The 72,089-nt window shown below is 41.3% G+C and overlaps 1 protein-coding gene across 3 annotated transcripts; it reads right to left on the bottom strand.

Moving 5' to 3' along the window:
- Positions 1–5,934: 5,934 nt before the first annotated feature.
- Positions 5,935–18,237, bottom strand: RFESD (Rieske Fe-S domain containing). 3 transcript variants are annotated; one of them, XM_054003872.1, is made up of 4 exons: positions 17,927–18,237; positions 9,039–9,219; positions 8,914–8,948; positions 5,935–8,708 (listed from the first exon to the last, which is right to left on the bottom strand). In XM_054003872.1, exons 1-4 carry the CDS (start codon positions 18,038–18,040, stop codon positions 8,415–8,417), a joined length of 624 nt encoding a protein of 207 aa, XP_053859847.1. In that variant the 5' UTR covers positions 18,041–18,237; the 3' UTR covers positions 5,935–8,414. The 3 variants fall into 3 exon arrangements, with proteins under 3 accessions (XP_053859847.1, XP_053859849.1, XP_053859848.1); XM_054003874.1 differs by lacking the exon at positions 17,927–18,237 and adding an exon at positions 10,538–10,579 and having other exon boundaries at positions 5,936–8,708; XM_054003873.1 differs by lacking the exon at positions 17,927–18,237 and adding an exon at positions 9,830–10,250 and having other exon boundaries at positions 5,936–8,708.
- Between the last annotated feature and the right edge of the window lie 53,852 nt (positions 18,238–72,089).

The following is a 72,089-nucleotide window of genomic DNA, read 5'->3' on the forward strand; positions in this document are numbered from 1 at the left end:
ACCACTGATTTACAGGTGCTACAGTACTCCTCATCCTAAGGCTTCTGTTTTTTTTTTCTGTTGGAATCTAGATTATCAAGCTCTGAAAAGGACAAACAAATGTATGAAGGAAGACAGGATCTGGAAGATACCTCATTTACAATTCACCACTCACTGCCTCCTGGCAGACAGACTTCTGTTTACCCAGAAACCTTGCCTAATTTGCATATATATGCATAGCCATGTACCATAGCTCCCCTTAATCCTAAATAAAATAAGCCTGTGACTATGTGCATTCCCAGGAAGCACAGGGTGCCATGGCCAAGATCCCTTCTCAGCAATATGCATCACATATGCCCCACACTCAGCAGGGTGGGACCCAGCTGCAGTCAGCTCAGATGTGCACTGCTGGGCTAGAAAAGATCTTACAAGGAGCAAGGGAAGCTTGTTTTGGAAACTCAATTCCTCCCCTTTGAAATAAAGGTCTGAATTCTGCTGGTTGTCAGGCAGCTTGCCCTCCATTGTTCCATTTCCCTGGATGCAAGGAAACTTGAAGATAGGTGATACATAAAAGATCTTGAGAGTGATTTTTGTTAGCAGTATTCACTCGTAATTAATGTTTATATCACTCCTGAGGTATAGAGATGACATTGCAGAGCCTGTCATCCAGCTGTTTAAAACTAAACACCAGGAGTTTGTCAATGTGAAGTTGCATTTATATTTTTTTTTAAATTTCAGCTGGAACAATTGTCTAAATAAACTGATATTCTTCCCACCTGCAACTCTTGTAGAAAGGGACTTGGAGGGGTATGACAGTGACAAAATATATTCCTTCCTCCTTTCCCCCACCATCTCTGATGGGCAATGCTGTTCCTAAGACTGGTACAGCAGGTGGGAATTGCAGGTGGAACTGCCTGTGCACTCTCCTAACTAATGCATTCCAGAGATGGGGGAGCAGAGATGTTTGGTTTTGGTGCACATCTGCCTGCAAAAGTGCATAAAATGGTGTTGGAGACTGAGACAACTGGAATCATGAAGTTGCAGGCAGCTTCTGAATTGAACACACACACACACACCCACACCACCTACAGGAATGCCTGCAGGGCACATTAACTGAAGTCTGGGGAACACTCACTTCTGGACAGAATAGAGACAAAACCCCATAAAGTGTCTCTATAGGTGCTTTGTTCCTTTGTTATTGTGCATTCCACAAGGCCAAAGACCGTAAACCTGTGTTTCCAGCTGAACCTGCTGATACAAGAACCCTTTAGACACAGGCTGTCAAGCAAATCTGAGACTTAGCAGACCAAGCCACACCTGCTCTGGGGTGAGTTCTGCAGAGCCAGGGAAAGGGAGGGCTTGGGAGCTTTCTGAGAAGCTGCCTTATACAGGTAAGAAGAGGGTAAATATGTCACAGATATGGTAACAGGACAGCCTGTCACCACTGTGGGAGAGCAAAACTGCTGCCCTGAGCAAGGGGCAAGTCACCATGTGCTTCACTGTTTATCTGTCATCTCAGGAAGGGAACTTAGAACAGTTCTGTTTTTGTCCCATTTGAACTTCAAAAGACAAGAACTCAAGATTTATTTTCTTTAGCCTTAGGGAAACTTTGGGTTCCTTCTTGTTTCCATTTTGCAGTAGGGAGGTGTGGGAAGAGTGTTTGGGTAAATGCCAAAACCACACTTAGTATTTTTACTGTTTCATTCGGAGAATTTGCACCTTTTTTTTAATAGAAGAATAATACTCTATACCAAAACTAGGAAACATTTCAAATGTTTATTTCTGCTTCAGTTTCACAGACATCAGCTATTAAAAAAACAATAGGAAAAGTAACCAGAGTATCACATCACATCACATCACATCACATCACATCACATCACATCACATCACATCACAAAAATCACAGAATGGTTTAGGTTGCAAGGGACACTTAAAGAGTATCTAGTTCCAACACCCCTCCCATGGGATGGGATGTCACCCACTAGACCTGCTCATACAAAACCCCATCCATGCTGGCCTTGAACATTTCCAGGGATGGGGCAACCACAGCTTCTCTGGGCAACCTGTGTCTGGGCCTCATCCCCTCACAGGGAAGAATTTATTCCCAATGCCTAAGCTAAACCTGCCCCTTGTCAGTTTGAAGCAATTCCCCATTGTCCTGTCACTCCAGGCCCTTGTCAAAAGTCCCTCTTCAGATCTCTTGGAGTACCTTTACAGACTGGAAGGGACTCTAAGATCTCCCCAGAACCTTCTCTTCTCCAGGCTGAACAACCCCAACTCTCCCAGCCTGTCTCCATAGCAGAGGGTTCCAGCCTCAGATCATTTGTGTGGCCTTCTCTAGACCAGCTCCAGCAGATCCACATCCCTCTGTAGTGGGACCCCACAGCTGGATGCAGCACTGCAGGTAGGGTGTCACCTGAGTGCAGGTGTGGAATCACTTCCATCAATCTGCTGCCACACTGCCTTTTCTGCTCCAGGACATTTTTTGCTTTCTGGGCTGTTTGAGCTCATTGCCAGCTCATCTTGAGCTTCTCCCAGCACCCCAAGTCCTTCTCCTCAGGGCTGCTTTCCACCATTCTCTGCCCTGCCTGTATTTGTGCCTGGCATTGCCCTGATCCAGGTGCAGGACCTTGCATATCCATTCAGTTAACATCAAACCTCCATTCTGCTTAGCACAAAAAAAACTGATAATGACAATTGGTGTGAACACCTGCACCTCCAAACTTATTGTTAGCTTCAGGTATTCTTTCAGTGCTGAGTCTCATGAAAAATACCATGAGCACTGCAAGGTGACACAACCTTCAGAGAAGTGCTGCTGATCCTGACCATCCTTGGCTTTTCAAATGATGGTGTGCTGGTCTCCTGGGTGCTGAGCCAATGCCATGCCAGGAATACTCAAGGCCTTATAATGAATTTAAGGAAGGCCATCTCTTCATTGTTCTTCTGGGCTTTCTTGGGCCAAAACAAAGCTACACAAGTATTCAGTTTTTCCTGGAATAATCTGTGCCAAATAAACATGTAATTTTGTTTATTTGGGGGGGGGGAGTGGGATGTTCAGCACACACTGTAATAAAAAAAATAGTTTTGCCTTGAATGTGAATCTTAGATGTTATTTGAAATCAGGGAAGGACATATGTGTGCAGAGGTGAAACCTCTCATTAAATAACTCACATACATACATTAAAAAATCAGAAAACCTTCAGGTGCAGCCAACCTATCTTAGTAGGGGCAAAAACTTCACCATTTTTTCCACTGTAGTGACTGCCTTAATAAAGAGGGATCACCTTTACTGGTGATCTCTGCATTATCTGGGTCCTTAGTCAACCACAGCTGCAGCAAAAATTAACTGTAATTTTAACAGTTAAATAAATTAATAATTACTAAATAATTAATTTAAGAACTGTTTCTTGGTTTGTTTGTTTGTTTGTTTTAAAAAGATAACACATATTTTACTTTCAGGTACAAAAATTATTGCTGGAGTTGTCTTCATAAGCTTTGGATATCTAACTACTATTGTTGGCAACAATAATTAGGACATCTACACTGATTTTCCAGTTTTTCTTACCTACAGGCAAAACTGTCACTTTCATTTTTTAGTCCACTTCAGTAGTTTACAGATGGTAGAGGCTGAAGACTATGCTCCATTCTTCATTTAGCTAGAAAATCCACTTAATGAAATCCATGGGTTTGCAAGAATAAATGCCACATCAAAACCAAAAAAACTAGCATTTGCAGAATAGAGTTAGAAGAAGTGACCGAATTCATCACACCCCCTGAAGCCTCATTGACTCCTGCCTCTCTCAGCATGGTGCCTACTCACCTCCTGGTGGAGCTGGCTGAATTTGCTGGCCCAGCAGAAAACCATGACGCTGGACACCTCGGGTGTGCAGTGGCAGGAGCTCTCGCAGGGCTCTGCCAGGCAAGGACAGCCTCCACACACACACACAGAGGCTGAAGGACCCCTCCACTGATATTATTTCCATTCCACATCCCCTGCTTCCCCAGTAATCTTGGAAAGAAATTGCCAAGCCAGTGGGGCAGAGTGATGGGGAGGGGGGGGTCGGTGAATGCTGACTCTCACAGTCCGTGTTTGTACCAGCCTCAAGGGAACCAGATGAGATACTTCTAATCATCTCAGGAATCAGAGATGCAATATTCAGAACTGATTTCGTTCCAATATTAAGTATAAAATTAGGAACTGCACAAAGCTATTGAAAAGGGGCTTTAATGGTGAAAGACTATTTTTTAAATTGCTTTCCTACAGAATGAAGATTTTCCTCTTTCTGTGCTCTGCCATCCTGCAAACTATTCTTCCCCAAGTTATATACTCCATAGTGAACTTCTCAGTCCCAACTTAACAGCACGTTTTACTTTGAAGGGGTCCTTAATTTAATGTGTAACCAGAGGAACATTGCAAAACAAGGCACTACCAAAATAAGGAAGAGGACAGCACCTAGCCCTACAGTCAGCATCGTCTAATCAGGGTTTGCAGTGCAAGGTACATCAGGTCAAGGCTCAGGCTGCACTTCAAACTGCTACATAGTTTTCACCTGTCTTTCTCGAAAAGATGATTCCATGATATCATAACATAACTTATTTATTGTCTTCAAGCTGCTTGCTTATTATAGAGACTGAATGCCTTGCAGAATCATCACTAAAATTTTCCTTCCAAAACACAGAATGTATTTCTCTGCTCCCTGCCTGACTGATCTGTGATGAAAAACAGACGGTATTTGTTAATTTGTCAAATTCAACTAAATCTCCCCCCTCCCCCGCAAACAAACAAAACACTCTTCCGGAATGGCTTGGTTGATCGCTGTCACTATCACATCTCTCTAGGAAGCGGTGATTATCCAGCCATTGACTCATTGACCTCCTGCCCACAGCTACTCATTCCTTCTGCCTCTTCATTGTGCCTTAAATGCCGTCTTAGCATCATTGCCTTGACTTAACCAGTCCTCGTCTCCCTCCCTGTGCTTTCCCTGTCTTCATGCACTCTCACCAGTGGAACTAGGAACTTTGAAAGGGCTGGAAAGATAAGAGACTCAGAATGTTCAACTATTGGACATTAAATATTTAAATTATTTTCAAATTAATTGCATAGTCTAGCACTTCAAAGCTCAGAATAGTCCATGTAATTTTTTTAAAGGTAGCGGCTTTAATATGTTGAAGGCTTTGTTCAGTGCTGTCAAAAATAAAAAAGAAAGAGAAAAGAAAAAAGGAGAAAGAGGAAAAACGAAAAAAGAAAAAAAATGAAAAAGGAAAAAGGGAAAAGCAGAAAGATGAGAGGGTAAAATAAAATAAATAACAGCCCACCAACATTCCCTGCTCTGTTTCAGCTACCTAAGTTAATAATTTTCTGTTCCTTCTATGATCATCAAAAGGAAAATCGAGGGGAATGAAATCTAATGGGCAAATTAATGCAACCTTCCTGGGAAAGAGTACTTGAGACAAAAAAAAAAGCAGCAAAATAACCATTGAAATGAACAGGGCCAATGCAGCAAAATAACCATTGAAATGAACAGGGCCAATGCCTTTATTAATGTTCAGCTCTTTATTAAAAAGATCAGCTGGGCAGGGGGCTTGACGCAGAGCTCGCCCCCGCGGTCGTAGCTTTCCCAGGCAGCCAAAAGGAAGGAGGTGTGCAGAGTCTGTCACTGGAGTCCAGAGCAGCAGCTGTCCTTTCTTCTTTTCTTGTGGCACACCAGTGGCCAGAGGATGAGGAGGCGTGGTGTGCAGAGTCTGTTGCTGAAGTCCAGAACAAGAGCTGTCCCCGCTCCTTCTGTGGTGGCAGCACCAGGGCTCTCTGTCCCTATCTCCCTGCTTCTCAGAGCCTAATATAGTCTGTTCTTTCTTAGGTGATGGCGACGGTTAAAAGTCAATCAGGGGATGTGTTTCCCTCTTCCTCAGCTAGGGCATTTGTCTAGACTTCTCTATTGTGTTCAGTTTTTGATTTATAGTCCTTTTTATCTCCTAAAAATACTCCCATGATCCTAAGGGGTTTTTATTTGCATGTTAGTCCCAGAATGGCAGCGTGGAGGGGTGGGAGGCCAGTTATCTCCAGGTAGTTTGGAGAAAACAAACAGAGCAATTAGCTAATTAGCATTTCAATATGGGTACTTAGCTAGAGTTAGTAGTTTTTTTAGTGTTGCCATGGGAACTAGGAAGGTCCTGCCCGCGTCTCTGGGGAACACCTGGAAACTGTTCATTACAACCATAAACTCTTGCAGATAGTTATTATGCATGAGAAGTACTGAAGAAAAAGGATTTACCTATGTCTGGACATGCAGTTGCATTTATTCAATATGATTAAATGTAAGCTCGTGATTAAACACTTTTCTGAATCTTAGCCAGTAAATGTAATTCTGCAGAATCCTGAGCACTCTTCCACCAGTGTCAACATGTCCATTAAGCTTTGAAATAAAACTTCCTATTTCCATCATTCTTCTAAACATCATACACATAATAGCATATTGTTCAGAGTCAGTGCTTTCTTAAACTGAACAGCATCTTTATTAATTTAAAGAGTCAATTTCTAGTAATGTACTACTTCAAGAAAAGTAAAAAAAATACTGTCTCAGCAATCACATGAGTTAATGCAGGTGTATCTGAAGACCTTGCAATACTCTCCTTTTATATGATCCGTGTCTTTTATTAGGACACAACGTTTGTGGTCAAGTTTAATGTCAGGTGCAGGTAGCTGGGTGAGGAGGGAGGGAAGAGCAGCAATTCTTCATCCTCCTGACACCACCCAAGCCCCTTGGGGCACCAGCTGGAGTAGATGGCAGGAAGGCACCTGCTCGACCTTCCTGCTTCAAGAGGAGAAGTTGACATACTCATTTAAAAGCAAACAAATTGTAATAAAAAAAAACCAACAAATCACAGAACTGGTCAGTACACAACAGCATTTTCTAGCAGATAATCAAGATGTGATTCACCTGAAGGAAGGCAGGCATTTGCATCTGATAATTGGCACTGGCTGGCTGAGTGGTCAGGGAAAGGAAGAGAAGGAGGAGGAAGAGGAGGATGACAAGAAAAGCATTTCTGTGCTCTAGTTCTTATTAAATGCAGAACTGGGGTAGGGCAGCTCAACAGCACTTTCAAGGTGCCACTTTTCTCTGTTAGCTGCAAAAACCATGTCAAGGTGGCATGACCAGAGGAGGTTTCCTCTCAACTCAGCTGTAGTGAAATTAATTGTTTGTGTACTTTGCTTTATTTGTTGTGATCAATGCTGTACAAATTTCCCTCTGCCTCACTACTTCTAAATACTTTTGTATCAACAACAGTGTTGACAAAGGCCTAGTTACTCGTGACATACATTAAAAGCAAGACAGCCTGCTGCAAACACAAGAGAAACTTAGAGATGAAGAGCAGGCATTTCAAACTGAACCTGGCTGTGAATGAACTTTGCAAAAAAAACCCCAACAAATCACATAAAAAAACCCCACACTGAAGAATTGCAGCCATGCAGGATGGCATATTTAAAAGAAGTGTAGATGTGGCATTTGGGGACAGGGTTTAGTGCTAGGCTCGGCAGTGCTGATTTAATGGTTGGATTTAATGGTCTTTCCAGCATCAATGATTCTGTGATGCTCTGTGTTCACGGGGTGTCTCTGCACTCCACAGGCTGAACAGGAGAACCCACCACATCCTGGAGTGCAGAAGAGCTCAGACAGAAACTTCCTTGGAAGGGTTTTTTGGGGCAGATCTGATATTGGACAGCGAACATATAGAGAAAAACACAGGGTTTGCCTCTACACAGAAAGCGCTTTTTTTTTTTCAAATGAATGTAGAAAAATGTGGTTACAATAAAGAAAAACAAACAAACAAGGGCTACTAGTTCACATATCACACCAAACAGCTCCCTCTTTAACCAAAAGAACCAGGAAGAACAAGTTATACATAACAAATCCTTCCTGCATTATCTGATGAACTAACAAGAGGAATTCAGTGAGAAGAAGGAAAAGAAATACATCTATATACTCAAGGTAGTAATGTACAAATAGGCATAAAGAGTGCACAAAAATATTCTGAAGTTCTGTGCTTCCCTTTGTGGCATTTAATAAATAGCTAGAGATCGCACAAATATCTCAAAAGTTTAAAATTTCCATGTCATTTTTACCAGAGGCATTAGAAATATAAACTGTTAAGTATATAAAGATAACCTTTACACCTGACTATCTACTTTTAATTATGTAGTAAGTTTTATAAGCTGGATATATATGCAAGTGCAAAAAAAATCCTCAGCACAAAATCAGTCACATTTCTGACAATGCAGGGCTTCTTATCTTACTCATTTATATATATTTCAATGCTTTAACATAACAATATTAGAATTTAATTTGGAGACAATCTTCATGGCACAGTATATTTTTATTTCCCAACAAAGATTCTTCATTTGTGCATTCCCCAGGATTCTGTTGTCTGGCCATGACCTATTCTGTGGCTTCTGAGTGGCTTGGTTTTCCCATAGCTAATTCACCACCATTTTTGTACTTTTCAGCAAAATAATCAGAGTCAAAGCTCACAGACAAATCTGGAGGACTCACATAAACATTTCCATTGTCTATTGTGACCTTGTGAATCCTTTGTTTGACTCCTTTTGATTGCCACTTTGGTGTTGGTGATGGCTCCAGAGGATTTATTCCTTCGTACAATCCTTCTCCTGTTTCCAAGGTGATTTTAAACTTATGCCAAGGACAAACAATACACGCTTGTCCATCAATATCCTGCAGGAAGAAGAAGAAGAAAAGATAGCAAGTAATCCTCTGGGACAAAAGGTATGTTTGGTAATTTGGTTGTATGGCTGTCTGAGGTTATATGTATATGATTGGTTTATTCCTATGTAATGTTCACATAAAAGCATTACAAAAACTCCATTGGAGTTTTCACATTACTCTATGCCTCTGCATTATTTTTATTTTGCTTACATACCTCTATTTCTCCACGACATAAAGGGCCTCCTTCATCTGAAACATGGCAGAATACCATATTAATTTATGCAGCAGATTTTATGCTTAATTCTAACAACACTGAGATCACGCAGGCAAATATCTTACGGTAGCAGCGAGAATCCAGAGCATGAAATTTCCCCTCATGATAGAAAACAACAATTTCTCTGCCATCGACTTTGGCTGTTATTCTTTGGGACTTCTTTATGTCCTCCTCTTTGCCAATGAGTATAAGACCATCTGGCTCCATTTCGGCTCCTCCTGTGCTTGAGCTGTGTGAATATCCATTCTTAAAACACACGGACAAATAAATGAAATGGTCACTTGTAAAGCAATTCACATTTGTATTTCAAATGAGGAGAGCAAGAAAAGGTTTCAGTGAAAGACTATCAACATGCAGAGGTAGAAAAGCACAAGAACTTGGTGACAATGTTCAGTTAGTGTGTTCACTAATAGAACTGACAGGATAAGGAAAAACAGCTGTTGGAAACCAGATACCTGAGGCTCAGGCAAGATAAATTCTCAATCACTATTCGTTTACTCCGCACCTAAACCACTTTCGGTCCTCAAAACGCATGTGCAAACAAATATAAGGATGGCAAATGTAAAATACTATACAGTACAAGTATGCAACAGGTAACATTTACATGTAAATCTAATACTTTTACATGATATTATGGCTAGAAATATAAAGTGATTTTAGTAAATAAAATATTATTCTGTAAAGGAGAGAAAACATTTTTTTATTGAGAAGCTGTATTCAACCTGACATTTCTAGCAAATATTCCTGCCTTTCCTTCCCTCCTCTTACATATTTCAAACATATAATAGACTCTCCCTCTCACAGGAGAGAATATAAGCAGTTTTATGAAAGCAACCTTCCCATTAAATTTACTTACAATTAGCTACTGCATTCCAGTTCTTCCCAAATTCCCAATATAACCTTGCTTCCACAGAAAAATAAAGCTAAAACAGGTCTTTGTAAACACAGAAAGGGGAACCATGGACTGGGGGAGGAGGGGGTGTCTCTCTGGCTGCAGGGGGCTGCACTGTACCTTTGGTCCATACCAGATTGCAATGGAGATGAGAAAGCAGATGAAGAAATGAAGGCTGAGAATGATGAGGTCCAGCATTGCCTCCCTTCACGGTCTGTCACCACTGCCCTGCCTTGTTCCCATATGTCACAAGGTGCTTCTCAGCCCCTCTTTAAGTGCAAGCAGGAGGCAACAGGGGCCAGGCCCTATAGCACCCTATGACAGGACTTTACGGGCTCAACGCGTCAGAAACCGCCTCTGCCAGGGCTGATAAGAGCCAGGGACATGCTGGGGCTGGCTTGATAAGAGAAGAGCAGAGCTTCCAGTTCCCCCTGCTGCTGTCCTCACCAGTGAGCCCACTACTGCTTCCTGCTCCCAAAACCCTGCTCAGAGGCACACGTGGCTGTCCTCAGAATCAGCAAATGCAGGTTTCCTCATAAGCCAGCGTGCTGGGAAGACCGGTTTAAGTGCCATTGTGGCATTTTCAAGACCAGTTGTTAACTGAACTGCATGTGATCAACTGCTAAGACAACTCCCTGCTTTCTAGTTCAAGGAACTGCCACCCAGTCTTACCCAGAAAGTGAAATGTCACTGCCAGACTCACAGAATGATCCAGTAAGGCATTCACACTTAGTTTTTTCAGGAGATAAGCAAGCTAACCACAGGAACCAGAGTAGGAAATCCCCAATTTTTGCTATCACCTTTTGGCTGACTCTCCTAAAAACTTTCCAAATTGGCAAAGGTACTAAAATGCAGAAGCCTGTAGTTAAAACCTCACTTATTAAGACGCCTCTAAAAAACCCTGTGTATATAAATGAATACATCTCTGAAACAGAAACACACACACATATGTATTTGTGTACACACATATCTCTTTATATGTATTAGAATACACCAAACCTCCAGCTCATTTAGTGATGACTTCTTACACTCAGCTTGGATTTTGCACAAATAAATTATCCAGGCTCTCATTCTGAACCCTGGCTGAGACCACCAGCAGCACATAGTGGACCCTGAGTAGCCTAAATTGTGCAAGCAATCAGTAGCCAAAACGTTTCTTTCACAGCTGGTACTCCCACGCTTATCTACGAACAAATGTAGACTAAGGACTACACTGGCACATCAGGGGCCCTCCAAAAGAAAACCCTCAAGGCAACTTTCTTCCCTTAGATAAGAGGAAACTGGTCACATCACCTCCTCACAGATCCCAAGACAGAATCCTGAGCCTTCAGAGTAACTCGAGTTGTGGAAGTGAGCACACTTCAGTCAGTAAGAGAAAAGTTTATTTCCAGGTTTATGCAGAGTAAGTTAGACTTCTAACCGTTTTTTCCTGATATTTGCTTAAGAGTTTGGCTGCTTTGATATTTTCTGAGTCAATGCAGACAGCACGGATGGAATTGTTCCTGCTGCCAGGTAACACCTGATAGGAAGGCCAAGAGGTTTGCAAGCAGCGTAAGCATTCCTTCTCCAGCTGGAAACAGAGCTGGATTTGTGAATTGTGGTAATTCACTGCTGTTCCCTGCTCTGAATAATTTTTCCCCATTTTGGGTTAAAGGAAAAATACCCCTGTTGCGGGGCACATTTTATTTTATTTTATTTTATTTTATTTTATTTTATTTTATTTTATTTTTTATTTTATTTTATTTTATTTTCCCCTCTATGTTTCCATGTCAAACTTAAATAAGTGGGTAATATCAGCAGAATGGCAGTTGTTGCTACACAAATTGCCCAGTCATTATTCTCATTCAGAACCCGAGGTTTTGTTATCATTACAAAGCCTTACCAATACTTTGGTCATATTTGTGGATTTTGGGATACCTCATTCAGGAATAAAATTTGCCAGTCTGGGAATATTTTTTTTTTTGGTCATATTGTTGTTGTTGGGTATTTTTTGGTGGTTGCTGTTGTTTAAACTTACCAGAAAAGCATGCTTGTGACCATTTCATTTCAAGCAGGCTGGTGCAATTCTTGCATTAGTTAATTAATGAGCTGCACAGACTGAATAGGGGACGGCAACAGGCACGCTGCAATGGGATGTTTATGTCTAAAACCTGCCCTGCTTATGGCAAAAGGTTTCTAAAACATTGTTATAGTTATTCCTGCCTGGCATGTTTTAAGGCAAAGCAATGAAGAAATATTGCTCTGAGACTGTATCCTCCTCATTTAGCTCTATTGCTGTTCATAAGATTTTTAACTACGCTCACTGAACCAGCTGATTTTTTCTTTTTTTCATCATTTTGACATTACAAATAAAACCTATACTTTTCTGTGATGTGAGAGCTCTGTTTCTGTGTGGTCAGGCAAGAGCAACTTGCAAAGTTTACAGCTGGTAGCAATTGTGTTATCAAAACCCTCAGCACGTTAATGACAGCTATGGATACAAAAACAATTGACAAACCAAAGCAGGTGACATCGAAAGCTGGGTGGCTGCTTTTTAAGTAATAATGATGAAGCCTAAACCACCCCCGCCCTAGACAGAAAGGGTCGGTAAAGCACGTTCCCAAGGCACTTGTGCCAGCCTCCCAGTCTTGTGCAGGATCACATCTACTTTGGCCATTCCTGACAAATATTTTGAACTGAATTCCAGTGGCAGAGTTTAGATAGCTTGGCAGTGTCCTGGTTCAGGGCAAGTCTGGGGAAAGAATTCCCCTTCCCCCCACAAAAGGGTTCCTTTAGGAAAGCAGATTCAATTGGCCCCTCCTCCCAGCCAGTTCCGGAGAAAATACCTCTGGAGGAAAAAAGTGGAAAAAACCTGTTTATTATACAAGAGAACTTAGACAATATTAAACAATAAGACTTCTTGCCACTCCAAGAGAGACACATTCAGAGCAAATCCCCCCCCCCGGGCTGCAGCTCAGCTCACTCAGTCTCTGACCAGTCCTTCCGGCGCTGGCAATGCCGCGGCCCAGGCCCGGCCCGCTGGGCTACAGATGTGAGCTGCTGATGCTCTTCTGGTGTTCAGTCCAGAGCAGGTCCAGAGAAAGGGAAAAAAACCACAGTCCACGGAACTTCTCTGCCTCGGCTAGCTAAAACTAACTAGAAAAAGCAAAGGAGAGCTCTGTCTCGCTGTCCGTCCGTCCGCAGACAACACCGTCCCGGAGCAGGAATGTGGAGGAGGGAATGAGTTTTTTGAAAACAAACCCTGAGCTTCTTCCCTCCTCCTTTCACTCTTGGAACAAGACTTCAACATAAACAGGGCAGACGACTGAGGATAAAGGCATCATACAGCCACCCTAGGACAGCAGGCTGTTTTCTTGTTTAAATTCTTGGAGTTCTTCACTTTTTTCCTCCAAATAGCTCATCAGAAAAGGTCTGCCTGAAAACCAAAACAATTTCTTTTTCCTGCTCTTGGTGGCAGCATTTTCCAGGCTGTGAAGGCTTAGTCACTGCAGAGGACTCCTCAAGGTTCCTCTGACAGCTGATATAATTCACAGGTCCCTTGTTTATATTATTTTCCTCCAAATGCCCTCATCTTTTTATAATCCTTCTTAAAAGATAAAGTCAGAAAGCAGAGTCAATACCTTGAGTATTCACTGCAGTTAATAAAACAGTTGCCTCTTGTGTCTTACAAACACCACTCCTTTAAGTCATACCACAAATCACTCATTTAGTTCTTCACCACATCTTGTAGTTGGCTAATGCTCTGTTTCAATTTCTCTAAAATTTCCAGGTGTATTGTGCTTTTTTTGAACTGCAAAAATGCAGCCTAGACAGTTTTTTGTTCACCATTTTAGTGTTTTTCCCTTTCCTTTTTACTTTGACTTCAAGCTAGTTTGATTATTTTACCTGATTGATTTCAGATATTTTTTCCAGCTAATCAAGACTCCTTTGGATTTTAGCCTATCCCCAGGAGCACTGGTAGCTCCTCCAGGGTGCATTTTCTCATGCTTAACAAGAAAAGAGTGTACACTCCTCTATTCAATTACTTCTCCCAAAAAACCCAAGCAGCACTACATTGAATTCTTGCAGACCAATTATATTATTTGGACAAAAGGCACAAAGTTAAAAACAAGAGTTTTAAAACTCATCATGTATATAGGTATTTGATATAAATAGTTGGAAGACAAAGCTATTCAGATTTTATATCCTATTTTCAACTGGATAACTGGTTCAAAATATTTGAGAAGAGACAGATAAATCTTTTGTTCTGCTTTTAGAAAATCAAAGTGAAACAATACAGGATTTTTCACTGTCTTTCACTGCCAGAAGTGCAGCTTTATCTCCTGCTCCATGTTCTCTCCAGAAACTGCAGTTTACATACAACAGTTCTGAAAGGGCAAGTTTTGCAGTCTGTATTGCAAAGAATGTTTTCCTGAGCAGTAGCTTAAATGATCTCAGATAAATCTTCAACACTGACTCATCTCAAGTTTAGTTTCAATAAGATTAATCTCCTACATATTTTATCACAGGTCACTTCAAAAATTTACTATTAATATTAATTTCCATGTGTGTTTAGGTAATTTAATATCAGTCTTGTTTCTTTCATTTTCTGTCTTATAATGAGTGCTTGCATATCCAAGGAGGTAAGAACTATACCCATTATAATATCTTATTATGATGTTATTGCATATTATCCTTCTTGTCCAGATCAATTGTACATTTCCTGTATGGAGTCTTTATCACATTTCTTCCACATGACCCTTCACAATGGAAGTTTCTTTGATAAGCTAATGAACCCACCATCCTGTTAGTTTTAATATTATTCCTGGATGCATTTGCACTATCATTTCTATAGTGAACTGTTAGGCATGCTAGCAAAGATTGTTTTTGTCTAAACCTCCTTTTTTAACAACAAATAATTCTGAATCTAATAATTCCCTGTAGTTGTGTTGATGACAGTAGTAGAAATAAGGAAATTGTCTTTGTAAGAAGCCAAATATCTCACAGAGCTGAAAATATATCATGTGCCACAAGACAAAGATTCCTTCCAACTTCTGTACCAGTGAGGAAGTGTGCAAACCCCAGGTAATCCTGGTTTCCAACCCTAGAGGGTTGGAAATTCCCCTCTGTGCCACAGAAGGCAGAGCCCAAAGCCTTCAGCCCAGATTAATGTACAGTCTCCAAGGAGATGCACAGGTGCATCCACAGATGCACTTCCAGTGAAGTGTGGTTGTCATTTTTAGCATAACTACTTACAGTGCTTTCAACAGCAGCAAAACAGAACATCAGAAGGCCTGACACTACATTCAGGGTGAAGGACTTCTGGCAGTATCCACCTTCTGGCAGTATCTATCATATAATCAGTGGAAGTTTCTCTTTCCCATGCCTACATCCCTATGGAAGCCTTAGTTCCTGTTAGGAATTTTTTTTTCCCCTCATAAAATGTGGAAGAGTAATTAAGTGTCTTTTAAATTATTTTATAATTCTAACATTGCTGAAAAAACCTGGCTTTTTAATTCAAGATTCTCATATTAGAATGCAAGGCAGTTCTTGTTCTTTCAAATCAAGAAATTACTTTGAAAGTACTGTAAATTAAGACCAGTTTGCACTATCATATTTATGTATGAAGACCTTACTGCAAACTAGAAGGAATTCTGAATGCCCAATTAATTCTTTTTTCTAAACTGTCAATAATATGCTGCTAAGGAAGACTTCAAGAGTAACCTTACTGTTTAGTCTATGCACAACAGCACATCATCCATGCCCTAAAATTTTTCTCTCCCTCCAGTTCTACTTTGCCCATCTGTCCCATTCACAACTATTTCCATAATTTCAGTCAACATTTGGTCCTCTTGTTAGTTCTTTAGTTAGTTCCTTAGTTCCTCTTGCACATGAGTCACATAAAACATGCCAGGTTTTACTGCAGTTACTGTGCCTCTGACTGCTTCTTGTGATTACTTTTCAGAGTGCTCTGACTTCATCTTGTAAAAAATTCAAAAGCTATCCAGTAATTTGTCTTATAGACTGGGTAAGCAACATTCATATGACTTATTCCCAGGCCTCTTTTTCTCCCCCCCACCCCCGCCAAAGACCAGTCTATCAGTATTTTTTTTTTTTAAATCAGAGCAATACCTACCAAGCATGCCATCTGTCCCAGTACATACAGCATAATAAAATGCTTTCAATTTTCTCACTTCCTGCTCTAAGAACTCTCCTGTGCAATTCTTGGTGTACAATGAGTAATAATCTACTGGGTGCACCTCTGCAACCACTTAGGCATTTTAATAGCTTTATAAGTTACATAAAGGTAAGAAGAAATGACAATACTTTAGCAACTAAATTCAACATATTTTTTGAAAATCACAAAAAACACCCAAAACTAAACCAAAAAATCAGATGTAATTTAAAATCTTTTATCATATAGTTTTCAGTCTGTGGTCCAAGAAACACCAGATGCTCATCTGTTACACAGCACTGTTACCTCCTTCACGTTCTCCCTCTGCTTCCACATATATCAAGCTAATTTAAAAGATGCCTGCAAAAATTAGCTGGAAACAAAGCCTAGGAGCCAGAAATATATGCTTCATCAGCTCATGTCTTTTTTTAAGAGAGGTACTGCAGAATAATCTCCTACAATTTTACTCTACAGAAAGTACGGAAACACTGGTATAGCATCTCGTTAACTGTAGCATAACTATAAGTGAGACTACAGAATAATATGGAAATTCACTTAGTCTAGAAAGGTCTTCAGGACAGTGCATGACAGATCTTGACACCTTGATAGAAAGAATTCAGTACTTCAGACCAATTTTATAGTACTCTTTTTTACAGGTGTCAATCCATTTAGTTTTAAAGAAGTGTAAGATAATCGTGTTGTTTGTCTGTGGTAATTCAGGCTATGAAAGAAGCCACATGCTCTGAAAAAGTGCCAGCTTGTGCAAAATGCAGAGGACCATCTGCTCAACATCACAAGGTTTCACAAACATATTTTGTTGGTACTCTTTTCTGTATTACCTCCCCAGCAGACTTACAATTTAATTCAAGTTCCTCATCAATGCACTCAAAAGAGAGATTCATCTTTATAATTTTCAAAACACAGTTGCCCTCCAGAAGAATCAGCAAATGGTCAGTAAATGGAGGCATTCATCAGTAAATGGTGGTTCACATACTGGGAATGTGTAAGTAGTGGTGGAAAGGACCTCAGCAACCTATGGAATTTATGTATTCTAACTGGATTAAGGAAGACAAAAATTGAACAGACATGTTATAACTCTGTCTCTGACCTGAAAAAAAGGAATCCCTGCTTTGCAAGACACATCTAACTTAGCAATTAGCACCTAGAAAGTTTTCCTTCATGTCCAAACTAGATTTTGCTTTTTGCAAGTATTTTCCCTCCATGCTCTCCTTATCCCCAAAAACTTCTCACCATTTCTACAAAAAAATAACCACAACCCTATTAAAAATGACATTCACATTTCTCAGCATTCATTTGTATATCCTTGTTTCCAAGTATTTCTGGTTTTATTGCACACAGAGATTTTACAGTTCTGTAATAGAAAAAGCCATGAGTTGCATAAATTCCGTAAGTTGACATTTTGTTTTAAGTAAACATAATTTATTTTCAAACCTAATATTTCATTCTTCAGCAGCAGACAATGCTGATGCCTTTATGCAGTGAAAGCTGTTGTAAGCTGTTTACATTTTTATAATAGATAGTGGTGCCTGAAGACATGATGTGAGCAGAATAAAAACATCCACTACTTTGGAATTTACTTCTTAGCAAGTATTATTTGTTAGTTTTCCATATAACAAGAGTCTTCTGTACTCTGAAAACACTGAAAAGCTACAGCAGCACAGAAAAGTTAACAGAAAAAAGAAATTTCTGTTGTGTCTAACTACGTCACATTGGAGGTTCATATATACACAATACACTACAGACAGAATTATTACATAAATTGACACTTCTAACAAGCACCATGCAGACTGTTCTAAACCATGCATTTCAGAGTGGTACTGAAAAAAAAAAAATACAGCTAAGTATAGCAACAATTTCCTTCTGTTTAAGATCAGCAAAAAGCCTACCTGGTTCTGTGACTGTGGGACATTGGGAGAACGTGAGGGCACAGGATACAAGCAAAGAGGTGACATTTGAGCACAGACCTCTGGCCCACATCTGCTTCTTCCCAGCTTCACCATCACTGTCTCTTCTCCTCTGCTGATAGTTCCACATGCCTTCTCTCACTCTACCTTTGTCCTGAAGTAAAGATGTACTAAATATTGGAAGCATCCTGCCACCCCTGCTCAAAGAAAGCATTTTGGTAGAAAATTTGGCCATGTGGAACTTCATAAACTGGCCATCATCTGGGGCAAGTGGAGAGGGAAGTGCTGATCTCTTCTCCTGGGATTCATGACAGGACACATGGAAATGACCCTTCCCTTCCCTTCCCTTCCCTTCCCTTCCCTTCCCTTCCCTTCCCTTCCCTTCCCTTCCCTTCCCTTCCCTTCCCTTCCCTTCCCTTCCCTTCCCTTCCCTTCCCTTCCCTTCCCTTCCCTTCCCTTCCCTTCCCTTCCCTTCCCTTCCCTTCCCTTCCCTTCCCTTCCCTTCCCTTCCCTTCCCTTCCCTTCCCTTCCCTTCCCTTCCCTTCCCTTCCCTTCCCTTCCCTTCCCTTCCCTTCCCTTCCCTTCCCTTCCCTTCCCTTCCCTTCCCTTCCCTTCCCTTCCCTTCCCTTCCCTTCCCTTCCCTTCCCTTCCCTTCCCTTCCCTTCCCTTCCCTTCCCTTCCCTTCCCTTCCCTTCCCTTCCCTTCCCTTCCCTTCCCTTCCCTTCCCTTCCCTGAACTTCCCTTCCCTTCCCTTCCCTTCCCTTCCCTGAACTTCCCTGAACTTCCCTTCCCTTCCCTGAACTTCCCTTCCCTTCCCTTCCCTGAACTTCCCTTCCCTGAACTTCCCTTCCCTGAACTTCCCTTCCCTGAACTTCCCTTCCCTTCCCTGAACTTCCCTTCCCTTCCCTGAACTTCCCTTCCCTGAACTTCCCTTCCCTGAACTTCCCTTCCCTGAACTTCCCTGAACTTCCCTTCCCTGAACTTCCCTGAACTTCCCTTCCCTGAACTTCCCTTCCCTGAACTTCCCTTCCCTGAACTTCCCTGAACTTCCCTGAACTTCCCTTCCCTGAACTTCCCTGAACTTCCCTGAACTTCCCTTCCCTTCCCTGAACTTCCCTTCCCTGAACTTCCCTTCCCTGAACTTCCCTGAACTTCCCTGAACTTCCCTGAACTTCCCTTCCCTTCCCTGAACTTCCCTTCCCTGAACTTCCCTTCCCTTCCCTGAACTTCCCTTCCCACTTGAACTTTCCTTGAAATTTCCTTTCATTTCCTTGAACTTGCCTTGAAGTTGCCTTGAACTTTCCTTTACTTGGACTTTCCTTTCCTTGGACTTTCCTTTCCTTGAACTGTCCTTTCTGGAACTTCCCTTCCCACAAAAAGTCTCTTCCCTGCTTTCCTAAGGCAAGAAATTTGAATAGAATGAGAAAAAAATATCATTTTGCCGATTATCAGCTCCACACAGGTGGATAATGGGTTTGTTCTGGGCATATACTGGGGCTTTTCATCAAAATTCTCCCAAATAACTGTCTCAGACTGCTATTCAACTGCAAGACATACTTATGATCATCCTCCTTATTATTATTATTATTATTATTACACCACCAGCATTACCATCACAATTATCCATCAAAACAGCCAATAGCTCAATTGTAGAAGATCCCAAAGGACACGACGGAAAGAAAAATCCAATTTCCAATTATGCTGTTAGAGCTAAAATGCTCTCATTACAATCAGACCAGTTCTACAACATCTGAGAGACTAAACCCTTGTGAGAGATGCTGTCAGATAAACACTGGCACAGCTCTTGAAGGAAGATGATTCTCCTGCTGAAATCTACAATGTTTATTAAGAAAATGTGCTTTTTTAAATTTTATTTTTCAGTCTGCATCTCTTTTTAAAGTAATAATTTCAAACAAAAGCTATATTTAACATAACACTTTCCTATATTAAGCATTAGACATTAGATATAGCATCAGGTGCATAAGTTTCTTCCTGTCTTCATTTTTTCCAGAATACAGATCAGATAAGCCTTCTTATCAATTTCATACTCTGCTCTTTTTGTAGTTTAGGAGATATGTTTCCAAATTAACACTTCAGTTTTTACTATTTGAAATTTCTCTAATAATCTCTGAGAGTAAAAAGGCCCGCTGCAGCAAAATAAGGAGAACAAACCTGAAAAATTTAGAGTCTGTGTTGCTATTGCTTCTATTACACACATTTCCCCAGGAATAGGCACTAACCATCCAAGTGACAACTTACAAAGGATACTGCACAGAATTTGATTTTGTAAGATCTCATAAAGAACCCCAAAACAGTTAAGCACTAAAATTGTGCTCCACCATGGGAAATAGTTCTTGTAATTTACTGTAATGTTTTAGTATTACAGTTACAATGACACTGTTCCAAGTATTTTAACCTTACAGCACAAGCACAAGCACTTCATTACCTCACTTGCCACCTTTCCATCACTCATCAGTTCATAGTTAATGTAATTTTCTTTACCCTTTAGAGTTCATACCAGGGAATGCACTCAGAAGAAAAAATTCCCTCCTTTTTTTTTTTTTTTTTGGTATCAAACCTTCTTGGATAGCATAGCATTGTAGAAGAAATAATTTCATTTAGCACTAGTAGACCTAACCATGACATCCCAGCAGCAGGATCAGCTTGTAGCCGAGTTTGTCTGAAGACTAATTGCTCATTTGGTACACTAATATAACTGGCAACTGGAACAAGCACTCAGTAGGACAAACTGGAAATAAAGCTGTAATCTGCAGGTGGAAGTTGAAAAGGGGACTTGGACCTGAAACTTCTTGTGAGAAAGTACACAACTGACTTGTTATCCTGTCAACCACATACTCACAAGTTTCTATGACACGGTATGATATGGTTTGTTTGAAGAACTGTAGGCCACTTTGGTTACTACCCAGGCAACATGTCTATTCAGTGAAAGAAGCTGCTTGAACAGGCTGAGAATATGAAAGATCTGCAGCTTTTTCTGGAGAACCACTCAACAAGAAGAATGTAGGACTTGATGGTTTTGAGAGGCCTGAAGCAGTATCCTAATTCTGAGCAACTTCAGCAAGCACATGTCATCCAGGATCTCAAGCTGCATGGTGCGCAGAGCCTGTCTTCACTTGGTTAACCTCAAGAAGCAATTTAGGAGCTGAATTGCCAACCAGCACATCCCATCAGCAAGTGCTGTAAGAAGCACAGAGCCAGATGTAACATAGCAGCAGTAGGTAGGGCTGTTCAAGCTGCAGGTCACTGCTCTGGAAACCAGACACAGCCCAGTCTTCTTCACTGAGAAAGAAACCTTTGTCACACTTGTCTAAACAGGTGAGAGTCTTCCAGAGGGAGTATCACCCACCACTGAAGCAGGCACACTTTCAAATGAAAGCCCAGACCTTTGAACAGCCTGCAGGAGTTTAAGCATTTTATTTTTCCCAGAAAAATTGGTAGTTTCAACAGCACCCAACACTTCCAGTTCTCTACTAGTGTTGTAACCAAAATGGTTAATCTGCCTTTGACGTAAAAGCATGGAGCTTATTTTGGATTCCTCATTAAGGAGGATTCGGGTGAGGCAGAGAAACCAAGACTTCCGCTTTCCTGTGAGTAAAGAAGGTCCAGTATGCTGGGTGAACAGAGAGAAGAGTGGTGAGAAAATGGTAAAAGATTTTCTGGTTTTAGCTGTTCACAAGGGGTATACTATGTATTTGGGAGTGACAAAAAATCTTCTGTTCTTCTTGATAGATATTGGATTTATTGATACAAATTTATGAATAATAAATTCACTGTAGAAAAGCTACTAGAAATTCATAAAAGCATAGCTACTGGTCCCTGTATCCTTTTAGCTGGGCTTATCTGGAATAGGAGTATTTTTTATAATTAATAAAGCCTGAGTCAATCAATGTGTGAGGCCCAACATCTTAACTCAGTCAAATTTTTCATCTGTGATTTCATGAACAATCCATCCCACCCCTAACATTCTTCAGGCACAGCGTGACATGAACAACAGTGTTTATTGACCTTGCTTTCCCTTCTGCTTTCCAAGCCCACGGAAGAGGGTTCATTCCTCACAGCGGCTCTCTTCAGGAGTGGCTGCCATGCCCTGCTGCAGGTACCACACCTGTGAAAAATGTAGATAAAATGATTGCCTCTTCGCAAATATTAAATTGAATACTATATGTATTATGGAAGGTTATTTTGTAATACTGTATTAATCCTTTTTAAGTAGTGTGTTAAATATAGTTTTAGGTTACAACATAATGGTAAAATAGAAACTATGCGATGTAAGATATTTTTTTACTAGCTCAAGAAAGGGATAAGATAATCAAGAAACTCTTCGCACAGAGATAACAGCAACAGGACACCTAATGAGTTACGGCCTCCTTATTGGATGTCATGGTTTGACATTGGCACAATGCCAGCTCCCCCCTGAAAATGCACCTTCCCAATAGAAATGCTGTGAGATGTTATCAGGAACAGAGCAGAGCAGCCCCAAATTTAATAAGAAAGAAAGTAACTTTATTAAACTACTACTACTATAAAAGATACATACACTAAATCCAGGATGAAGACCCTCCAAAACACTCCTCCTCCCACCCAATTCCAACAAAAACCACAGTGAGACATCACCCGGGATTCCTGATCAAATTACCACCCTTCAGATAATCAATACTCAGTCCATCAAGGGAGAGAGAAGTCTCTCCTGCGCTATAGACCCCCCCAGGAAACACAGTTGCCACCTCCTGTGTTTCCATGTCACACATGGCAACTGCTTGGAGAAAATCTGCCAGTGTGACACTCTCCTTTCCATGTCACAGTGCTCTCACCACCGTGCATGGACAGACTGCTCATAGGGCTCCTTTAAGGATGCTTTGCCACGGACCCAAAGATACAACAGTTCAGCTTCTCATCCTGGGACTACAGTCCTCTCCATTTTCCCCTGGGGCCAAGGGTCCAAGAACAGAAATCATCTTCTTTCCCGAAGACAGAGGGCATCACCATTCCCTCCTCAGCTTTCCTCTGCTCTTGCCATTCCTGTGGTGTTAGAAGCTGAAGCAGGTTTCCTTGGGTCACCACTGCACTCCCCTAAAATGAAGTCTCTATTGCAGGAGATTTTGGTTCAGTCCATGACTAACAAGAAAAGTCCAGCCAAAAGCTACTTCATCATCTCCTCCCACCTAAATATTTCTTTGTCTTACATCTCAGGTCCCAGACTGAATTGAGGAGGAGTAATATTTTACAAAACCTTCATTTTCCAGGATAGGGTTAAAAGACTCCCTGGAGGGCTGAAATCTCGGCCCAGAACTCTCAACTCCCGCACTGGGCATCTCCTCCCCCACCCCGGACATCCGTAATTCTTTGCTTTTTATTGTCTCGTAGTGTCCTAATCCTCATTGTCCAAATTTTTATTACTCTAATTTTATTACTATTTTTGTAACTATGTTATTACTGATAAACTTTTAAAATTTTAAAAAACAAGTGATTGACATTTTTCACACTTGTAGAATTATGAAGAAAATAAATATTTAGAGGCAGTTTGAGTCCTTTACTGTCTCTCTCCTAAGCAGGAACTTCCTTTTGATCAGAACTACCTAATTTTCATCACAAGAGGGGAAAATGGGATTCCTACACAGCCTGAACTCGATTGCCTGTGCTTTGTGTGCTGCCTTCCATGCAGATGATGAGGTCAGGTGAAGCTGCCCCAGGGCACCCCAAGCTTTGACCCACCCAGCACTTCCAAAGTCCCTGTCAGTATGGCCTTGCAGAAATAATCATTTACCACGAGGTGGAGCTGTTAAATGCAGTTAACAAGGGTCCTGTTTTCTCTTTTTCAGGTCTATTGATTTTTCCCACACTGAAATTTCAACATGGGCCGCTGCTGCTTTTCTCTTTGTAGTCATATTGCTAGAGATCCAGTGAGGTTTTCTTTTCTTCTTAAGGGTTTATCCAAGGGCTGTCTGGGTCTACTCTTACTGTTGACTTCATACAAGAGCCAGAGTCAGAATTTGTACTCCTAAGGTCACCTCACTTATGTACTGTGCCTTGGAAGGCAAACAGGTCTCACACAATGCCCTGGACTTGTTATTGCTCAGCTGGAAGCAGGTAAATACAGCTTGTTACTTTCAACATTAATCCATTGTCCAGTCTAATATGGTAATGTTGACAGTAGCTGGAAAACTTGCATCAGACCTCGAGTTCTTTAAGGGTGACAGGGTGGGTAATTTGTCCCTGTTGACAGGTGGCTGAAACAGATCAGAAACTAATGCAAATGAAACAGGAGGAAGGTGCAGAAAAGGCAGAGCTGCCGCACCTTTGAAAGAAGATACTCTGGTTACTCAAAGACAGTACAGAGAACCAGGTTAATACAATTGAACAATAATGTTTCGGACTCCTACTCATCTAAAATGGAGCCTTAAAAGGATCTCAGGGCACTGGGATGCTCAGGGGGATGGCAGCACTGTAGAGGCTGATGGGCTAGGAGGCTTTGAAGGGACTGGGGAGCTTGCGGGTGTGCTGAGGGCATGCCGCAAGTCACTCACTGCTCCCTTTGCTTCCTAGAGATCTCCATCTGCTTGACTTTTCCAGAAGGGCCACTCTGTGCGGGGCCAGGGACCGAGGGGGAACAGGGGGAGATGGGCCAGCTGCGTTCCCTCTGTTTCTTTTCCTAGCCCTATTTGTACCAGGTTAGCATTGTGCCTGTATATAGTTATGTCTCTGTCTCCAGTTCTACCTCCGTATGCACGGAACACAAGAGCTATACACAGTTCTGTGTCTTTAGTTACAGGGACATGGAGGTGTAGCTGGGTACTTTGGTCATTGTGTAGCTCTGTATGGGTTTGCATTGTGTAGAGCCATTTTTATACAGAAGTCAATGTCTTTACACAATGCAGATTGTTATCTTTATCTATCTCTCAATTGCTATGTAAAACTACGTTGGGTTGTACAGTTTTCTCCTAGCTCTGTGGGTATTTAGAGAGGACCAGGGATGTTTGCACTCTCCATACATAGATTTGTACAGGCACTATAGTTTCTCCCTCTCTCATTGGGCCCCACAGGGGTCTCACCTGAAGGGGAAACCCTCCTGTAATGGTTCTGTGTCAGGACTGAGAGATGCACGGGACTCTTCAGCATGATGTTTGCACCAGACTTTACGCTCAGGAAAAGCACCACAAAATGGCTACAAGATGTACAGTTTCAAGGTCTTTTGAAGTTGTTTCATCCAATTAACTCTTAAAACATGCTTTATTTCCACTTATCTACCAATAACTCATCCCTTGTCTGTCCACATAACCTAAGACTGCAGCTTTCCTTGACCAATCCCCCTGTGCCACCAACACTGCAGAAAATGGAGTAGATGAAGAAGAAGAAAAAGCTTGGGACAACACCCAATGTCTTCCATCTTGCCTCCATACTAAAAAAACCCAAAACCTAAATCTTTCACCCTGTGATAAACTACACTATTCTCTATTATCTATTTCACACTCTTGTAGGCTCTAGTCTATCTTAAAGTCTTGGAAGCTTTCTCCAGGGGTGAAGGTCAAAGTCAGTGTTTCTCTGGGGGTCAGGACCCCTCAGAGCAGACAGAGAAATATTCCCTGTGCCCTGGGTTCCCACAAGGCACCACTTTGTAACCTGCCAATGATGAGATGGTGTGAACTGGTAGTGATCTCTGTCACTTGCCATGGAGTCAGCAGAGACGTAACTATGTGCAGTAAGCTTGTAACAGAACTTGTAGTGTATGTAAGAAGCATGGGTACAACAAGTTGTAACACATTTCCTCTTTCAACTCAAGTTGCCTTTGGTGTACTTCTCTCTCGGCAGCGCCACTGGAGCAAGGTGCAATCAGTGAAACTTTGGAACTGAAATGAGTCTTGGTTGGTGTCATTGGGAGCAATTAGCAGATGCCTGCCTTAGGATCCAGGAGGGTTTGGCAAAGAGTATTGCTGGGGGCTGGGGGGAAAACAGGCAGTCCTGCCCAGCTGATCCCCTGGTTGAGTAAAGACGGGCCAAGAACCGTAAAAGGGTCTGGGCAGGTGGTGGAGCCACATTTGGGGAGAAGGTGTTGCAAGGGCCTGCTGAGGAAATCTCTAATTGCTATTGGGAAAGTGGGCAAAGAAAAGAAAGCCCCAGTCCAAGAGGACATGTCCCTGCTTTCAGGACACCCCAACCAAAATTTGTCCATACTTCTAGGTACGCTTTTCAGATTTCAGCATGGGCAAATCCTCTACCCATCAAGAGCCACCCTTGATTTTTTGCCTTGGCCTCCAGAGCTGGAGGCAACCTCCTGCTGGCAGGGCGAGCGTCGGGAACACAGCCAATGTGCTGCCTAGGAAGGTCAGCTATGGGCTGTCTAGCAGTCGAGGGCAGAGCACAAGCCCATGTGATGGAGGCGTCCCATCACACTCTGAAGAGATGGGACATCCTAATGCACACTGGGACCCTCTGGACAGCCTTGACTCAGGCTTAGGGGAATGCAAAGGAGCAGCAGTGTACGGATCATGGCCAAAAGTGTTCTGGCTTTTCCCCCAGGCTGTGGAGGCCTTGGGTAGAGGTTGCCTGGTAATAAGGCACAAGCCTGCCCACGCTGAGCTGTCCCCTGCAGGTGCTGTTGGCACTGAGTGTTGCAGAGCATGGGCTGAGTTGTTGCCTTCTAGCCCCTAAAATCAAGAGCCAAACAAGACCGAGATGATCAAAAGCTCTTACTGTTTCATGGCGCTCCTCCAGGTGTGCTTATGGCCAAATGCATACATGATGCAGGGCTTTAGCACTTGTAGGAGTTTTGCAAATGAGCATTGTGGACAAGAATCCCCAGTTAGAAGTACAGTTAATGAAGTCATTCCCCCTCTTAGTTTGAACCCTACTGAAGCCTTACCCTTGGTTCTAACTCCCCACTAGCTGTATCAAAATACATGACAAAGTGAAATGTCCTTGGTTCACTGTAGAAACAGGAATGTGTTTATCTAACAGGGTAGGAGAAATACTGCAGTTAGCTAAGAAACTAGAGATTTAGACAAGAATTATCTACAAAACTACAACTAGATGAGAAAGAAGTAAGAAGGAAAATGCTTTTGGCCTCAGAGTATCTCCTCAGACAGTGGGCAGAGGGCATGCCCCGGGCAGGCGAGGCTCATGGGTAGGAGGCTCATGCTGCAGCCAGACAAATGGGCCTTGAAGGTCTGAAGAAGGAGTGAGAGGTAGCTTGTCCTCCTCCAGGAGGAACTGGTGGTCACCTAGCTGCAGTAAGAGCCTGTGAGCTCAGCAGCCTTTGCCCCATCCCTGTCCCTGGACCCGGGCACAGATAGTTTTGCCAAAGCTCCAGGCCCCATCCCCTTGGTGCTGGAGGCACCGGTGTGTGTGCCAATGTTAGTGGGGCAAAGAGGGGGGACACACCAGTGCTCCGTGCCAGGGGATGCCAGGGAGGCCAAGTGGCTCACTGCCTGCCTCTGTTCTCTACAGCCGGGGCACCACCCTGCACCCATGCTCTGCCTGGGAAAAGAAGTAAAGCAAAAGAAGTTTTGCACTATCATTAAATCCTGGTTTATGCAGGTGTCAGTAATAATTCCATAGGGGCCTCAGTGGAAAACTGCAGTGTTTCTGCATACATTTTACCCCAAAAGGAATATATCACCAGGTGGAGACTTCTCAGGTATCCAGCTGGACACTGAGTCAGAGACAGCTGCTAGGAGGCTGCGGTGTCCTTCCTGTGGGAGGCATCAAGAAAAGGCCTTTGGTAGAGCATGTGTACCTGGGCAGGGCACAAAGATGGCACTGTAATGCCTCCCTCACTGCACTCTGGCCCAGGCAGGAACTTCGTGGCTGGAGATTCAAGCCATACACACATTAGAACATCCTGTTTAGTGGTCTGTATTGATCACCAAACCTACAGTTAAAGCAGTGATCTTCAGGAACACGCTGTTCCTAGAATGATCAATTTCTGTTCTGTGGTTAAAGCACAGCAGAGTCACTGGCAGAGGACTCTATATCTTGGAAAAGGAGGGTGGCAATAAGGCTACAGCACCCCTCAACATCACCCTGCAGCTGGCCAAATCATTGGCCTGTTATCTGGGTCCTTGGGCTGTTCTGGGGTAAAGATATTGCTTTGGTCTGTTTGGTTTGGCCATTCTCCACCTGCCATCCTCCCCTTTTCCATTTGAAAGTCCCCAAGAGCTGTGCCAGTGTTTATCTGACAGCATCTCTCACAAGGGTTTAGTCTCTCAGATGTTGTAGAACAGGTCTGGTTGTAATGAGAGCATTTTAGCTCTAACAGCATAATTGGAAATTGGATTTTTCTTTCCGTCGTGTCCTTTGGGATCTTCTACAATTGAGCTATTGGCTGTTTTGATGGACAATTGTGATGGTAATGCTGGTGGTGTAATAATAATAATAATAATAAGGAGGATGATCATAAGTATGTCTTGCAGTTGAATAGCAGTCTGAGACAGTTATTTGGGAGAATTTTGATGAAAAGCCCCAGTATATGCCCAGAACAAACCCATTATCCACCTGTGTGGAGCTGATAATGGGCAAAATGATTTTTTCTCATTCTATTCAAATTACTTGCCTTAGGAAAGCAGGGAAGAGACTTTTTGTGGTCTGAATTATTTAATTTTTCTTTTGCAAAGACTTTGCAACACTTACCTCAGTATTCAGCCACCATATTCCCTTGAGTTTGGTTGACACCATCAACCTATATTTCATGCCCATAGAGACCCTGTCAGGGAAATCTTGTGGTCACAAAAAGAAGTCAGTTGGTTGCTGCTTGTACTGGCAAGTTGTACTGTTCAAAGCTCTCTTTGGCCACATCTGCTCTAACAACACCTCAAAGGCTCTGCCACACCCCGGTTGTGTAAGGGAACACTTGTGCTCCCACACCCTGCAGTGTGAGTGGGAGAAGCAAAGGCACAGGGAGATGATGTGAGAACAAATTTGTCATTTTCTGTGTGATTTCTGCTTACCATCACAGCAGCCAAGCCATGCTTGTTTGTCACTTACCCTCTTCATACTCAACCTGACATTTTCCAGCAGGAAAAGTTCTGGCCAGGTGAAACAGTAACACTTGACTTTGACTGATACAGGTTGAGGGCTGGGGAAAAAAATTATCTGAGCACCTCCATGCAAATTTTCTGTTGCTGAATTAGAATAGAGAAAAGAGATTAGAGATTAGAGATTAGAGATGATTAGAGATTAGAGATTAGAGATTAGAGATTAGAGATTAGAGATTAGCGATTAGAGATTAGAGACTAGAGATTAGAGACTAGAGGCTAGACTAGACTAGACTAAAACAGAGTATTTCATTTGAAAGGGACCTACAACCATCACCTGTTACAACTCCCTGATCCCTTCAGGGAAGACCCAAAGTTGAAGCCACATTAAAGACACTCCCATTCTCCCAAATGCCTGTGGAACACTGACAGGCTTGGGGCATTGGACACCTCCCCAGGAAGCCTGTCTCAGTGTTTGGCCCCCCTCTTGGTAAAGAAATGCTTCCTCATGTCAGGTCTGAACCTCCCCTGACACAGCTCTGAGTCATTTCCATGTGTCCTGTCATGAATCCCAGGGAGAAGAGATCAGCACTTCCCTCTCCACTTGCCCCAGATGATGGCCAGTTTATGAAGTTCCACATGGCCAAATTTTCTACCAAAATGCTTTCTTTGAGCAGGGGTGGCAGGATGCTTCCAATATTTAGTACATCTTTACTTCAGGACAAAGGTAGAGTGAGAGAAGGCATGTGGAACTATCAGCAGAGGAGAAGAGACAGTGATGGTGAAGCTGGGAAGAAGCAGATGTGGGCCAGAGGTCTGTGCTCAAATGTCACCTCTTTGCTTGTATCCTCACGTTCTCCCAATGTCCCACAGTCACAGAACCAGGAAAGCTTTGGTAGGGAAATGTCATGTTCAATTCTCTCAGCAGTAGCTCAGAGAGAAGGTACAACGGTGGTTGGGTGGGTTGGGTTTTGCTGGTTTTTACCCCAGGTTGCACAGGTGTAGAAACTGCAGTGCCATCAGCCCACACTGTCTTCTGCTCTATCCAGGGATTTTCTATATCTGGGTAGAGGAGCTCCATTTTTTGGGAGAACGTGCTTTTTATGACCTTTCAAATAAAATGAGGTATGAAAAACCCAAACAGACACTCCAAAACAAAACCAAAAGAAAAAAAAAAAACCACAAAAAGAGATAATTAAAAAATAAAAAAAAAAAGAAGAAAAAAGGAACTAAATTGAGCACAGGTTCCTTCAAAAAGGAGTTGGTCTCTCATCACAGCAAATGTGATCCAGTCCTGCCATCAGGGTGACCTCTGCTCAGCCCCTCCAGTTTGTCCAACCTCCCTCCTGTCTAAACCACAAATAACTCTTATCACTGAGGAACCAGAGATTTGTAGCCACATGAACATGTTACATCCTTTGTCCGCTCAACTTTTTGCAGGATTTTATCATGCTCCACAGAAAAATTCCCTGTCTTCTGTGTAGCCCATCCCTCTCCTCCATGCAATGCTTGCAGGGCAGGTCAAGTAAGTAACACATTACTTAGGAGAGCTCCTGAAGAACAATGGGGTGCTATTTTTTTATCTGCTTTCAGCCTTTTCTGCCTCTCTTACTCCACTTTCACCCCATCTGTAAGGAAGAGAGAGGAGCATAACAAACCATGTGAACAAGTTTACCGAAATGCTGAGTTTTTGCTTGCTAACTTTTCAAAGCTGCAGTGGGTGTATCTTGGTACTTTAGTCTGTTCTTTCGAATCAACTTAATACTATCCAAAATGCACAAAAATACACTTTAAAAACAAAAGCCTAAAAATCAGCAAGATCCTCCAGAAACAAATGAAAACCAGTCAGCCAAGAACGAACTGATTGGAGCTGTGCCTGAGTGCTATGTCTCTTTGATGGAAATCACTAGACCTTGCATGTCCAGGGATTTGTCAATTGCTGCTTCAGTGCTGTCATAACTCAAGGAGGATGCTGAAAATCTGACAGCTCCTGGTTCTTCAAGGGAGCTCAAGGATTTTGTGTTCCTGCCTCCAATGAAAGGAAGGAAACCAAGAGAAATCTGGAAAGCTTAGCACTGAAAAACCTCTACCTTGACTTTTCAAACATAAATGCTGAAAAGAGAGGTGCGGTGTTGCAAAATACTCTGTGATTAAAATTGAGGTAATTGTCCAGTGTTCACTGGTTCCATTAAAATATAAAGGGTATGCAAGCAATCACTGCTCAGTGTGCAGACATTCATCTCTTTTCAAAACAAGTGCTATAAATTGACTCACAAAAAGTATTGCAGAGTATTCTTTGCTTCTTCCTGAAATGGACACATAAACAAACACAAAAGAACATTTTGCATCTCATGAGAGTGGCAATTTTCTCCAGGTTACAGTATAAGAATCTTGAGTATCTCAAGAGTAATAAATATATAAAAAATTATTTAGCTGCAGTTTCCATACACTGATTTTCTATCCTTTGATATTACTGACACAGCTGCAGTTTAGGAGTTACTGTCGTGGTTGGGTATAAGGAAGGATGTTCATGGACTTGTTTTTCACATGTGACCTGTTTTTTGGGATGTTAGCCCAAAAGATTAAGACAGCTCTGTAAATTTGCTATTTCAGGACCTTACTTTCTTCAGTGTAACACCCTCAATACTGTGAGTGTCCAAATGAATTATTGCTAAACACTGCAAAAAGCATATCACAGATACTTGAAATTATAATTTTGATAATAAAATAGTTAATCAAGCCCTGGGATATCCTTGGGGAACTTGCATTTTGGGGGAGTTTTTGCTTTCCTTGACTTCAAATGCCTACTGCCTTCAGGGAAGACAGAGAAGAAGAGTAGGTTAAGACTCTAAGAGAATTTGGCATGACTACTAAATGTGGGGGGAACCTCACTCTGACTAGTGTGAGGTTCCCTAAGACACAGGCACACTGTCAGGAGTGGGGAGTATCTCCCCAGTTCATGAGAGATACTCCACACACTCCCATCTCACAGCCTCCCCAAAAAGGAAGAGGTTGTACACACTCAGCATTGTGCTTTGGGCCAAATGACCTTCCCTGCCACTCACACTTGTATCTTAGCAATACAAAATTTCAACTGGTTTTATAGTAAATGATTTTGTAAGTAGGGAAAATTTTAATAAGAGAGTGAATGGCACTGGGAAACAGAGAGACAGACACACCAGGAGTTAGAAGAATTCACAACTCGACATAAAAGGCTAGTGGGAGACAGGACAGGTAATTTCCAGCCCTCTTCCTTTACAACATGCTCCAGCTGAGACACAAATAAATATATAAGTCTATTTAGATAAATAATATGCTATCATTAGACCAAGCAGGAAGGTAAGTCAATAAAGCAGGAAACCAAATGGGATGCAATGAGGAAAACAGAAAAAGGGAAACTGAGGCAGGGCCATCCAGATGTTTTGTCCAGATCTCTTGAAATAGAAAATTGTTCTATCTCCAAATCTGGTGTTGTATTGTGTTTTTATATTTCTGTAACAGTTCTGTAATGGTTTGGCCCTTCACCCCCCATTTTCTCCCAATGGTTCCATCCCAAGCTTTCGCGCTTTTTCCTCAATTTTTCCCTCAATGTCAATCCCCCTGAAAATGCTCAGTCATTCCCCTGTCCCCTCCCTGGTACCCTGTCCATCACTCGGCTCCTCATCCCACTCTCCCAGAATCTTCCACCTTGGGCATCAAGTGAGTGGACGAGGGCCAGGGGTCCCTCCCTTGAACTTCCCCCACTGGTTTGTGTGTCTGTCTCTCCTTTTGCCTTTCACTCCCCCGAATTCCCCCACTGGCTGGTGGGTGTCCCTTCCCCCTTGTTACGCCCTGGTACTTAAGATGATTGTGAGAGCCTCGAAGGCACTTCCGGCTGTCGGATACTATGGTGCTCGGAGCTCCTCGGAGGATGGATTAAACCTGAGACTGTTTTCCCAGCCTTGAGTTGGCTCCCTTATTACCTCCTCTGATGTCGCCTCTCCTCCATACAAGACAGACAGTGAAGCGCTTTGTCTTAGCCGTTCCCCGAATCTCCTTGAGAAAGAGGGGAGTGTCCCCCACAGCTGACTGTGCCTCTGCCGGGCAGGCGAAGCCAGGGGGCTTCAGGGTATGGTTCAGGGCACAGGCTTCAGGGCACGGCAGCAATCTGGTCTATTTTTCAATAATTCATTTTCACAAAAAATATTTTATTTCCATAAGCCTTTCATGACAATGTGATTACACTGCCAGTTTTTGACAGAGGTACCAAGAAGGTACCTTAGTCAATAAGTACCTTAGGTACTTATTGTCTTAAGAAAATAATTTTTCAAGGCCCTCAGCAGGTGGTGGTGAGATTCCTACGACACGAAGCATCTGGGTTTTTTTGAGCTAGTCAACCGTATAGTTAACAGCATAAGCAACATGCAGCTTGCAGCTCTGTTCATGGTAGAATTTGATGACAGCTTTCATGACTTCAATCAATTTCAGGGTCAGTCAGCTGGCAGTGACTGTTCAACTTTTAAAAATATAGAAGCATCAAGAAAATAAAGCAAAATGATGACCAGTCTGTAGTCCAGAATGACCAGACTCTCATTTCTCTGACTAAAAGCCATGTTGTTGATATTCCCATTGCCAAACACTGAAATGTGATGATATGACAATAATTTGGTCATGAAGTAGGAAAAAAGAACAGCTCTTCATTCCAGAGCTCTGCTACTCTCTGTGATGCTACCAAATTTATACTGGCCACCTACAGCAACAACAGCAAAGCCGAAACTGGGGTTTATTCCCTTGTTTGCTTCTTTGGGCCTTGGTAAACCCTTCTGCCAGAGAGATTCTGCAGGAGCAAGCAGCCTGATAAAACAAGATACAGCTCTGCATGGAACACAGAATCCGAGCCTGTGCTGTGTGTACATCCTCCAGTGACAGTAATTTTTGCTACCACAGTGGTGTAACCGTGTCAGTGAAATGAAGATGCCATTGATATCAATGGACATCAAACTGGGTTTGGGAAGGCAAACGATCCAAGAGGACAAAATCTCTGACCAATATGCCTGGGTCTGAGTATGCAGTACATTCCTCAGCTGTTACCAAGAAAATCCATTAGTTTCCAGCAAGCTGCATAGCCCTTCAAAGACAAGTCTCTCCTTGAAAGAATCACTTTCCAATTGTTAAAATATCCATTGCAATGTGAGGCACAAAAAAGTCTGATACATTTTTTTAAACAAAGTTCATAACTATACCTATATACAAAAGTAAGCCTAAGTAGGCCAGGAAATACCCCAAACTATTAATCTGCACAGCTGGAATGAGAAGCATATGCTATGAGATGTGCAAATGTGTGAATGGATTTTAATTATTTTAATGAAGAAGGCATTTTGTATTGAAGGAGTCCATTCTAATTCCACCATTTCACTAAATGCAGTGACAGATATTCAAAGCAAACGGCCAATTTAAGGCATTTTCCAAGATGAATTTTACTGATTCCTGTCTAATCAAGCTTGTAACAGAGTAGCTTAAATGAGTCAAAGAGTTATTAAACATTTCTTTTATTATTTCTACAGATATTTAAAGTATCATTAAGCAATCTTTGCTTCCTAATCTAAAATGAAGCATACTTTGCCGGCACAAACACCTTTGTACTGGATTTGACTAAGGCAGAACTAATTTTCTTCAAAGTGGGTGATAAGGAGTCTTGTTTTGGATTTGTGCTGTACACAGGGTTTGTAATACAGAGACACAGAACTTGGACAGAAGTCAAGATCTTTTCTATTTCTCACACCTCCCCACCAGTCAGTAAGCTGGATCAGTGACATCTCATTCATGCGGTTATACTACAGCACCTCAAATTGTGTGTGGCTTTGCCTATTGGACCGTCTTTATCTCAACCCATAAGTTTTCCCACTTTAACCCTTCCAATTCCCTCTCCCATCCCACTGGGAGTGAGCAAGCAGCTGTATGGATCTGAGCTGCTGACTGGGGTTCAACCACAACAATTACCAAAAAGACCCTTCCTCACAGTGATCTTGTTCCCACTATATTTCTTTTTCTTGGGGCATAAAGACAAAGATTCTAAAAACTCCCAAACCCCTCAAAATTTATTGAAATACATACTTATTTTCAAATCTAAGTTGTGATAACAGTGTTTAGCCAAATATCCATTATCTAATGTAAAAAATTGGCCTCTTTAACCCATCTTCAGATTTTTCCTGTCTTCATGGATGCATGTGGTGTCAGATTTCAGCAATCTAGAATTCAAACCTTATATTGAGAAAGAAGTTCACCTGTCAGGTACTTCCACAGCTTTGCAGTTCAAATAAATTCCTGTTTCTGCTTACAAATTCACTTCCTTCATCCCATTCACCCACTAGGAGCTCTTGTAAAGTTCTCCCTTTGTAATACCTAGAATTTACCATGCTTTCACATCACCTTTCATCATCAATCTGCATTTTTTTGATGAACATTGTGTTTATATTCATTTTAGTTATAAAGAAACTGAAGTAAGGAAAAATGAAATCACTCTAGGAATAGCTAAATGAGAAAGCAAACTCCTAGTCCTAATCCAATCTACTGATCGCCCTGTTGTACCCAGGATTCCTAGAGGACTGAGGAATTATGTTAAAGACTACGAGGACCAAGTTTGCAGAAGTTCAAAAGGCAAATTAACAACAATAGGGAGAATAAATCCCACTCTCCTTGTATTCTTTCACTATGAAGAGGTTTTTTTGCTTAAGAAACCTTTCAGCCACAAAGTACGGCAGACTTGGGAGGGCATCTCACTCTAAATATCAGTTCGTTCTTTCATGCTTTCTGGAAAGTTTTACTGGTTGCTGTCAGACATCAGGCTTTTTGTTTCAGAGTAGTGCTGACATTTGTATGTTACTCTAAATTCTTTTTGTGGGGAAGTGCATTAATCTATTCTCAACATCAAAGTAAGTTAGTGCGCCATCTTTCTGCCCTGCATAGGCATGACCACACAACAAACATACATCCCATTATTTTCTCTTTAGAGAAAGGATCTTGCATGCCTTTCTATTAAAAAAAAAAAAAAATAGGCTGAACTTTCTAGAAATATAACCAGATTATGGAGAGGCAATGTTAGGACATCCTTAGAAATGCTTCCATTTGATGTGGATTAAAGAGTCTGAATCTATAGGACAGGACATAGGACAAGCTTCTCAGCATGCAGCTGATGTTTTGTGCCTGAGACTCCCACCAGGTGTTTCCAGCAAAAGCCTGGCCCTGGCCACTTGATCCTTTCCTCACAGACACAGGGGTGCTGTTGGGTGTCCCAAGGCCCTCTCTGCTGCAGGCTGAACCAGACATAGCCCCAGCCCCTGCTGCAATGCCCTAGAGCAGGAATGTTGTGGAGACTGAGCTGAAAGATTTGCCTCCGTGCCAGGACATCACTCTATTGCATGATTGAGGGACAATAAAATGCATGTGCTAAACGCAAGTCACTAATAGGGTAGGTATGCTTTGTCTTTGCCATGGCCTACAGAGGATCACTAAGGTGAAAGACTGCATTTTGGGTTTTGGTGTGGCTTTTTGTTCCAGTCTGTGGGATTTTTTGGTTGGCTGATTGGTTGGTTGGTTGGTTTTTTGTGTTGCTTTGGGGTGCATTTTTTTTGTTTTGTTTGGGTTTTTTTCCCCTGTGGAATGATTCAGACAGTCTAATTTTCTGAGAGCAGCTATTGAAGTGCAAGTAATTGTTTTTAACTTTACAGATAAAGCTATTTCCAGACATTTTCACTAGGAAAACTTCTGGAAAACTAGGAAGGGAGTTTGGATGTCAGCTGCATGTGGGGTTTCAGTCTCTTCCTTCAGACCATTTTTTCTTTCTGTGCCTTCTTTCTCTCCCTTTTTCTTCCTTCCTATCAGACCAGAATAGTAATGCCATCACAAGTGCAGCCACTTAGATTTAAATGGGAAGGTATTTGGTCCAGGTGTTCAGTGTGAGTCCATGACAAAGTTAGTCATGTTTGGTCAGGTTTTCCCAGTCAGTACAAAGAACTAATTTTCATTCTATTCTATTCTATTCTATTCTATTCTATTCTATTCTATTCTATTCTATTCTATTCTATTCTATTCTATTCTATTCTATTCTATTCTCGTGGTTTGACATGGAAGTGAATTTTTTCCAGGAAGTTGGGTCAAACCAATCAGTGGTCAGGTTTGGATATTGGCACCTGGAGTGATCACTGAAAGTATGGACACGCCTCTGAGAACACAGGGATTTAAAAGCAAGAACTCCCAGGGGAGCTCTCTCTTTGGTTCCAGTCATCAGAGAGTGCAGTGCAGACTCTCCCCTGCCCAGGCACGGGCTGGGTGGGGAAGGGGAAGCCACGCAGCCTTGTCCAGGTAGGCAGAGGGGCTGAAGGTCTGGAACCGAGCCAGCTCCTGTGGACGGAAGGGTGGAGAGAAGTGGAGATGCCTTTGTTCCCCCCCCAAGAGGGAAAGTGACAGAGAGCCTGACGGCACCTGGAGATTTGCCGGCACAGGAGAAGGAGAAAGGGGGGGGATGATGCCCAGCGTGGGAGACGGGATGCTGGACCGAGATATCAGCTGTCCAGGGAGTCTGAACTTTTAACCCTTTCCAGGAAATGAGGGCTTTGTAAAATATTACTCTCCTGGATTTGTAGTGGAAGAGAGACAGTCCGGGACCTGAGATGTTAGAAGAAGAAATATTTAGGTGGGAGGAGATGATGAAGTAGCTTTTGGCTGGACTTTTCTTGTTAGCCATAAACTGAACCAAAATCTCCTGCAATAGAGACTGCATTTTAGGGGGATGCAGTGGTGACCCAAGGAGACCTGCTTCAGCAACCACCAGCACAGGAATGGCAACAACAGAAGAAAGCTGAGGAGGGAATGGTGATGCCCTCTGTCTTCGGGAAAGAAGATGAATTCTGTTCTTGGACCCTTGGCCCCAGGGGAAAATGGAGGGGACTGTAGTCCCAGGATGAGAAGCTGAACTGTTGTATCTTTGGGTCCGTGGCAAAGCATCCTTAAAGGAGCCCTATGAGCAGTCTGTCCATGCACGGTGGTGAGAGCACTGTGACATGGAAAGGAGAGTGTCACACTGGCAGATTTTCTCCAAGCAGTTGCCATGTGTGACAGGGAAACACAGGAGGTGGCAACTGTGTTTCCTGGGGGGTCTGTGGTGCAAGAGAGACTTCTCTCTCCCTTGATAGCTTGAGTATTGATTATCTGAAGGGTGGTAATTTGATCAGGAATCCCCGGGTGATGTTTCATGGCTGGGTGTTTTTGGGAATTGGGAGGAGGAGGGGTGTTTTAAAAGGTCTTCATCCTGGATTTAGTTTATGTGTTTTCAGTAGTAGTAGTAGTTTAATAAAGTTTTTTCCCTTTGTTATTAAGCTTGGGCCTGCTCTGCTCTGTTCCTGATAACATCTCACAGCATTTATTTGGGGAAGATGCATTTTCATGGGGGCATTGGCATTGCGCCAGTGTCAAACCGTGACACTATTCTATTCTATTCTATTCTATTCTATTCTATTCTATTCTATTCATTATTCCAACACAGAGTAGGCTCCCAAAAGAGGGATATTCTTCTGAAGAACCTAATAGATTAAATGCACTATTTAAAAATACTTAATTTCTCAAAATCTATTTTGCTTGGCAATAAATTAACTGTCCCCAATTCAAATTTGTTTTGCCTTTAACAGTAACTAATAAGTGATTTCCTTGAGCTATTTCATCTTATTTTCTCCTCTTGTCCTGTTAAGGAGGGGGAATCAGAGTGGCTGGATGAGCACTTGGCAGGCAGGTTAACAAGGTTAACGCTCCACAGGGCACTTCAGGAGCCCTGCATTTATTTTAAGATGTAAGAATATTGACCAATTGAACATCACACTGTATCAAGTGTGGTCATACAACTTGTCATCCACTTGTAAAAAAAGAAGAAATAATTTCTATCATGCTGTGTTTTGGGGTTTGTTTTGCTTTATGGCTTCAAAGTTCAGTGCCTTTCTAAAACTGATGTACAGCTGAGAAACATCCTCCTTCAGGAGAAAGGATATATGTATGGATATATAGATGAACGTTATACATACATATATATATTTCATTCTTTTTGCTCTGGCTGTCAGGTGAGCCCAGGACTGTGCCCAGATATGCTGCTCATACTAAGAGATGTCTCACAGCTCAAGGCTGCTGAGGAAACAGATGATGGATGATATTAGGAAGCACCAGAGCCTGAAGTCACTCTCTGCTGCTTCCTGCTCTGCAGTTTCTGAATTTGGAAAGCACACTTTTGGCACAGTCAGCTGGTGGACAGTCAAGTGTGATTCCCATGGGAGTTTGATGCCTGTAGCCTCTTCTTTAAGAAAACATTCTCCAATATAAAAATTGTATCTTTTACTCAGAAGGTAGCTTTTATTCTGAAAGCACCAGCTCTGGTTCTGAGCTTGTCCAGAGGAGGGCAACAAGGCTGGTGAGAGGCTTGGAACACAAGTCCTATAAGGAATGATGGAGGGAGCTGGGGGTGTTTAGGTTGGAGAAAAGCAGCCTCAGAGGTGACCTTATCACTCTCTGCAACTTCTGAAAGGTGGTCGTAGTCAGGTGGGGGTTGGTCTCTTTCTCCAGGCAGCAACTGACAGGACCAGAGGACACAGTCTCAAGCTGCATCAAGGGAAATATAGGCTGGATATTAGGAAAAAGTTTTTCACTGAGACAGTGATAAAGTACTGGAATGGTCTGCTCGGGGAGGCGGTGGAGTCACCATCCCTGGATGTGTTTAAAAAAAGACTGGATGTGGCACTCGATGCCATAGTTTAGTTGAGGTGTTAGGGCATGGACTGGACTTGACGATCTTGAAGGTCTCTTCTAACCTAGTAATTCTGTGAATTCTGTGATTCTATGAAAAGAATTTCCTCTTTGGAATCCATTGTCACCTACCAGTGAAACCTACAGGTTATGCAGCCTGGCTTTTAAAGCCTAGATGAAAATAATCACAGGAGTGCTCTGAATGTATTTAAAGCTGGCACTTAATTACTTGAGAGCTCTTAGAATAAAATCTGTGCTTCTTTTACTTATGTCAGCTGGACTACTTCAGGAGCTGCCTCTGAAATTGCTTGTTACAGATGATTTTCATACTGTGCTTTAAAAAAAAATCAGAAAAAACTAAGCAAAATACTAATTCTCTTTAAAATTTTCTCAGTTTCATTGTAGTCAGCTATAGAGATATATTTTCAGGTTGTCTTTTGTCCAGTATTTAGGCCTCAGAGTAAATATTTTTAATTTAATATTTTTAATATTTTTAATTTAATATAATTTAATATTATTAATAAGTTGATACATCCCCTAATTCTGAACAAAAAGCTCTAATGTAAGACAGCACGTGAGTACAAAATCAAACAGTATCTCATCTTAGTAAATCTGATTCCAAGGTCTTAATGTACTCACAGGAGAGATAAAATAATGTCCAAAGTGTATAAATAAATATAAATTCTTTCTTGCTAGGTATGCTAATGGTAAAACTCAGCCATGAGTTCTGTTTTGTCTATCTGCAGTTCTTTTGATTTCCAAATTGTTTCCCTCCCCATTCAGTCGATCTTACAGCTGGGTGCAGACAGTGTCATATACATCCTGAGGTTAAGACAACAGGAAGGAGGTACTCCTCATTTATGCAAAAATTATATTCTTTCTTTTCAAGTGATCTGAAGGGGTCTGTCTGCAACTGTTGGCAGAAAACAAGTAATTATGCTCAGGACAGGTATTGCTTAAACTTCTCTTTAGGCCATGGTAAATTCTCATACCTCAATAGATGGAAAACATAGATTTTAGATTCCAAAAGGGGCCAAAAAGTGAGAAATGTCCTGCAAAAATTTCAGTGAATTCAAGCTTTTGCTGAAAGTGATAAATAGTCTGTTCAAGAACACCCATCTATGTTTTTCTTTTGTTTGTTTGTTTGTTTGTTTTTTAATAAGGGAAGGATCCACGTCTTCTCAGGTGATCCAGAAAGCTGAAGACACATCAATTTTTATTCTGCATTATCACAGCAAAATCACTGTGTATGTGACTGTAGAAGGATAATGAATTCATAATTGGTGCTCTTTTTACGTGGCTGTAGTCCAGTCACCTCAGCTGCTCCTGCAGGCAGAGTCAGTGTCACTAAAAGTATATTTACAATAACAACCTGTGGCAGCCTCTGGATAAATTTATGCTGGACAAAGCTGGAAGAGAACTAGAGAAATAGAAGCAATAAACAAATACACAGTCTGACTCATTGTTTAATGATTTTCTCCCCAGAAACCAATACTCTTGAATGCCTTTTAGAGGCAAAATGATGCTTTTTGGCAGTATTCTTGGGGGTTTAATGGTACTGAAGGTTATTAATTGTGTTGTGCGCCTTTAGCAAACTGAGATGCCAACATATTAAATGACAAAAAAAGAGTTTCTTCTGACCAAACTTGCCCATTCCCAGATGGACACCCCAAGACGATAGCCCAATGTAAGTTATTTCAAAAATGTCATTATTTTCTGATTTTTTTACTAGTATGAAGAAAGAAAATTAAACCTTAGGTAAAATTATATAAATAAATTAATGTCCTAACCAGTTGAAAAATTAAGCCATATTAATCACAAAAAGAAATCAGGAAGTCTGGAGATGAAACATGAAACAGAAATTAAAAATGTACTTTACTGCCAGTAGGAAATTATAGGCTTTGAAGGATTTGGCATCTGAAAGTCTGTATGCACTCAGGTATTGATGCATGAGACACACAGATGTGAACTAGTGGCTTTTCAATCCTCAGAGAACAGAATAAGATACATCTCTTTGTGTGAATATAAACCTGCCAATAGAAAAATCTAGAAATCCAGACTACAGACAGGAGAAAGATTGATGGTAAAAACACAAGGGATGAAGAGCTTATGACATCTGACAGAGGAGTGGTACCTTAATCAAGAAGCAAATAAATCAGTCATTGAAGGACTGTCTTTGGAGTCCACGGGTGACAGTAAATTTTGAAGAGATACAAGGACCTCTGACAGTGTTACAGAGACCAAACAAGGCTTTAGAAAGTTGAGTCAAAAAATCTAGGGGTCTTTAAAAGACCCTAATACAGTTGTAGCATTTAGGGACATGGTTTAACAGCAGGCTTTGTAGTGCTGGGTTAGCAGTTGGGCTGGATGATCTTGAGGGTCTTTTCCAACCGAAATGATTTTGTGATTCCCCTATTCTATAAAGAAAACATAATTGCAGGCTTGATTTGAGAGGATGGATTCCATGTGGTGATTCTACCAAAGCACCACCTGGGATGAACACCCCATTCCTTCACTTACACTATGCCTGTGTCAGAGGATGGCAGGATTACAGGGGCAGGCAAGGAAGGAGAAGTGTCTGAGGCCCAGTCCTCTCTGTTTTACCTGTTTCTGGGTCAAAGTACCCCCAGAGACTTTCCATGAGCCATGGTTATCAGAGCTGAACTGCTGTTGCTAATGGGGCAACCCTAAGCCAGACATTTCTCAGCTTCTGATGGCCTCACATTCAGCTTTTACAGCTTTGCTGCATGCAAAATACTTGCACATTGATAAAAAAATTAGGCACTGATGCACTTTAAAATCCACTGACATCAGCCACACAGATATGTGAGTATCTGTCGGTATGGACTGGAATACCTGAGAGGTGGAAACTCTCTAGCAAATACTGCCCCATGTGGCTCTCTATCCTAACAGGGGAAGGCAGAAGGGCAGATTCCATTTTTTGTTTTCTTGATTTTCTTGAGAGCACTGTGCATGTCTATTACAGTGTGCCTTAGCTTTTGTAATTATGGCAACAGTCTGAAAATTGAAAATAGAGAACTACTGCTCTCCCCTTACTGTGTGCTAATACCTGTTATTAGTAAAGACCATTATCTTCTGAGTCCCTCAGATAGAGATTTTAAAAACCTTGCAGTTTGCTAAAGAGCTTAGGAGAGGTAATTAAAGCCTGAGCACACTTGCTTTTAAGAGATCCAGAAGGGCTTGCTCCATTTTTATGAAACAGAGATGCTGCTTCAGCACAAATCCCCTCCTCATTAATGGCTTCTGAGACAAATCTATTAAACAGCCCTTCTCGGAATGTGGAGACAGCATCTCTTGAAATGTCAGACTACTGCAATTTCCTATTTATTTTATAAAGGATACTTTGTGACTATGCAGGGAGGAGATGAAACACAGGAAGTATAGCTGTTCCTAATTAAAAGGAAAATTGACCAAAGGGAACTGTCAGGCAGAAACTGATCAGCATCTTTGGCTTTGTAAAGATTGTTTTGCAGTATTTCAATTACAGAGATAATTTTTCAGCGTGGGAAAAGGAGGATATTAATGAGTCTTATAACCCATTCATGTTTGCAGTAGTTGTTTTCCTTTTTAACATCTGTGGGTGTCACCCTTCTCTGAAAACCAAGCAGATTGTAGCTTACCTCTGAGATTTCAGTGCCTGCTGCTGTCTATCATGCCTTCTCAATGTCTTGTCTAACTCATGACAGATTAAGCTGCCAATACCACCTGGAAAACTTGGCAGCTTCAGCCCTGGGTTTACTCATACCAGAATCTCCTCGTGCAATGGTGTTCTGCATCCAGCATGATCAAGTCTCATCTCTTTTGGTGCTGTACTGCTCATGTAGTCCCTGCATATTTCTCGTAATGTCACAATTTATCTCCAGAGAGGGAGTTAGTGCCAGAAATCATTGCAGCACTGGAGTTATCACAGGCTGCTTTACCACACTGATGCTTTGCAAGTATTTTTAGCACGGAGTAAAAGGAAGACAGACAACATTTTCCCCCCCTGTTAGCCTGAAATGTATCATCCAAGGAGAACAGAGAGCTTGGATAGTGATGGTTAGTGGTGAACACAACAGTCACATCCAAAATTTCCAGGTGTTTCATTTGTGTGCCAGCAGGATTTTTTTTTAATGTGACTGCACTAAGGTAACAAAATCATAAACCATCTGTATTTAATTCAGCAATAAATAAACATACAGGACTTGGAAGATCTAAGTGGTATAATTGCTCAGCTCCTGTGAAGGGTGAGTAATTAATTTTGCTATAATTATTATCAAACCACAGTGAGCAGAGAGATTGTTTTTTCTCCTTTGAAATGCCTCCTTCCCTCCAACTCTGTATTTCAATCAAAGTCTTTTATTGTTTAATGTATCTGTCATCATCTGGTGTCAAGATAACATCAGGCAGATGCAAGCACTCATTTTATTATTGTATTATTTTCCTTTTGTTTACCTCAGGAAAGATGTTTTAATTGCTAAGGATAAGGACAAATCCACAGTTCCAGAAGCTAAAGGGGAATGAAAACAATGTCAATATTTGCATGACTGAGAAGACAATCTGTCTGTTAATATAATTCTATAACTCTTTATCATTTGTGACTGGAAAAATCTGACAACAATAAATGAAGAAAGCGCCAGGGGAGAGGGGGAAAATTGTGGAAGACTACACAACCTCTGTATTGAAAGGATTCAGGAGAGCTAACAGCAGGGAATGTGTAAACCAAGTGCCAAACATGAATCTTATTCCTGTTAGCTCCACCTCTCATTTCTGAAGACAGGAGAGGTCTGGGTCACACTGCTGAATGCCGTGGACACTTTGATGATGTCTGATCCCTCCAGCCCCTGTTTTGGCAGGCAAAGGCCAAAACCAAAACTGAGATAAAAAGAAAACAGATTTTAACAAGGGATGGGTAAATCAGCATACACTATATAGGTCCTGGTACATCAGTCAACCAAAGGTCCTGTTTAGATGGCTCTGCCATGGCTGAGGCTTGCTTGGCACTTGGAGAGCACTCACCAAACAGGAACAGGGAAAGTGACGGAAAAACCATGCCCTTGACTGGCAAGTAGTTCCTTGCCAGAAGATAGGGATCAAGACATGGCTCTGAAAGGGTGGCTTGAATTGAACACAGAATCACAAAAAAATCGCAACTATTGGAAAGCATCTCTGGAGGTCATGGAGTCCAAAGTCCTGTGCAAACATTGGCTAGCTAAAGCAGGTTACCCAGGACCACATCCAGTCGTGGCTTGAACATCTCCAAGGACAGAGGCTCCCCAAACTCTCTGGCACTGTTCTAGTGTTTAACCACTTTCCTAACAAAACAGGTTTTCCCCTCTGTTTAAATGGATTTTCTTGTACTTTGTTTTGTGCTTGTTGGCTCTTACCCATCACCACAGAATGTGATAGCAACATCTTTACTCCCTCTCTGTAAACTACCTGCAAATCAAGTATTTATACACATGGATAACATTCCCCCTTAGTCTTTTCCCCAGATTCCTCTGGAATCAGCCAAGGAGAGACCAGACACCATCAGAAGTGCTCAAAATTTTGTCAGAACAGTTCAGAAAGCTGCGCTTTTGAAAGGATCTGTCACTGTATCTACATACTTAGGTTTCCTTATTCTTTAAGTTCTTTTTGTGAATAATGTCTACATCCCAGAATAGTACTGTGCCTAATTTCAGTGACATAAAAGGGGTTTAAAAAAATACTTCTGTATTTTCTTCTCACCTCATCTGCCTTTCTTCACTGTGTGATGATAAAGTAAGAGACAAAGCACACACTGAGCACAGGTCATCAGGTCTGACAGATTTCAGTTTTGTTTAAAGATATGACTGTCAAAATGCTGTGAAGCATAATTAAACCATGTAGGTTCATCCTCTGTATTTCCTTAGAAAAGGTGTAAATTTGACTTATTATCATCATTTGGCTTCTGAATACAAAATAACAAAGGAAATGTATTTGGACAAATACAGAAAAAATTAGTTAATATGGAAATCAGCTTGTCCCAAGCGGGAAAATGTCTCATTTGCATTCAGATTCTGTTTCTGCTGCCTCTTCCTTTGTTTCCAAAGTGACAAATGGTCTTTCCCTCCTCCCCAGCCCTTTCAGAATCTCATTAAAAGGTGCAGAAATGAGGCTTGAACAGCCACATGACCTTCTTTCCTTTGGGGGTCACATGCAGAACACAATTCAATCTGGCCCACTGGCACATTTTATCAAGGTTTTTTTTTTTCATCGGGAGGGGGTAGGATAGTACAGAGTGACCCAAAACCCTGGTGGTACAATACACATAGCGATACACATGCCATTACTCACAGCAATATATTCTGATGGCACACAGATTGCCATATAATGTGATTTTCCCTCAATGAAAGGGAGTTTGAACAATAAATGGCTCTATCACAAGCATGAGTTGCACATATTGCATTTTGAGAAATGAGGTTTCTTACTGACTTAACATTCTTATTTGACGTACAGTCTTTTTAATAATGGGAGACTGGATTGTTTATTTCCAGCTTACTTTACTCCTGTTTTATTGTGAAAAGCACAGGGAAGAGCAGCATGGTATTTAAGTGATTAGTAACTCTGAGAAATACTTGTAGCTTATAGCAGTCATGGAATTTACAGTGAATTTCATGGCTAGCAAGAAATGGATGAGAGCCAGCATTACTATTAAACATAAGGATCCCTTCAATATCTGTCACTGGAGCAGAAACCTAAACAAAAATGGAGCTGTTCCAAAAATTGTTTTCACAAGCCTAACAAATGTTCATCCCGCTTTTCATTTGGGAAACATCTTGGAATTTTTGGTGGCAGACATGCATCAATATTAAGGCTTGAAATAGCATTTTGTGCATTTATGCCTTAAATATTTCAGCAATTCCATTATGGGCTCCTTCAGAGAAATAAATCAACAGCTGGTCCCTTTTACATAAATGAAAATCTAACTTGAAAAAAATGTCATAACCAGTTATTGCTGCTCAGAGTGGAAAAAAAAAAAAAAACAAACTCCACTAGATAACATGATATTGACTTGACTCAATATCATATTTAGACCTTCCTTCTAGAACTTTGTGTCTTTTTTTCTCCTACAGGAAAACCCGTGTCCTTAGCTTGTGTGGTTGGTGAACAGGAGCAGTGAACATTAACTAGTACCCGCACTACCCTGGCAGTGTATGCCAGCTATGAAATCTACTTCAATGTGTTTGGAGTAAGCTACTTAAAATTATAACAGTATTCTCCAAGTCTTACAATAATTTGTCATCCATTCAAGGACCTCTAATAATGCTTCTAATAATCACTAATAATCAGCAATTTGCTGATATACACAGCCCAAGTTCAACTTGGTATGTAATATCCATTTGTCTGTCTCAGTCACCCCTGAGACTTCACTGCACTTGACCAAATGTAATTGTATCTTGTTCAGATTTCTTCTGGAAATTGAACTCTTGGATGGGGGAAAATGGTCATTTCATCAGTTCCAGCTAGGAAGCTGTTTGTATGCCCCACATATGACACATTTTGTGCCACAAACAGTTATTTTTCACACTTGCTACATCCTGAAGTCAGAATGAGTCTGTGTTTGGCACAGGACATCTGCAGAGCTCTTCCAGGGTAAGAGACAGCTACAGAGACAAAATGAGATGAAAGTGTCTTAAGAGTGAGAGAAAGAGTATGTGTGTGTGTGGGTGTGTGTGTGTGCATGAATATGAGTGTGGAGGTTTAGCATGGCTGCACCACTGACAACACAGAACTGTGGAGTCCAGGTTATTCCAGGCCACCTACAAGCTTCCAGTCATTATCTTGGATTGCAAAAGTTAGGCCATGGATACCAGTAAGGAGCACGCCCAAAGCCATCCCTCTACCAGCTCTTTACAGGTTGCTGTGAATGAGTGTTTTAAGGTCATTTAAAGTATCACCAGCAAAAGTATGTGCTTAAGCAGATTTATTATAGAAGTGAAAGTATGACAAAGCATGTTGGCAAGGCTTGCTCTACTTACTAGACAGTTAAAGCAGAGAGAAAAAGTAAACAAAAATCCCAAACCAATCTAAAACTACCTATGTGAAGGCTAGCAAGAGGCAGGGGAGAGTGGGCGAGAGGGGAGGAAGTAATGCCTTTAGTTTCATATTTTCCAGATTCTGTACTGCTTTAGTATATAGCTCTGAACATCATATGAAGTGTTAGCAAGTTCTCTTCACGGTGTAGTTAGCCAAAACAATTCTTTTCCAGCCTGAGAATCAAAGACACTGTTGCAGCTTCAGGGCCAAAAAAGGCAAATTGAAGACAGCAAACCAGGACTTCATGACCTGAAGCTGTAACTGGACAGTTAACCCTGATATGTAAACTGACCAAAACTTATAAAAGTGTGAAAACTTATGACCAGTCATCCATCTTGGGTCCATCTTGGGTGTACCCTTGGCCAGGCTTTTGTACTGCCCACGGTGTAACTCTGAAGGCCTTTTAATAAATACCTACTTTATTCTTTAACTCTGTCTAGCCTCTGTTCCAGGTGGCTTCGTTAGGCATCAATGGGAGGACAGGGGACGGGGTGTGGAAAGCAGTGGGAAGAGAAGAGGATAGGAAGAAGTAAGGATGAAAAGAAATGTTCAATACCCTTGTGTTGGGTCACAAGGTTCAGAGTATATCCCCATGTTAAACTGGGCCCAGACGGGCCTACAGTTTATGCCATACACCCAGCAGAACTTAACATCACTTAAACCTAATAGCACTTAAAACACTTAAACTTAAAATACTTAACTTAACAGAACTTAACCTTAAAATCACCTAAACTTAACTTCACTTAAACTTAAAGAAATTACACTTTACAGAAATTAACCTTAGCAGAACTTAACAGACCCTAACCTTAACAAAACCTAACTTTAACAGAACTTAAACTTAACAGAACTTGAAATCAACAGAACTGACATGTAATATCACTTAAATTTAACCTTAACAGAACTCAACAGACTTTAAAATCAACAGAACTTAATATAATTTAAACTTAACAGAACCTAACCTCACTTAAACTTAGTAACACTTAACAGAAATGACAGCACTTAAACCTAACAGCACTTAACAGAACCTAAACTTAACAACACTTAACCTTAACAGTATATAACACTTAATGGCACTTAATAGATAGTTTAATTTAAATTACTTAGCAATGGATAGAATTTACTATAGAAGAGAATATAGAATTTACTATAACTTATTTACAGGCCTAACTCTAAAATACTAAGCTAAGACAACCTTCCTCATGTATTTCCTCCAGCATTTTCACACTTGCATGCACACAAACATAAAAAGTCTGTTCAAAGCATACCTGTGAAAAAATCCCTTTGACTTCAGTGCAGTAGTCACTTTGGATGCCTTTGCATGTTTTCAATGGGCTCAAGGTTGAACCTTGAGGAGTGGGGATATGAGCTCAGAAATTGTTGTTTGGAATTGCTCTCCAAATTTGGCAAGCTTGAGTGTTCTCTGGCACTGAGAGGCCCCACTCAGAGGGAGGTGCTGATCGCAGCCCCGGTGGTCCAGCCCCTGAGGAGAGCTCAAAGAGTCTCACTTTGGACCACTTTTTATAATGTCACAAGAGAGTAGGCTTTAGTCATAGAAATTTTCCATCCTGACCTCAATTCAGGTCAGCAACTTTCTTTGAAAACTCAGTAATAAAAACGTTGTCCCACTTGTGTTTTTTTTTTTTTTTTTGTTTTGTTTTTTTTTGTTTTGTTTTTGTTTTTGTTTTTTTTTGTTTTTTTTGTTTTTTTTTTTCCAGGCAAGAAAAATAAGTTTCCAAGGCTGTTAGTTAAAAAACTGGAGCTCGTTAGACAACAGCAGTTCCTGGGAACTGACAGATTGACAGTCTCGACACCTCTAGCCTCTGTGCCTATAAAAAAAAAATGTATCATATTCCAATTTTAAACTGATGGAAATTCTTGATCAGGTTACCTAAATAATGGCTTTTTTAAAGATTGTTTTGAACATGATAAAACAATATTATAGGAGAGAAAGTCTGTGCCACAGCAGTACATGTCTAGCTAGTATACACACTCTAACATATAGTACTATATTCAACAATAATAATAACATAACATAAATAATAAACATTACAATAAAGTGCAACATTGTGTCTAGAATTCCTGTTGCAGTTGATGACCACCCAAACCAAATGTCCCACTAGTGATGTTCTCCAATCTTCATCACTCTTTCCAAGATGATTTCTGTGCTATGTATCTTTTCTGTACTCTGTATCCCTTCTGTACCGTGGTGAATAGTGATTAGGGCTCTGTGTCCATTGCTCCAGATGTATTCCAGCAGTCGACACAAATCATCTTGCTGCAGTGATTTTTTTCACTAGTGCACAGTTCATCCCAAAGGGGTTGGGCAGTAAATCTCAACAGTATGTGTAGGTAGATTGTAGTAATTCCTGTGTTGTAACAGGAACCTGGATAATTAAAGTCACATCCCCTGATATTGGGTACTTATTTCTATAAGACTAATGAGCATTTGTCAGATCACAGTCCAGCCTATATAGTTACAAAGGCATATTTGACATTTCTGCAATGGAAATTATGTTCATGTGGAAAAAATGTTTAATCAGAGAAATTTTTATGTACTCACAAAGTCGTGTATTCAACTGGATGAGTGAATATTAGCCTGCAAGGAGGTGAATAAATTGCAGGCAGTACCTAAAAGTACATAACAACATGGGTTCTCTTCATAGAACAGTTTCTTGCAATATGGTGAGACTTCTTCCCTTATACTCAATTTACACAGAATGTTTCCAAGTAGGCAGTTTTTGCACATTTTGCAAGTCAAGATGTTTGCATTTGGGCAGATGTGGAGTTGTTTCAGCATAACTAGTTACCACCAGTTTATCTAACAGAGGAACAAGGCCACTGGGTCCAATATTAAAAGAAGTGGCCAGCTACTAAAATTTAGAAAACAACTATATGAACAGCTGCCTTCAGACTGCCCTAATTCTGCTCCTTCTCATCCTGGCACCCTCCAATGAGCACTTTAGGACCTGTGGAGCCACATGGAGGGTTTTCAGGGGTTGCTCTGGAGGGTCTACGAGTGGCTCTGAGACCTGGAGATAGAGAAGCAGGAGTGGAAAACTGCAGCAGTGGCTGGAGGGGCTCCAGAGGGAGCAGCGGGGGCAGGAATGTCGGGGTAACAACCTCATTATTTGGGTGGGCTCCATGGAGTTGGAGCTGTTAGAATTTCAGACGGAGCAGGAGCAGAGCAGGTGCAAGACTATGGTTTTGGCAGATGAGAAGTCGTGGCTGTAGGTAGAGGAGCAGAGGTGGTGGGAGCACGGTGAGGCCAAAGGCTGGGAGTGGGTGCTGAAGGAGCAGCTGAAAATCATGAAGGCCTGCCTGAGCCTGATGAAAGAGCATCTGTGGGTTCATGTGGACCACGTGGCTGGGACTTGGAAATATTCCAGAAAACCCTCCTGGAAGAGCAGAAAGAGTAGTGCTTCCACAAGCCAGGACCTCAAGAAGAATATCCCTGTGTTCTGCTGCCGGTGGTTCCAAAGGAGTCAGACTGGCAGCAGGGGCTGCAGCACCTGCACTTCAACCTCCAGGAGCCCGGGGCTCTAGTGCTGAAGTGGCCCAAAGGTGTCCCACGTGGGTAGGGAGTGAAGACCAGAGCTCCACTGCACTCTTGTGTTCCCACCCAGAGTTTACCAAAGTATTTCAGAAGATTCATCTGCTAATCCAGGCAACCCTGGACAGGTATGCATCTTCACCTAAGGCAGGATGGGAAGTTTTTTCCTCCAGTTCCCTGGAAATCTACAACAAATCTCTGTGGGATATGATGTTGGGAAAGGGGGATTGTGGAATACAGCTGGAAATCTAAAAGACTGGCCTGGGCAGCAACATCATGTGCAAAAAATTATCTAGATGTCCATGATGCAGGAGAAGAAGGTGCTGGATCTGCTGCAATGCACGTATGCCAGGCTTAACAACCATAACAACCATTCATCCCATAGCTGCTCCATGTGCCAACTATGTGTCCTTGGGGAGCACTGTGCACCTGATATCCCCCACAACTGCTCCCTGACTCTTGTGCACCTGACTCAGTAAGACAGCCTTGACAAAACAGCATCTGGTGGGAACTGGCTCCAGGAAACTCAACCCATAAACTCTAGCCTCAGTGCCCTGAGGCCCATCACTGTCACCCTCTGAAAAAAAAAAAAAAAAAAAAAAAAGGCACAGTTCCATGCACTGGAACAGCAAACTGATGGGGCTTCTACACTACACCCTATGGCTCAAACTTTGGTATGGTCTTGGTGATCCCTAGAAATGGAAAAAGAAGAGAGAGAGGGAGACAGAAGAATAGAGGGACAAATACAATCTATTAGCTGTCTCTAAGAGTTGGGCATAATCTATAATTCTATACAATGTGCAAACCTATTACCAAAACGAAAAGCAGAATGATTAACATCAAAAGGACAAGCAAAAGGTGCAACATTTTGTTAAAAATCCTTATTGCTGTTGGCAATGACTCAAATAAAATATCCCACCAGTGGTGTTCCCTGTCTATCTTCACTTGCTCCATCACTCAGTGGCCGCCTTTCATATTGTGATGAACAGAACCAGACTTCTTTCCGTTGTCTTGAGCTTGCTTCAACAGCTGTCTCAGGCTGTAATATGGCAGCTTCTTTTCATGCCAACCGGAACAGGTTGTTAAGATGGGAACAGGACATAGATTTCAGCAAATGGTGAGAGGTAACTGGAGCTCAATTACAACTGTGAGCCTTAATTTGAACTAATTTACAAACACAAATGTTAGTTTGATTACTTGTATCTACAATAATGTTGTCTACAAGTACAAAATAGCAAGGGGTTCTTATTCAGGATGAATTCTCATCCGTTCCATCAGGCCACACTCTATGCTCCAGGGGATAGAATATACCTGCACTGTGATTTAATCCTGGCACAATGATTGGACATATGGTATATACCAAAGGATTGTCTATTACTAAAACAAAAACCGTGCCTTTAATGTTGGTGAGGTCTAAAGTGAAATTAACTAGTTACCACAAACAGTGGAATTTCCTTCCAGATTTAGCTGGGTTATTCCAGGTTACCTTTTGAATTTCAGAGGAAAAATTGCTTTGAACTCCTTTATAATTTCTGCCACAACAAATTGCACCCACAGCTGATAACCATCCATGGTGTAGAATGTATTATGGGTACCAAACTGCTTAGCATAAATAAAAGAAGTTAGGGTCTCCCCTCTGTGGGTCAAGCTTGCTTGTGCTTGTTCATGTGTGAAGCAAATTTGGTTCATGCTGACAATAATCATACCTGCAAGGAGGATAAGCTGTCCTTCAGTGCTTAACCTGATCTTCAGTAGGGATGTGCTGACATCATTCCTAGGAAGAGAAAACAAGTGCCTACAAGCCTCAGCCAGGTTTGTTTAACAGCTTGGACTAATGACACTGAGAATATGTTTTGTCTCTTTATACCCAGTAGAATTGAGTAGTAAAGATCGCTTTGGTCCATCAGGACCATTTTGGCCTTGACATCCCTCAGGTGGAATCTTGTCTTCTATGTCACAAAGTGCTTCCCACACTGCTGTTCCTGCTTTCCTCACTTTTTCAGGGGCTCAGGGTGATCTCCTGCAATTAGAGTTGTCCTCCACAAGCAGGACACTTTCTGAATTTGAGTCACCAGTTCTGCAAAACAGCACAGCAGTGATTAAAGGCACAGTATTGGCATTCAATTTTTCTGTAATAAACCCGTAAGCCACAACTTTCAGTTCGCCTTTTTCACCAGCCAGACAAGAGAGTTAGAAAGGGAGTGTGAGTGGTTGTACCTCTTTTCTGCAAATCTATTACCACACTGTTAAGTGTCCAAGCACCTATCAGTTTTTTGAATGTTGGACAGGCAATATTGGGTACCTCAACTGTTAGTGGCACCAAATCAGCCAGAACTTCAGAAATCTCACCTTGCTTCACAGCAAACATCCAGGACTGAGACACACCAGCAATCCTTGTATCAGAGAGTGCAGGCACTGCATGGAGCAAGCACACTACAGTCTGAATTTCTTCTGGGGCTGGAGTTAACATTTGAACCAAAGTACCACATCTGCCATCCAGCAAACACCAGATTATATAGTTCAGAACACTGAAACACAAATTTATATTGTGATCTTTTATTTCAAAGCAAGTAGTCAGCATATTTCTCACATAGGAACAGTATATTAAGCTTAGCAGCTTGGCAGATAACACTAGCTCTGTTTAATTTGGTGTTTTTAACTCTTTGCCATCTGGGTCATAGACTCAGCTTCTTGACATATCACTGTGTTAATACTGAATGTAAAGCTCCTGTTTCTATTAGAAATTTTATTAATTGTTAAGGAAAACCAATTGTAATTGGAATGTTTGAACCATTATTATGTATTCTTTGATAGATTTCCACTTGCTGGATTTCAATATCACTTGGTTTGTGGACATAATGCCCTGACAAAACAATCACCTGAACTGGAATCTGTACAATGCTGGGTGAATTGGGAACTTCCTTAAGCATCACCTCTACCTTTTCTTCCAATTTTTGGGTTTTTTTCTTCCTTTGTTCCTTCAAAGGTTTCTGCAGCTGCTCAAATTTCAATGACAGTAATAATTCACCTGCTTTCCTCCCCTCTATTTCCTTTCTCAGATCTTGTTTCTTTCTACTATGGTTATCCTAATTCCCCAACAATTATCTTACCTTACACTCTGCCAAAGCAAGAAGAGTCCTAAAATTATCATTGTCAGTCATAAGTTTATCAAATTGTATTCTCAACCTATCTCCTGTCTCTCTCTCAAAACCAGTTTTGTCCTTAATACCTCATTTTCTGTCAGTTTTTTTTTTTTGGTGAGCCAACTTATATATTTCTAACTGCTGTTCCCCTGTTCACTTACTAAGGACAGTAAGAATTTCCCAGCTCCTGATTAACAACACCAGCTTGTGGGGCCATAGGAATGATAATTCTCTCAGGACACTGTGGAGTTCTAATTCCTGTGTCATCCTATTTATCCCATCTGTGGCAAGGGAGTGTGACTTTCCTTTTCCCCAGGCACTGTACTACCTTCTCAAGAACAGCAGCAGATAATTCATGCATCATTCTTGAGAAACTCCCTTCTGCAATCCTTCCACACACAGCACATTCCATCAGACTCTAGGACCTTGCTGCTCCTGTTTGGGAGGTCCGCCTCCCTGCTGCAATTCCAATCTCCTGATTGCTGTTACTGTAGCCAACTGCTCTTGAACTATATCCCCTCCACATAAAGGGTCTTCCCTGATTCCCTTGTGCACCTCTCTGTCAGGTTAATGCTCACCTAAAGTGGTCTTGTAGTTGTATCACAAAGTGTTTTATCTGTCAAACCTTCGATCAGAGGAAACATCATATCTGGATTGGCAACCAGTGACACAGCTGAGGGCTGTCCCAGAACCAACCATCTGTCATTCATCAATTGCAAACCTGCTGCCTCCTGTGCATTCTCCATCACATGATCTGTAGCTGGGGTCTCTATCCTGACCTGGATCTTCCCTCTCTAAAGGATGCCAACCTCCTGCCCAAGCAGACAACCCTCTGAGGGTTCTGTTCCTCTTGGACCTCTGCCTCAGACAACCTGATTCAATCAATTCCATCACTTTCCAAGCACATTCAGTTTAAGATATCTGTGAGGCTCTGCTATCCTTTCCCTGGAACTTTGCTGTCTTGGCCACTGTAAATAGCACAATTTCAGTAACAGTTGTCTAGCCCTGACCATCACTAAAAATTTCTAAATCCTGACTCGCCCCATGAAATTTTCTCTCTCACACACACATCCTGAAGCTCTGCCTGAAGCCTGGTAATATGGCCACATTCAGCAGTGAGGAATGCCTCTGCCTGCAGCCTGCTCTCCTTTCCGTGATCATGCTCACCAATGAGCAGCCCCTTCGCTTACATGTTGACATACCTGTATTTTTGGGCAGTGCTTAAAGCTGCTTCCAAAAATGCACCCAAAATTCTTCACATTTCCGTTTCCATAACTTTTGTTCATTTAACACCACATTTGTCTGTTTAAATTCAGCCTCAGGATTATGCCAATTTCCATTTGCCCATTCTCTCAACTTTAGGAAAATCAGGGAGCAGTCAAACACTGACAATTCCTGGACAGTCTTGGCTTACAGTTGCTCCGATCTCTCCTGGCTGTTAACAGCCACTTCCCAGTGCTCTCTAGCCAGAAATCACAGGTGGAGTGGTAATATCCCAAAGGGACCCCTTCAACAACAGCATATCATCTGTGATGGCCCACCCTTAAGGGGAAGGAAGCCTCTAAGATTTGTGAATGCCCATTGGATGAAAGGCATAGCAAAAGTCAGAGGGTCCACAAACAATTAGAAAGTTCTATTAGCAAATTACACACCTGGCATGAAAATTGGTATGGTAGTCCCTGACCTACTATATAAGCACACAGCAATGGGTTTTAGATAAATGGTAAGGTGAAAGGGAAGAGAGAAAGAGGGAGGCATGTGAGCAAAAGAAACAAAAAAGGAAAAATAAATAGGAAAAGAGACATATAAAAAAGAGAGGTAAGAGAGAAGAGAAGAGAAGAGAAGAGAAGAGAAGAGAAGAGAAGAGAAGAGAAGAGAAGAGAAGAGAAGAGAAGAGAAGAGAAGAGAAATAGGAGAAAAGAGAAAAAAAGAGTGAGAAAATGACCTTACCAGCCCTGGTTCCGCCACTGGTCCAGATGATGGGATGTCAGTCCTGGTTTCAGCACCGATCCAGCTGATGGGATGTTGATCCTGGTTTTAGAGTTGATGCAGCTGTCTTGGTCTGGTTGATGAGACGTCCAGGGTTCTGAGGATGCTCCCTGGGCATTTATAGGCAGATTTCCCCACCCCGAAGATGGGTTTCTCGCTTTCCATGTAAATTAGTTCTCATGCGCAGTCCGTTCTTTCAGACCTTACTGGAAGTGGGTTGGAGGGCTCTGGGGGTCTTGGCTGGTCTTAATCCCACCCTATTGTCCATGCTCATTTCCTGCCACTCATTCTTGTACTGTGCACTGTTGTGGTTGTTTGTCACAGAAAAATGCCCTATCTCTGCTTGCCCCCCCCCCCCCCCCCTTCTGCAGCCAAAACTTGATCTTTCTCATGGCTGTGTTAATAACAACAATCCTTGGTTATTCCCAACAATTCTTGTCTGTTATTTCCAACAGACCTTGGTTTCCTCCACAGCCATCTGGTTATCTGGTGTTTGAGATACACACATTACCCCCTTATCTTCAGGGAACTGAGAACTCAAAAAGATCTCACTCTAAAAGATCTCACTCTTGTTTAGAGGGTCCCAAAAAAGTGGGCTTTAGTTATGGTAGTTTTCTACCCTGCCTACAAATTGAGTTTCTTTGAAAGTTCAGTAACAGAAATATAATTCCTCTTAGCTTGTTATTCAAGCAAGAAAAATAAGTTTCCGAGGCTGTTTGTTAAAAAACAGATCCCCCTTAGACGCCTGTTAGTTCCTGGGAACAGACAGTGTTTCTTGATTAGCTTAAGAGAGGCTTAGTCTAGCTGCAGTTTGCCAAGGCCAAAGCTTAATGAGCACTTCTCAGAGTGCAGCCACAGGAAGGGGAGAGAGATGCATCACCACAGTCCATCCCGTAACTATAGCTTCTCTGCATCTCCATAGACAATCTATATAGGCACACAAATACTATAGAAAAGCGGATCTAGAGGGACAGCACATTAACACTGCTTGGGATTTTCCTTCCTCTTACATCCACTGTGTCTGTGTAACCAAGAACCTAGGTTACTGGATAAAAACCAACTTTAAGGTCGTGATACTTAATTGAAATGACCTTTAAAAACATTCAATTTATGACTCAGGCATACAGCAACTTCATGTGGTAAGGGCTGACACAAAGATAACTTTGGCTTAAGAGCCTGCAAAATCTCCTAGTTTCAGTTCACAGAAAAAAAAAAATTAACAATATCATGTTCCAGGACTTATTTCAAAGTTAATTCTTTCTTTTTACATAACAATGAGGTGAAAATCCATAGTCTTATAATGTCCTAACTTTTTTAAAACTTCTCTGCTGAATGATAATAAATAATTTTCAGCCTTGTGACACACAGTAACCTGTAACAAGATCCTAAATCTCCTAAGACTGCAGAGCCATCTTCACATAGGAATAGGTGCAGCACAAGTAAAGGTGGTTGTGGAGCAGGTGTTATTAACAAAGTCAATGTAGACACCCAGATGAAGTAGCATACATTTTCAAAATTATTGACATCCTACTGATGCTTTAATGTAAATGTATGATGACAAAATTACTAGAGACTGGAGACCATTCTTCAATATGCTGCAATTCACCCACTGCAAGTTGAAGAATGTGCCCTTCTACCAATAAGTATACTGTAGAAGACGCCTTTCCTGGCATCCATATTGTTTTGTTTATATAAGAAAAAACAACCCCCCCCTCAAAAAAAAAGCATCAAAACCCCCAAAACTGCTAAAAATAAGTGCAACAGCATTCCTGAACTTGTGCAGTACTGCAGTTTTCATTTCAGTTAACATGTTTCACACAAGAAATCAAAGCAATCTTGCTGGCCTGCATTCTTAATAAGATGCCATCACATTTTATCAGCTGCTGGCATTATGAAGGCAAATGTTTGTTGTTACCTAAAATTACCTTAAACATCAATAAAACAAACTGAAGGGAATGTGACTGCTGTGAATTATTGTGATCACAGGGAACACAAATGCTCATATACACCTGATGCATTGTTTGCTGCATCATTTCCCAACTTTGGCTTATAAGCTTTTTATGTTTCCTTTGTAAGGACTTTTGTCTAAGGCAGACCAAAGACAAGGGGAAGCCTGCTATCAGCTTCAAAGGTCATTGAATAAAATCAACTTGATTTCAGTCAAGTGCAAGTAATTTGACAGCAGATAGCATATTACAAAAGGATAAAACACCCATGCACTGACTTCAGCTTAACTGTGCAGCATCTGAGAGGAAAGATTTGTTTGGTGTTGAACAGTGCAAGATTGATTTTCACTCTCTGCCTTCCAAAGAGTTACAAGCTCCTCTTGTAGGACATGCAGAACCATGTCCCCCAAAAGGAGCACAGTTTAATCTCAACAAGTCTGCATTTTCCTGAGTGCTGGAACAACATGGCTATCATCTGCTGTGCAATGTGAGGGGCCATGGGGAGGGGAACATTATTTTGCTGGACAGAGGATTTTCAAATTTATCCATGACCTCACTGTTCTTTGGTGTGTAGATGGATTCACTGCTTTTCTGTATTTTTCACAGGTGTGCATCCAGAAGATATTTCAAACTTCAAACTGTGTGTGAGCAAAACCACTTTCTAAAAACTTAAAATGCAGCAAAAGCTTCAAGCAGTGCTTGAGGCCTTCTGGTCTTCTAACCAGAAATAAAATCAGCAAGCCACAAAACACAAACCCATGATAAATCAAGTTTGATTTACTCCAGTACTCTGAAATAGAGAAGGTATGCTTAAATGACCTTTCCTAGTCATTTAAGTCCTAGGAAAAACTTTCATTTCTTTCTACTTGTGAGGGAACTAATTTTTGTGAGTAAAAGTTCAAGATTTAAGAGAATACAGGCAAATAGCCTGTATTCCACCACACAAAGAGCTAAGGTTAACTAAAATAAAACTTTTCCTTTGAATATTTTTTCCTAAATATTCAGAGATGCAAACTTAAGAAGAGAAAGAATAAAGCTGTTTTGGATTGTTGTGTGAGGATGAAGAATAAATTTTTCTACTTCCAGCAAGTCATTTTGCATATATGTAAGCATGAACATTTTCTCAGGAGAAGCAGACCAGCTGCATTATACAAGTTAGATAGCTGAAAAGTTATTTGAACATTCCTGGGGTTATTTTTGAAAATGTGTTTATCTGTGTTTATCTCCTCCGTTTCCCTCTCCCCCTTTCTCCACAAAAAACAAACAAACAAACAAACAAACAAAAAAACCAACCCCCCTCCCAAAAAAACACACACACAAAAAAAAAAAAACAAACAAAAAAAACCCAAAAAACCAAAACCCCACAAAAACCCCAAAAAATCCAAACAACAAAAACCACCAGAAATCAAACTAAAACAAAGCCAAAAAAACCCCACATGTTCTGTCTGAGATCAAGGCTTTTGCAGATGCCTGCTTGGAGTAGCTTCGTCCAGCAGCTGTGCAGGCTCTGGTACTGACATGGTCTCTCTAACAGGCTGCCCCACTCACTTGGCACCTTGCTGGGAGGCAGAGGCACCTGGGAGGTGTTCTGGAACTTTTTCACTGAGTTTCCTTCCACAGGCAACCTCCATTATTAAAAGACAAAGTTGCTTGTTCATTTCTTTCATGTCTTTTGAGACAAGATGGGAAGACTCTCCCCACCCCCCCCCCCCCCCCCCAGAATGTAGGGGTCTCTGCACCTTCCAAGGTGAAGCAATTTCTTGTAGGAGGCACATGGCTGACAAAGTTGCACTCATATGAAGTGTAAGTGATGGGCAGAACCCCAAGAACTGAGGAATATTTTGTCCAAATGGAAATAAATAACAAAGGAAGTTCTTTGGTATGGGCACACAAAACCACAAGAAAAAAAGAAAAAATGAAATCAGCACATTCATATGATATCTGTCAGCACCAGATTTTGTCATTATTTAGTTAGTTGAATATTGCATTTATTATGCTGATGGAGTTCAGAGGCAGCTGCCAGGCCTTAATCCAGGTTCATAAATTGTACCATTGTGGCCTCTGAGCACCCAAATGTTACACCCCTAGGATGGCATTTAATTTTTCAGTCTCTGCTCTTCTAGTGTAAATTAGAACAGTTTTTCACATCTTCTCTTCACCTGGCTAAAGAGCTGTTCAAGGTGTAGCACAGAGCATTTCACTGAGTGTGAGGCAGTGTTCACTCCATCCTTTCCTGTCCTGCAGGCATACAACCTTCACAGCTCTGTCTTAACCTTTCCACATGCACATTACCACATCCTGAAGGAACCTCTGCCATGCCCCAGAATTTTTCAGTGCCTGCTTTGCCACTTTAGGAATAGTTGGAAAGGAACCACGAGGAGCAGACTCTCCTTTCAGATACCCAATATACTGATAGTGCTCATGCATTTACTTCGCCATCATTTCCTGTGCACATTCTGCCACCTGAAATGCCTGCTCAGGTGCCAGGCTTTCCCAGCAGTGCAGATCTGCCTTGTTAACACCTTTCACTTCAGGGGGACAAACCAAAGAGTTGAACCAGCTAAAGGGCAATTCAGTGTTGTGGTGGTTGACCTTGGCACCCACCAAAGTGCTCCATCTCTCCCCCTACTCAGTGGGGCAGGGTGAATAAAATATGAATAAAAACTCATGGATCTCTGAGACTGGTAATTTAATTCAGTAAAGCAAAGTAGCACATGAAAGCAAAGGAAAACAAAAATATTTACTCTCTACTTCCCATCATCATGTGATAGCCAGTTGCTTTCTGGGAAGCAGGGCCTCAGAACATGCAGTGGTTGCTGCAGAAGACAAACCCTTTAAAAATTAATGTGCCCCCCAGCTCCTCCTTTCTCTTGGCTTTTATTGCTGAGCATGAAGTGACACGGTATGGAATATATCTTAGGCCAGCTTGATCAGGTGTCCTGGTGATTTCCTATTCCAACCCCTTGCCCACTTCCTAGCCTAAGAGCCTCAGGGTGGGTGGATTGAAGATGGTGCTGTTCAAACACATCTTGGCAATAGCCAAAACCAGGTGTGTTACCAGCACCATTCCCCTAGAAAAGCACAGCACCATGAGCACTGCTATGAGGAAATCTAACCCCATCCATCCATCTCTGAACCTACAGGACCTAACCCCATCCATCTCTGAACCTACAGGACCTACTGACCAGGTGGTTTGGTTTTGTCCATTTGTCCATTTTGTCCATTTGCCCAATAGCAATTACATTATTTTCATTATCTAGACACCGTTGTAGCTGCCACAGAGCAGGACACTTAACACTGGTTTTACTAAATGTGTTTACAAAAATGTGTCACTAACCCAGGGCAATGTGCACACAAGTGAGTTACTGTGCTGATTTTTCACAATTGCCCAGCAGTGTCAGGTGTACCTGTGGTGTAGGGGACCAAAAGGTGCTGAAAAGGGTGGTGAATCACATGGCTAAAAATTCAGTCAAAGAACTTAGCATTTTGGAGCATGGCAACATATACAGTCTAATGCTGCATCCTACACAAGAAGTTTTAAAAGTTCTTTTCTGTCTCATAGCTGTGAATGTGTTGCCCCAAAAAAGGCTCTTTTACCTAGTATACAAGAGACCAATACACACATGGACTCAAGGTATTTGATTAATTTATAGTTCTGTGAGGAAGAAGGGGCTGGGTGGCAAATCCACAAAGCCAGCACCAGCACCAAAACTTTTCACAATTTATTCATCTTTAGCAAACAAAGTCATTAATGTTCTTTGCAATCAATGACAGCCTCCTTAGAAGTTGAAGAATGGAGAAAATATGTTGTAGAGTTTTGGTTTTGATGTTAACTTGGTAAACGGGATGAGGTTTGTTTTATGCTGATGTTTTTAGGACATTGCATAGAGATCCAGGTATTCAGAAAAAGTGCAAATTTGGAACAGATATGGTGACACCATGTATGCACATGGAGGAGAAAGAGGCAAGAGATTGTATCTTCCACAGAGGATGAATCAAAAGGATACAGATCAAAACAATGAATGCTTGGCAAATGAGAATTTTAGAATTTTAGTCCTTTTGTGGGTTGGACTCAGGGACATAGTCAGCCACTGATACCAGGCACTTGTAAGACAAACAGTGGGGACAGAAGGCCTGCCAGTTTTTGCATATGCCCCTTTTACTGCTTCAGATTTGTTGGATTGGAAATTATCTGTTGGTTCATACTGAGAGAATTCTCAAGGAATGTATCAGCTTTTGGAAGCTGCTGTACTGACTCATAATCCTAAATGGGGGCGGACATGCAGTCTATATTGAATACATTTTACTGTGGAAGAGAAGAGATGGGTGTTAAAGAAGGTGAAAGAAGAGGGATGTGCAGGATGTTTGGGGTCTAAAAGGTACACACACACACACACATATCCTAAATCCATGTGCTGTTTATAAGCAGGAAGGATAATCTAGAAAATGTAAATGTTATGATGCTGGCGAAATTTTTACAAGCACAGGGAGCTGGGGAAAAAAATTGGTGAATGCCCAGCAGATCCCCTAGTTACAGTAAAGCCAGTGAATGGAACAGTAGATTTTTGATTGACAGCAGAGCCACACATTCAGAAAAAAACATGTGCAAGGGTTTGCTAGTTTACAGCAGTGATTGTTAGGGCAATAGGAAAAAAGAGTTTTACAGACATTCTTACAACTCATGGAGAATGAATTATTAGAGATACTAAACTGTCTCGCAGGTTTCTGTATGCCAGAATGTCCCTTCCCTTTGTTAAGAAAAGATTTATAATGCAAATTAAGTGTTTAAATAATTTCTTTTTGAAAAATTTGTACAGCTGCACATCTCACAAGAAAACACATGAAAGACTCAAATCTGTCTTCTAATGAGCCAGACCTCATAGGATCCTGAGTATGATATCCTGGATATGGTATTGAATGTTGCTTAGGTGAATTTAATGTCAGTAAAGAAGTTCTCAGGAGTATGGGCTGGTAGAGGATTTAAGAGAAATAAACCAAGTAAATGTGGAAAAATACTTATTTGACTGTTTTAGATTTCAAAATTGCTTTCTTTTGCATTTCAGTGAATGAGCAGAGAGAACCTCTTGTATTTGAGATGGAAAAATCCAAAAAGATAAAGAAAAGTGCAGCTATGCTGGGGAGTAGCACCACAGAAATTATAAAAAAAACCACCAAAACAATCAAATAAACCCCACAATATGCTCTGCTCTCTTTAGTAATATATTTGAAATAGATTTGGAACAATGGTAAGGTAACATTAGAAGTGTAATTGTATTGCAATGTCTGGATGAAAGATTGATTGGCAGAAACACTGAGATGTTAAAAAAGTAATTTCGGAAGTTTGGTGGACTGCTTTGTTTTGGGAGCAATGGGTTAAAAGCAGAAGACTATCAAGGAGGATTGGAAAGTATTCAAGTGACCTTGCAGCTGAGAATAATCCTTGATAAGGCAGTGTGAACAACAGCCAGTGATCCTCTGGCATAGGCTGAGCATAACAGTGTTTGTGTGTGATCCTCTGCCCAGAACTTGCCTTGGGAATCCCTCAGTTAAGTGAGAAAAACAGAAAATAATTTACTCTTTGTATTTTAGACATGGGTTTGTGGCTGTCCTGACTACCTGTGCCAGCTCACATAGAGTGAATCAATAAGGTCTCACAAAAATGACGGAAGAAGAAACTCAGATGTTATGACATGCCATAAAAGCAAAGATGCAGTTCCATGCAGCTATAATAACAAGGAAAGCCCTTATGGGAGAGGGGGTAAAGGGAAATAACTTCAGGGGAAATCGGTTTCTCTCATTTGCCTAAAAGTGGATACTGTAAGTTAATTTATACTTTTTCAGGATAGCCAAAGGAATTCCCTTGCAACACCAGTCAAGCCAGGGAGGTTGTTGAAATTTTACTGGAAGTAATAATTCCTAGATTTGGAATTCCAGAGGGTTTCTCTTCCAACAAAAGGCCTTATTTCACCATAGAGGTGCAGGGACTGTCTAAACTCTTTCAGTTTAAGTGGGATTTGCACAGCCCTTGGAGACAACAATGTACTGGAAAGGAAAAATGGATGAATCATACTATCAGAAGAAATTGCAAAACTGTGTCAAGAAATTCACATGAAGGAGGAAGATGTATTTCCTATTGCTTTAATAAGAATTTGAATCATCCCATGTCCTTGGCCGGGGTGAGACCATTTGAAATTCTGAATGACAGATTGTGTTCAGTCAACACTGTGGTGATGAAAGGTGATCAAATGCAGGTGAAAGGTGATGATGAGTTGAGAAATTATCTGTTGTCTCTCTTATGGGTTTTGTCCTCTCTGTACAGGCATCTTAACCAGCAGTCATCTGCAGCTTTCAACCAGGATGTTGAAAGGCACAAGTTTATGTGTGAACTTGGAAAGATCCAACCTTATAAAAAAAAGTGAGAAGCTCCTTATGTTGTCTTATAGAAGAAATATACAGCTGCAAAAGTAGAAGGAATTAATTCCTGGATTCATTACACTCAGGTAAAAAAGGATCCCAACATCTGAACAAGATAAGTGGATTTCACAACAACGTTAACTACAAGATATTAAACTACAACTGACTGAAAATCTTAAATGAATTGCACTTGGACCGAAGAAAGTGTTGGGAGCATTTAGATTGTCCACAGGGACTTATATTACTATTAATAGGCATTTATTGGTGTGGAATTTTTTTATTGCTGAATAGATCTGGAAATTCAAGAACTTAATGTGTTTATAATACGTTGTTTTTGCCTCAAGGTAAAACAGGGAAATCTGGTCCTACAACTTATGCAATCATTTGGAGCAATGCACAGCTTTAGCAGTGCTAAACACTCAGTTACAGGCCACTCTGAAAATGGCCATCTGAAAGAATGATACCTGTTATGGTTTTACTGAAATTTGGAACTGGTTGACATCCTGGTTCCCTGATCTGAATTTATAGGTCAAGAAATTTTTATCTCTGTTACTTAAAGTATTGGTGGTGTTTGTTTGCATCTATGCAGTTACCCAGTGCATGTGTATATGTCACTTGGGGATATTGGAATCAGAAGGGTGAGACTAGTCTAAGAAATTGCTTAGATGAATGTCAAAGAGAAATCATTGCAAAATGTGGTATATGTAAAAATTTCCTTAAGAAAGGATATCCTTAATGTTTGGTCTCTGTGTACTTTCAAGCCTAATCAATAAAAAAAAGAGATTTAATCTGTGGAACAGAAAGCAGCCAACAAAGACCTAAGTGATGGCCAGGTGTTGGAAAGGCAGGTTATTTGTTGACAGAATTGCCTCATTAAGGTCTTGATAGCTCCAGTGACCTCAGACCTAGGGGAGGTTAGCAAGGCTTGGGAAGAAGGATGTACCACTGATGGTAGACACAAAGAATGGAGAATTTATGGGCACAAGAACACTTGGGAGAACCCCCAGGGAAAGGAACAAACTGATAAAGCCAATGCAGAAACTGTGCTGAATCAGCTCCAGTGGGGTAAAAGGCCATTCCAGCAGGGGCAGAGCAAGGCCACCCACTCAAGAAACCACCGACTGAAAAGACTGAGCCTGCAGACTAATTAGCATGAGAAGTGAGAGGATCATTACCCAACAGCAGACAGAATACTAATTATGAGGATAACTTGGTAACTTCTAGTGAATGAACACTAATTCCTTTGTTTACTAAAATATATAAATACATAAAAAAGTTGAAATGAAAAGTTGAAATGAAAAGGTCTGGTACTTATCATGCTGGCTTTGTGACTATTCCACTGAGCCCTTGAAGGTACAAGAGGGTGATCCATGCACTGAGTGAAGCTAATTATTTACAGTTCTGTGCAGAAAGGCGGGGGCTCAGTGGAATATTCACAAAGCCAGCATGATAAGTCCCAGACCTTTTCATTTCAACTTTTCATTTCAACTTTTTTATGTATTTATATATTTTAGTAAACAAAGGAATTAGTGTTCATTCACTAGAAGTGAAGGTAATTATTTATAGAACGTATTTTCAAGACCCTATTTTGAAACAACAAAGGGATGACAATCATGAGTAGAAGTATAAGATTGTTGGTACTTGCAAACCTGTCTGTCCAGAGATGCAGTGGAGAAGCTTCCATGATGCAATAAAAATAATCTCTTTGGACCATCCTTCACCTCCGCTTCACAGAATTCACAGAATGACTAGGTCAGAAGAGACCTTAAAGATCATTGAGTCCAACCCATGCCCTAACACCTCAACTAAACCATAGCACCAAGTGTCATATCCAGTCTTTTTTTGAACACGTCCAGGGAAGCTGACTCCACAATCTCCCTGGGCAGGCCATTCCAGAACTTTATTACTCTTTCTGTGAAAAGAATGATAATTCTTCCTAATATCCAACCTATATTTCCCTTGACGCAGCTTGAAACTGTGTCCGCTCATTGTGACATTTTTTGCCTGGTGAAAGAGAGACCGACTCCGGCCTGAGTACAATTACCTTTCAGGAACTTCCTTACCATCCTTGTTTTTTCTCTCTCTTATGAAGTTGTCAGTGTCACCTAAGGCCACCCCTCACCAATCAAACCCATTTCTAAAGACCACATGGCCAACATGGCTAAGCTCCTTTACCCCATGTTCTTATTTCCACTGAATTCTGAGCAGTCCAGCCTGCTCCCTCAAGAGTTTCTTCATAAGAAGGCAACATTCGCTGTGAGGGTGGTGAGGCCGTGGCACAAGTTGCCCAGAGAAGCTGTGGCTGCCCTATTCCTGGAAATGTCCAATGCCAGTTTGGATGGGATTTGGAGCAACTGGTCTGGTGGAAGGTGTTCCTGCCCATGGCAGGGGGTGGGGGAGTTAGATGATATTTACAGTCCCTTCCAATCCAAAACATCCTGAGATTCCATATAGTGTCTGTATGGAGAGTAGCAGAAGGAATGAGAAGATAATTGGCATAACTGTCAACCCCAATTGCTAAAACGGCTTTAAGATGATGCTTCATCAAAGAGTTAATTTATGGAAGTGGTAGGAAAACCATGAGTGTGTTTTAAACCTTCTCAGGTTTAAAACGTTCAGCTGGAGTCCCCAAATGAAAGTTCACCTCGTATGAGCTGCAGGTTTTCCTTTTATAAAAAGATGCTTCTTTTTATGAAGGAATTGTCTCCCTTTCCCCAAATTACCAAAAAAAGTACACTTTTGTTTGAGTATTGATTATGCCAGGTTTAAAAATTGAAGTAATTAGCCCAGCTTAAGAAAAATAAACTTGATGTTTTGCCCAAACAAGGAACCTCAGTTCACTGGTCACGGCTTATGGACCAAACCACACTGTATGTGTCAAGGAGGAGCCTGGGGTTTGTTTCTTTAATGCTTTTCTTTAGCCTGGTGAAAACAAGAGTGGTAAAACACTGGCACAGGTTGCCCAGAGAGTCAGTGGGACACACCATCCCTGGAAACAATCAAAATTAAGTTGGATGGGGCTTTGAGAAACATGTTCTGATTGGAGACGTCCGTGGTCTTTGTAGGGGTTTTGGACAAGATGACCTTTAATTGTGTCTTCCAACCCAAACAGATCTATGGAAAGCAGATGTGGCAAACCACCCTCCCATACACTCAGGGTTTACCCCCAACTGCCAAAGTGATTGCATGAAGAGCTCTGCCTTCCCTTAGTGGAAGAATGACTAAAAGGGTGCCTGAGAATGCTCTTAGTGGCGTCCCATTAATCCTCACCAGCAAACCTAAAATTCTGCTGATGGAATGAATCTGTACAATCCGCTTCCAAGCAATACTCAGAATAAAAGTAAATGACAAAGTAGTACCCCTGGGGGAGCACTTCATGTTAGTGCTGTGCTTTATCTCAATTGTTTGTTTCTATTTTTATTTTTCTCATCTAGCTGCAGGGAAAACTGTAGTAGCATAGAATTCTCTTTTCTGTCCACACAGAAAGCAAACTTTCAAAATAAGCATGTCTGGCTAATTTAAATAATGATTATGTTTCATTCCAAAATTTATTTTGTATACACCAATTAAAATTGTTTGTATTTATTAATAAAAATACTCTATTGCATCAAGGCATATCTAGTACACAACAACAGAAATTCATGTATTCCTGCAAAAATATTCAGTTTGAAATAGAGGAGGAAAGCATTTTCCCAGGGAGATGTCAAAATTTTTAAAAGCTTTAGATCTCATTTTCAAGTCCTTGAAACATTTCAGGATATCATTTTATTAACCTCAGACATCTCAAAATAATTTGAGTTACTACTGTCTCTGCAGCCCCAATCTTCCTCAGCTAGGGATTCTGAAGAAAACAAGAAAATTTCACCTTGAATTGACAGCCCTCCTCCTCTTTTTCTCATACTTTTCCCCCTTTCATTCCTGGATTTTCTCTTTGCCATGGTCTGAGAAACATTGCACAGTAAAATATACTTCTGCCCAATTCTTCCACTGAAGATGATTGTGCCTGAATCCCTGGAGACTTGCTGTGAAGCTTTCCATTGCTGTTTCTCAGGGACCAGGAAACTCTTGGTGGCATATCATCTGTATTTTACAGATTCCCAGACATCAGGGATGCAATTTGTAGGAGCAGGAGGGGGAGAGGTCTTCCTTCATTTTTCAAAACCTTGCAGTAGAATATAGTTATTAATGGGTTTCCATTCCCTTTCATATTGGAAGAAGCCTTTAAGGGAGCATGTTTTGCATTCAGATTAGTACAGGATCTGTCATTAACTGATATAGGGAGAGACTGCTTTTTCACCACATCTGCTGTGGCTATTATTTTTAATTACATTCCCGCTGCTGTAAATTGGTTGTGATTTGTAACCACAATATTTTAAAACAGAAGGTGAAACATGGCATATAGAGAGGCGTTTGTAAATACTAAGACATTGGTACCAACAGGAAATAAAATATTCACCTTAAACACAAGATTTGGTATTATAAAGGTAAAACAAACAGCATGTGAAAACATCGCCAAATGCAGACTAAATTAGAAACTAAATTATGTATGATGTGTGAGCAGGCAAGATGGGGTACCTACTGGATTTCACTTCCCTGAGAATTTAGACTTAGTGCCTGGTAACTGGAAATGGTGCTAAAATACAATTTATACCACTATCCATTCCCTTTTATTTCTGCCTAATTTGAAAGCAATCTGAAATTGGTTTAGTTCAATATCTTTACCACTGGACACACCTGGGAAATACTTAAATAAAAAGCAAATGGTATGATTTCAGGGATGCACTTTCCGGATGATCTTTCTGGATTTTATGAGATCCAAATGACTGATTCATGCAAGAGAGCATTCAGGACTATAAAGCAACAACAGAATTTTCAGTCTTATCAGGGAAAGGTTTTAAAACTGTATGTTCAGCCACACTTGCCAACAATGACTTCTGATATACCATACCTGCATACAGTCTTATTATCAGAATCACTGTGTTCAGCTGGGAAAGGTCCAGCATTCCAGGACTTCGTTTTTCTTAGTTAAACTTCACATTATTCTTTCTTCTAGGGAAAAAAAAAAAAAAAAAAAAAAATTACCATTGTTTCATGGCCACACATAAAAGATTTTTTTTTTTTTTACAAAAAGAGATTTTGACAGCAGACCACACAGCCATTTCACATGGAAACCTCCCCATCAAGCTTCTGATGCTACATCCCTCTTAATGAAGATGAAACCAGATGGACTTGTTATGTCCAGACTGGGTGAAATGAAACACAGATCTGAATTTTGGAACACACTTAACTCTAACTCACAGAAGCTTAGGCCTTTTTTGTTTCTTTGTTTCACCTTTTTTGTTTCTTTGTTGTATCATTTGTTCTTCAAGTAGTTGAATAGATACATTTTTAAAAAGCCTTCAGGACAAAGTACAAATTTGTATGCTGATTTACATGGTTCAGATGGCTATTGTGTTCTTAAATCAACTGTATGCTCACCAGGAATGCATCACACTTCTCTTGATCATGCTGTGCAAGTTCTAATGTTGATAAACATCTAGCCAGTTTTTATTTTCTTTTTTTTTTTTCTTTTTTTTTTTTTTTTTCTTCAGTCGATGGTTATTGAATCTGGCCAGCGACTGCCAGTACCACCAGGCATTTATAGTTTACTCTGTAAATACAGATGAGCAATGAACCACAATGCTGGATTCAACCACACCATAACACAGGAAAAGTCCAAATTTGATTCAGGCTTTGCCACATGAGCCCACATGAACAGCAATAAATATATGTGATCTAACATGTCTGGCAAGGGAATAAAACAATATTTCTACACACGAAGTTCTAAGTCTCTGAGCTGAGGCCTAAAGAGAGTTCATCAGAGTTTTTATTTTCTTGCGGAAAAAGCCGAACCAACCTAAAACCTAACAAATGGAAAAATCACCTTCCTTGTTGCAGAATGGGTGTGTTTGGGTAAGAACACTGGAAGCCATCTATTCTAGCCTCCCTCCAGCAGAGTCTCCTGGAGCATGTTTCTTGGGGTTGTGCTTGAGATGGCACTTGCATCTTTTTTGCATTGACAGAAGTGATGAGCATACATTGCAAAGGCTGAGAGAGGTGTCAGAAGTTCATTACCTGTGTTACAAGGGATACAAGTTCCCATATCACTTGCTCTGAGACATACAATCACAAAACCATAGCAACATGGAACAGTTTGGGTCAAAAAGGGACCTTAAAGACCACGTAATTGCAAGCCCCCTGCCATGGGACACCTTTCACTAGAGAAGGTTGCTCAAAGCCTCATCCAATCTGACGTTGAATGGTGTTTGAGAGCAGGCATATCAGAGTAATAATGAGTTTTGTTTGTTGTGCCAGCCTGTCAGTGTCCTCGGAGGCTGTGGCTGCCCTGCATTTGGCACTGATGGTGTTGGGGGTGACACCACATTGATAAATGTTTCAGACACCTCCTGACTCAGGTTCCTCCTGCTCTGCTTCCCTGTTGAAATGCTGCCAATCCAGGCCACGGTCGGTCCATGCTTCTGGAGGATTGGCAGTGAGGATGGACCTCTGGCTGTGAGGCTGTGACAGGCAGCAGCAGCCTCCAGACTCAACCGCTTTCCATCTGGCAGGGGCAGCCTTGATGGCACGAACTGCAACAGTGATTCCTTGGGAAGCAACCAAGGGTTCCAGATGGAACATATGGAAACTGCATTAAAACAAGGAATGGAGGGAGTCGAGCTGGGGCTATAGAGAGCACTAAGCTGGATGTCCCCTACCCATTTGTCCTCTGCCACATCTACACTGCCTCTCTGGTCCATTCTTGCACATTTGAGTTTACCTCACTCTGTAGAGGTAAACTCTGTTTTCATGGGGCAGTTTCATTTGCTGTTAATACAATTCTCCAGCCTATTTGATTTCAATTTTTTTTTTTTTTTTAATACTTGCTTGGCTGGGCACTCCAGCATTCAGCAGTCAGAGCTCTGGCAGTCTGAAGACAGCTTTTGTTGTTCTCTGGGAGCTGAGGAGAAGGGAAGGAAAGAATAGTGCTACATGCAGGTTTCTCAATTAGAGCTGGCTATATATGCATTCCTCTTTAGGACACATACTCAAGATTTATCAATGATGCTCCAGAGCTATACTAAAGGGATAAAAGAAAAAAAAAAAAGAAAAAAAAAAAAAACAAACAAAAAAAAAAAAACACACAACAAATCCAACACCAAAAACCCTGCAACCCCTTCCCCTAAAAATAACCAGAAAAAAAAACACTTTTTTTTTTTCATCTGAAGAAGTGATAAAATCAATTTAAACTGTGAT

Source organism: Vidua macroura, chromosome Z, assembly GCF_024509145.1.
Source record: "Vidua macroura isolate BioBank_ID:100142 chromosome Z, ASM2450914v1, whole genome shotgun sequence".
Classification (NCBI taxonomy): domain Eukaryota; kingdom Metazoa; phylum Chordata; class Aves; order Passeriformes; family Viduidae; genus Vidua; species Vidua macroura.

Excerpts from the sequence above, each read along its gene's own strand:
- RFESD (XM_054003872.1), bottom strand. The coding sequence starts at position 18,040 with ATGGTGAAGCTGGGAAGAAGCAGATGTGGGCCAGAGGTCTGTGCTCAA. Across the intron at positions 8,949-9,038 it reads TCTGGATTCTCGCTGCTACC|ATGAAGGAGGCCCTTTATGT; the intron begins GTAAGATATTTG and ends GCCATGTTTCAG. Across the intron at positions 8,709-8,913 it reads TATGTCGTGGAGAAATAGAG|GATATTGATGGACAAGCGTG; the intron begins GTATGTAAGCAA and ends TTCTTCCTGCAG.